Source organism: Papaver somniferum, unplaced genomic scaffold (assembly GCF_003573695.1).
Source record: "Papaver somniferum cultivar HN1 unplaced genomic scaffold, ASM357369v1 unplaced-scaffold_132, whole genome shotgun sequence".
Lineage (NCBI taxonomy): Eukaryota > Viridiplantae > Streptophyta > Magnoliopsida > Ranunculales > Papaveraceae > Papaver > Papaver somniferum.
In genome coordinates, this window is record NW_020622381.1 from 4419792 (window position 1) to 4491880 (window position 72089).

Here is a 72089-nt window from a genome sequence, read left to right on the forward strand (position 1 = left end):
ATCCCAAGACGAGATTAGTGGGGCCCGATAACATCCAAAGGAAAAGTGAAAACAAATCACTTACCAAATTATCAAAGACCGGCGCGATATCACGATACAGGGGCACGACAGCAATCATCTGCTCATCAGTATAGGAGCCGAACTCCTCAGAGTGCAATGCGCCAAGTGAATCACAAATAGGGCCCGATATGGTAAAGGACGTCTTAACACCCGAGGGAGACCCAACATCCTTCTGGAGAAACTTTTGGAGTGATGTTTGGGTCGGCCCCTGATCGCCAGACTGCACGACATGAGTCATAATAGCAGTCTCCACATAAACCTCTGCTTCCTTCTGGCAACCAACATCCTCATCAAACAGCTGATCTTCCCCGAATATATCGTCCTCATCATCTTGATCGGGGATATCGATCACAACGTCCGAGATTTTCAACAACACGCCCTTTGCCGCCACCTTCCCTCGAGAAGGATTACGCCTTGGAACCAAACTTTCACTACCACGAGTATCGGACCCTCCAACATCTTCATCCTCGCGTCGAGGGAATTTATGCACAAGGTTCAGCGTCAGAACATGTGAAGGCAAAAAACAGGGGAAAGTACATGTACTTAGAATAAAAGCTATATGTTTGTTACCTTCCCCTGATCCTCCTCGACCCTTGTGCCAGCACTCCTCTTCTTGGAAATAGAAGCCGATTTGGTAGACTCGCCCTGAGGCTTAACCTACGACAAGAAAGTAATCAGTACCCCAAGCCGATACAGCAGGAATCAAAGAAAGTGGAAAGAAAGCAACATACCTTATCATCGTTAATCACCCAGAATGGATAAGGCTCTGCAGGAAATTGAGGAGGAGGAAAGCTACCATGCAAAATTTGGTCGCGAACAAGAAGTGGAACTCGGTCCCAGTATGGGTCATTGGTGTGGCAACAACGCTTGTTGGAACCTTTACCAAAGGGATCAGCATCTAGCATCAATCTGTCAACACCCTCGGGCATAGATTTCTGACGGTGAGGGCTAGCAGCAAAACCAGCAAGGTCTCCATTGGTAGTTGTCCCGCTCCGGTAGTTCACGATAAAATTGGCAGAAGTGTAATCGGGAGCGTCTCCAGGCTTATAGCTCGACCAATCGGCCGTAGATCCGCGACCCTCGCCTCGGTCTCTCCACTCATTCATCAGACGGAAAGTGTTGCCATTCCACTGAGTCAAGGCTCGATACGGACGAAGTTGCAAAAATACCTCATAGTAGAAAGGGATAGAAGGGTTGTATAGAGGAAAGCGAAGGCCAACTGCCCACGAGTGACGATGACCGCCTCAGACGACTGCTCATGCTTATCGACATCGGTCTTCTTCAACACACCCGTTTGTCCCGAGACTAGGGTCACTTCATAGTTTTGAAGACCGAATTCTTCCTTCAACTGTTCAATAAACTCATCATCAGACAAGTCTTTGGAGACTCTCTTATCATCCCTACATGAAAAAGAGGGAGAATCATCAGGAAAAAGGGAATTTATAGCACGATAATCGTGATGGGAAGGACTCTCAAGCCAAAATAAGAAATCAAGAGAAACAACATCGCCCTCGGAGAAGGTATCACTCACACACTTTTTTTCAGTCATTGACGGAGAAGAAGTAGCCATGACAGAAAGCGAACAGAGAGATATGAACTTTGATGGAGAGAGAAGTAAAAAAGAAGAACCAACCACGACTGTCGCAAACCTCACCAACAGAAACAACGAAGATGAAGACTGAGAAGATAAAAGGGTCACCGGAGTTAATGGCGTCGGCAAGGAAGGAAGGTGAAAAAGAAGAAAGAACAGCGCTTGGTTTCTCTGAAAATGGCGAATAGAGGAAAGAGAACATAAAGAGAGATATTTATAGGATGAAGTGTCTTGACCGACAGCAGCGGTTACAAGTCATAATGGGATGTTTAGTGGGAACTGCATGGAGGAATTCTCGGCATGCTCAAGGACGTGGGAAGATGGAACGATTTTCTTTCCCTCGTGCCAAGCACACGAGCGAAAGAATGGGCATAAATGTAGGTGTAGATAATCCACAGGGCTAGGTGGCAAGATCTTAAGCTATGATACACCGAAGAGGAAAGAGAGGCAAAGCACAAGATAGAACCAAATAGCGCAAAGAGCGGGGTGTCACGTGGGTCGGACGTGATGGCCCTTTAGTTTCCGGATGGGACGTGACCCTTATCCTCTGACAAGTCGGATGGACGATGATAAAGCACTCGGTCAGACAAAGGGAGATGGTCAAACAATGGGACGATAAGAAAGAAGGGCGACATCGTGTCAACCAGACGATCAGGACTCGGCCTCGGGTGAAGAACTATCAAAGACCAAGACTCTATCGGCCATACCAGAAAGATGGGCGAGCGCCAACACAGACCCGATAGGGAACATCTAAACTGATGTAATGTGACCAACATTGTAATTCTGTTGTATGTCGACCTTGGCCTATAAATACAAGGACTGGTCGAGAGAGAGAGAGAGAGGCAGGTTAAAAAAGGAGAGAGGAACAAGTCATCATACTTGAGTTGTGAGAGCTTCACCACTTGAGAGGGAGAGAACAACTTGCAATCAAAGAAGAGCAATAATAACATTCATCCTTTCACCCCGTTGACGTAGGTAATCATACCGAACCACGTATATCCTTGTGTCTACATTTGTTGTATATCTTCACTTTGTGTTAAATAATCTTCTACTTCGTTGGATGTGGTGTGTGGTTTTATGCCACTACAGTTTCTAAGTATTGTTTAGGTTGTCTTACTTTATTCAGTTAAACAAGAGATTAATAATTAGGAATACTAAGAATCTTGACAGAAAATAAATCAAATGGGGATTAATAAATTATGTGTATTTTCAATAATGAGTATGTATTTCCTATTAGTTAAATCGTGATTAGTTGAAGTGATCTAGTTTATGCATTTTCTCAGTGTTATATACTCCTAGATGTATTTAGACACTGATACTTTGAATCTCATGGAACCACTAAAATAATTGGTCAGTGGAAGGTATGGCTAGTGACGGTATTTTCGTAGTTGAGTTTCTCTTGTACCTACTATAATCAACTGATACCACAATCTATTCACACCAAATAATACACGGCTAGGTTAACACGAAGCATTCCTTTAGGCCATTGCTATTGTTCCAAAAGAGGCAGTCCAAAGTCATGGCGTGTCTGTAAACTTAATTTCATACTAGATTAATTGGATTTAACTTTTCTACTTGTAGATATCTGAACCAGTGAATGGGAACACCCAAAACAAGATATTCTTTAACTAAAAAAAAAAAAGAAAAAAAAAGAGTTCCATCTTCTTGTGAATTCGATCTTTCCCATTGAGTATTTGCCCAAGAGTCATTTTATTATACGCCATTACTCGAGCTGTCTAAGCAGTTTTTCATTATTAGCCAACAATTCTCTCTCAACTCAACATTCATGCTTCCAGAAAAAATAAAACTCAACATTTCACACCTAATTACTACGCACTCACTCCGATACAAAAAGGTAAACTTGTTTGATGTAAAATTTATACATAGAATAAGTCCATTTTTTTAACCTAGCATTTTTTGGGGCCACCCCAAAGAATTTAGGGGCCATCAATTTATACCCAGCCAAAGACTCTAGTTAAGGGGTACCCTATATGATATTGAAGTTACATAAATGCCCTTATGGTAAAACTGTATGAAAACCAAATCAAAAACAATTCTACTCATTTCAACTCTTCTTCTTCTAGTTTCCTATTATCTTTCGATTGTGGAAGAAAAAAAAAATTCCGCTCCAAAGTCAAATGGCCCCAATTAGGTAAGAATCTATCATTTTTGGGGTTTATTTCGCTTTAATTCGGCGAATCGAGAAAAAATAATTCTAGGGTTTTCGGTTATTTATCCAGATTCGGGCGATATTCATGCTCCTTTACTTCCGAATGTAGTCGTGTTCTTCATTTCTCAAGAACATCGACAGTATTCGGGAGAAATATTTGATGGTTATCGGCCGAATATTGTTGGTCATATCTTCCTGGATACAAACTGGTAATAATCGGTAGTTTAATGAATTTTTTGTCTCCCGAATATATTTAAGTAGACACACAGTATTCGGAAGTACACTCACTACCGAATATATATATATATATATTGAAAAATCTCAAAATTTCTGATATAGGAAAAATCCCATTTTGGGGCCAGTATTTATTCGGAAGACAATATAATGTTATATACTTCCGATTATTTCAATTTCAAAATTTGAAAAGTATAAGTTTTTCCCAAATTCTGATTTTTGGGCCATCGTACATTCGGGACTTTACAAAACAATTATCCTCCGAATATAGCAAGTTCAAAACAAACCACGCCTTGGCTCTAGGTGGTTCCAAGGGCCAATATAGAATGTTAGACAGCCCATATTCGAAAGTTTGGGTAACTAATTATACTTCCGATTATTTCAATTTCAAAATTTGAAAAGTATAAGTTTTTCCCAAATTCTGATTTTTGGGCCATCGTACATTCGGAACTTTACAAAACAATTATCCTCCGAATAATATAGTCGTGTTTAGAAATACCAACTTAATCGATAGATAAGAATTTAAGTTTTCCACCGAATGTCTTATTCGGAGGTAATACGTGTATCGTTAACAACCGATTGTAGTGCACCAATGATACGAAACCTCAACGGCCATATTTTCAGAAACCTCAACGGCCATATTTTCAAAAATTAGATCCGTTGGAACTCTAATCTATATAAGGAGGGTAACCCCTCTCAGTTATTATTGAGTAACAAATCTGAATGAAAAACCTTTTCAATGGCAAGTCCATCATCAATCGACAACATACTTCGAAGATGCAAGCGAACAACTACATCAATTGCAGCAAGGGAAGAAGAAATACAAAAAAGGAACAAACAACCCAAAAAAAAATTAAACCATCGTTAGTGGCAACGGAGGAGGAGGAAGAGGAAATCAAGGCTAAGAAGCGAGGTCAAGAACAATTCCATCATAGAGAAAGATTAAAACAAGTTGAGGAAGAGACCGAATGGATAAAAAATTATTACATTGTGAAAGATCTACCCAAAGAACAGCAGGACGATCGTATATTTTGGATTAACGTTTCATTGGGTCCTTTTGTTGGTAAGTACAAGAAGCCACGCCACAATTATGAACCATCCCATGTTTCTTCAAGGGTGCACCATGTTATAAAATTGTGCACCGAGTACAACCGTATTCTTGCTAGGCACAGAGACGACAGGTTTGCGGCACAAGATGCTTATTCCAAGTGGAGAGGAGAGTCGTTTCTACATTTCGAAGTCGCGTTGATTATTGCATCTCGGACTGGGAAAAAAGAATAACATGTGATGTTTGAGTGCTGTAAATTCAAATTTTTAATATTAATCGGCGGTTTGATAAAATATGGAATTCCCGAATATGATTAATCGTATTGAAGTGTTATAATACTGTTGTTCCGATTACATAGTTTCAAAAAAAATTATAATCGTGCCTCGAAAAAAAACGATCAAACATCGTCATCATCCGAGGGGATCAATTCGAGTAACTCAGCGGGAAAGTTGTTGTCCATAACACGATCCCAATCAACCATGTTGGACTCATATTGTTTCACCCAATCCTTGCAATGGTTCATCGGGAAGTAATAGTGCCACTTACTCAACGGAGGTAACGGACAATCTTTCTTTACTCTTAAACCGATAAAATGCATTTCATTCACAAATGCCATTACGATTCTTCTATCTTTAACCGACTCGTCGCAAGCCGTTCTTGTGGGTGCAAACGTCATGCTAAGTCCATACATAGGAGGAACGAAGAAATGTACCACGCAATTCAAAACGTCCGCTAGGATATATCCAAATTTAGGCATTGTCATCCAATACTTGGATCCGATTGTCTTCAATCCCTTTCGACACTTCGCACGCGCAACTAAGTCTTTGATCTCTTGTTCTTTGTCGTATCTATCTCCTCACCTCATCATCTCCATATAAAAACCCTTGTCCTTCACTAGTTGTACCGCCATCTTATTTCTTAAATATTGGCATTGGGTGACATCTTCGATATCCGCCTCTCTAAAGTAACCCATTTGTTCCGTAGCAACGTGAAACCCACAATTTCCATCCCCATCAACCTCGTCGGTCGACAAAACAAATGGAATGATAAGTGGAGGGAGTTGTTCCAAATACTCTTTGTATATTGTATATGTGGATCGATTTGGTCTTCCATTAAGATCTCTAGGGCAACGAAGAGTACCTTTGTCCTCTTTTATAGTAAGAATTTCCATTGGTTGGGTTTGTTGCGAGGCGTTCATTTGCTCAACAACTTCTTCGACAACATTGGGTTGACTTACTTGAGAAGGCTCTGTAGAGATCTTTGGCCTTACTTGTCGGGTGGTTGGTCCACTTTGATCATTTCTTGGACGACCTTTTTTCTTAGGTTCCGGCTCATCTTCAAATTCGGCTTCCGAACACTCGTGCCTAGACAATATTCTTTTATTAGACAAATACTCCTTCAACTCTTTTCTTTGGATGGTCCTCGACACTTCGGTGTTCGGCCTACCGGTGTTCTTTTGCTTAATAGGTTCATCAACCTCCCTTAAACAAGGGTGAAGGGCTTCCTCCAAATTATGCATCAATATTTGCTTTTTGGTGCCGTTTGATGTAGCGTAACGCTCGGATATTCGTGCATACAATTCCGACTGGAAGAAAGACGGACCATCAACTACCGGGGTGTTCGGAGTGAAATTTAATTTCTTCCAAAATGGGTGAATATCATCGATGTCAATCACTTCAACATACCTACCCAACTTATGACGACATGGGAGTCCAATACCTATCATATCCTTGCAAACACAAACCGTATTCTCGTCATCATAAGTTTTATATAACTTCAATTGTTTCATCATGCGATTTATTGCCCATCTTGGAACTTTATGAACAACTCCCCTTAGAAGCAATTTTTCCTTAATATGTTCCATCGGGAATTGGTGTACACTAAATTGCATACATTTCCTAATCTTTACGAGATCACGATTGGTGAATTCATGGATTGCTTCTTGGATCGACACAACTCCATTTTGACTACCAATTAGTATTTTCTTTAGTCGACCATGAGACCCCTCCGCAATGCTTGTCTCCTCGTTCTTGAAGTTACGATATTCATATGTCCATGCAAACACAAACCTCTCCTTAATCGTTAACCATTGTGTTTTACAATACTCAACCGGTTTTGGGTAGTCCGTGCTGTATTCATCTTCAAATTTCTTCAAGTTACATTCGTAAATTTCCTCGGTCATCGACCAAACGATTTTGTCCCATGCTTTCATGAACATTTTCCAAATTATTCCATCCTCCTTCCACTTTTCTTCAAATAGCCTATCCTCTTCCTTGCGTTCTTCCAAGGTTAATTTACTAATGCGCTCATCCTCTTCCTTTGACCTCTTGGTACCCTTCCTTGGTCTTTTAGCTTGGAAATGATGATGGCAATTGGTTTTGAGATTGCATTGAATGTGCCACGTACATTGCAAGTTTTGGGCTTCCGGAAACACTACCACTATTGCATGCATTAAGGCTTGATCGTTATCCGTTACAATAACCCTTGGAAAATTATCACAGTTATAAATGGACCTCAACGTCTCCAACATCCAAATGAAACTCACATTGTTCTCATGATCCATTAAACCCCATGCAATCGTAAACGTGTTTTTGTCCGAAGTATGGAAAGCAATGTTCAACAACGGCATATTATACTTGTTTGTCTTATAAGTAGCATCTATCAACAAAATTTGATGAAAGCATTGAGCCAATTGGATCATTTCGGGATGTGCCAAGAAAATACGAACCACTATACCATCCTTTTCTTCCCTTCTCAAGGTGTATCCGTGTAACTCCGCTAACCACTCCGATTGTTGCATGACCGTTCTACCATCCCAATCAGTCCTTTTGATCGTAGCTAGGGCCGACTTAATTGTAGACAAAGAAGACAAGTTGTCGGGATCGTCCGCCTTTATTTTACTTAAGATCACACTCGCTTTTTGAATCCGCATAGACCTCACCGTCTGCATTTGATGTGGTTTTAACTTGGCAACCATTACATGTCCAATTAAATCCAACGGATCATCATGGTTGTGACAACCGTTATCAACTTTATACATTTTATACTCTTTACCTTTAATACCATCGGGCTTATAGAAGACAATCTTAAATGGGCATCCTATCTTCTTGGTATTGCTTCGGTATTTCCTATTCGTCTTCCGTATGTACTTACTATTCTTTCCCTCGTGACTCTTTCGCGTCCCACCTCGCTCACAAATCATTTCAAATCGAGTGTCACTAACATGATTATTTTGAACTACCACGCACATGTTATCTTTTGCCTTGTTCATAAGCCATTCCTTTGCCTCCTTCTTACTTCCAAATGTCTAAACGTGCATAAAACAAAGCAAACCTAATAAGCATAACCATTTAACATATAAATTTTGAAAAAAAGAAAAAAGTAGTAATGAGTATACCAAATCGTTTGCATAGTATAGGGAAGTGTCGGGCCTCAAATAGAAGTCATCAACAAACTCTTCAACGGCCTGCATATGAAAGCAACAAATTATTATACAATAATCGGAGGTTATTAAATAAGTCAAACTTCCGAATATTCTATATTTGGAATCCTATCGGTTACCCAAAACACCCGATCTATGCAAATGAATGTACACAGTTTACTGAGTGAAAAAATGATATATTCGGAGGTAATTAAATAAGTCAAACTTCCGAATACTTTATATTCGGAATCCTATCGGTTACCCAAAACACCCGATTTATGCAAATGAATGTACACAGTTTACTGAGTGCAAAAAATGATATAATCGGAAGCTAAAATATATAGTAAAACAGCCGAATATAAATAACCGGGAGATAACTTTAATCGATAAACATCCGATTTTCAAGTTTTCGGAAATTTTATTTTGAGGCCACTGTTATATTCGGCAGTCAAATAATGTTAAACTATTACAGATTGTAAAGGATAAGAATACTGAGTTTTGAAATTTTCTGAGGAATTCGTTTTTGGGGCCATTCGGAGGTAAATAACTCTACATAACTACCGAATGTAGATATTTTTGGAAAACCAGTTTGGGGTTTTTCTCATATTCGGCAGTAAACTAGTATCTTGTAACTACCGAATATACATATTTGGTACTCAGTGGTTATATTCGTAAGTTTAATCTAGAAATTATCTACCGAATCTGGGTAGTTCATGGCATTCAATGCATGCAATAATCGGTTTTTCTTGTTTACAAAAGCACACAAACGCATGCAAATCGAGTATTTGAGTTTCTTAACACAATACATGTGTTTTACATGCATCGTTAGCTTCAATATCATGCGATTCTCCATTTTCTTCCATGAAAGGGTCGTCTATGTTTTCCTCTCCACAAAAGTTTGGATCATTCAACATATACCCCAAATCGTCTTCTCTAAACGGTCGTGAACCCTCAACATTTTGTTCTTCGTCATGATTCTCACCTTCTTCTTCGTATCCATCCATTTTTGTAGTGATAAAATGGGTTTTCTCTTTTTTTCCTTCACCTTCTTCTCTATAACTCTAACAACTCAAAAATTAAAAAGAAATGGAAAAAATGAAACACAAATCATTCTAATACTGCACCGACTACAATCGGAAGTATGGGAACGATTTTGGCTTCCGATTGCATTCGGAGGGTAACAATGTTATCATATCCTCCGAATATATAAGGGTAATTTCGCCATTACGAATTACGCGAGATAAGGGCTGGCTACATTTTCCCTTTGGGTGACCTTTTTTGTTTTATTGTTGGCCCCTAAATCCTTTTGAGTGGCCCCTAAAAACGCCAGTTTTTTTAAAACGGAAGTAGTATGTTTCTTTCTTTTTTTAGTTTGAACAAACCAATTAATCAAAATACAAATAGTATTTACACGTAATTAGTAAGATTATGTCTTTATAGCTACCCACTATATCTTAATTCTAAGACTTGTTTAATAATAGTTCTGGGATTCTATTAAGATAAACAAGTGATGTAATATCACCTTTTATTGAAACGAAATAAAATAATTGATGAGGACCAAAGGTTCATTACAAAATCAACTGACTAGAAAAGCCTAGAGATAATATAATACTTGGTCCCCATTTTATTTTATTTATCAGCTTTACTGATTTATTTTCTTAAAAACTACTTGGTGGTATTAATAATTTTTAGCTTTGATTAGTTCATTGTATCTATTTTATTGTCCATCAAAAGAGATTTATCTAATTTTATGTGTTTCCTTAGTGTTTGATTACTTATTTAGTTGGTAGACCAAAGGAAGCAAAATAAGATCATTTTGGAATCTTATGTTTCCACTAAACAATTGGCAGTGGAGCTAATTATATCACCTTGTGTTTTTCTTTTTTTTTAGTTTTAGGCTTTCTATTTCCTTGAATGATCCCTCTTTTGGTGGTCTCTTTATTTCCTTTTCCCTCTTTCAGTCTCTTTGTACTTTACGGTAGTGGTCCTAACCGAAGGTGGTGCGAATTTCTTTCCATAATTCAATTGTGAAAATTCAGTTGCATGCCATACAGCGTCGATTACAGCATCACATACACCTCGTTGGATTCGAATTCGATAACTACGCATACTCTGTTGCTTGGTTGATCAACATCAAGCATTCTTTCAACTTCGGAAACGAATAAGTATATATCCTGCACTTGTATTAGTTCCCTGCCAAACCCATTTGAATCGACAAAAATGATATACAATCTAACTACTTGCGTGGAACAAACATAGCCCTTGAAAGTTCAAAGTCTATGTTTGGAAAGAGGCATACAGATCAACAATAACTCTAGACTCACTTCGGAAATCTCCCGAAGTGAGCACCGGTACTCACAACACCTCTGGCCCAACCATGCACGCACCTATCCCGATGTTCGAATCTTTCAAAAACTGCCGCACGATGGATCCTCGGTGCCTTTCTCGGTGCAGACCTTCGGTGGGTCTAGCACCACTCGCAGATCAAAGTCTTGGCGTGTGCCAGGGTCCTCAAAAGTCAAATCAAAGCCATAAAGAACTCAGTTTGATAGCTACCTGCCAAACCTAAGTTGTTGCGAGCCCAGTTGAAGTTGGGAACGAAGAAATGAAACTCAATTTAGTAGCCGACACTATATATCGCTTTCGAATTGAACTTTTCCACATGAAAATAGATGTGAATCAATGTGAATGCAGTGCAAGGAAATGAAGATATGCCGACTTCAGTCTTCGTGTGATACGGCGATTGATGGCGCCAGTTGGAGCTAGATTACACAACACACACTTTCTGCGTATTTCGAGCGCTGCTGCATATAGGCACCAATTTTCAGCAGGGGTTACCGAACCCATTTTTAGCCGGTTTTTGACGAAACCAAGGGAATTCGATTACTCATCAGTGGAAATTAAATATTTTTTTTTTTTGAAGCATGAGAAACAGAAAGAGCAAGCCTAATTAGCTATTATACGTGGTATTTTGTACCCATAAAGTCATTCAATAGAATTTGGTTGAAAAAATGTGGGATCACCTATTGTTGATCAGTTTCTTGTTTGGCTTCCGTCTGATGCAAAGTTTGTTAGGCGTCTGATGCTTGATTCCTCTCTCTATAATTGTGTTGAATCACACAAAGAGAAATTTGTTGCATTCTCTGTTTTATTTCGGTAATCATTTCTATAATATACCACGGAGCTTCAGCCTCCGCTTTTATGAAGCACACAGATTTTTCGAATCCATCTCAAAGATAACTTTTGACAATTGTCTCTCCCTTGAAGCCGGAAGAGTCTCCCACGTTTCGGCTATTAGCGCGGTAATTATTCCTAGAGGCTGCGCGAGAGACATCACAGTTTGAGCATTCAAATCCCTGCAAATAAAATCCGCACTCGTCATTCCTGCATGTCCCCTAGCAGCACCATTCGTGTTGATCTTTATCCAATCTGGTCCAACCTGCTAATATTGTTGTTGTTGCTCTGATATTTGTTGGAGTGACATTGGCTAGTGGATCCCCAGGTTAAATTGGGGGCTGAACTTTTTTTTCCCATTTGAATTTATGTTGTTGCTTCAAGGTCTATGCCAGGATGTTATCCCGGGGTGTATGGTGTTGTTTTAAACTAATTCATTTCTGGACATCCAGAGGTTCCAGAAAAGAAAATTGAAAACTGATACAGAAGGGGTATGTCTCACATCCTGAAGAATTTGTGAAATGGTTGTTTGATTGTTTATAGTGATATGATAGCTGAGGTTGGTTTGGTTTGTTGATAGATGAGATAACATGTTGTTCCAGGTAGATGTTGTCATTGTGCATTGAATAAGAAAATGCTTTGTTGTTTCTGGTTCGGCGTTGCACTTGGGACATTTTTTGGAACTGGTGAGGTTGATGAGGCGTAAAATAGAAACGGTCGGACGACCTTCATTGATAGCTTTCCACAAGAAAAGATGAATTTTTTGTGGAGAAGGTAAGTTCCACAAGAATTTGGTGGCTGGGAGGGGGTTTAGGTGGTAACTGTTGTCTTGTTGAATTAAACAATTGTAGCCAGTGGCACTGGTGTATTTTTCGGACTTTAAGTGTGGCAACAGGATCTTATCCGGAGGCATGTCTACGGGGAAGGTGGATGTTTATTATGTGTTGTATAGAAACAAGTGGGAGGTGATTCAGTTGTTCATGATTCTAGTTATTAGTGAGAGGGTCAATAAGATCGGCTACTGATTGGATTGGGAAGCACTGGGTTGGGTCAAGGTTTTGAGATTGAGGGATCCAATTTTCTTGGATTGGTGTGTCTAAACCTTTTGAATACGATCAGCAGTCGGAGATGTTTCTTTGGATTTTCCTTTCTTTTGAGATTTCTCTGACATCTTGTCAGTGAGAGTTTTGAGATAATTGCACAGATGCTTCTGAGTGTTAGCCATGTCAATCTGATTCTTGGTAAGAGGTTCTTGCACCTTCACGAGATCACCTATGTCAGGTGGGTTTTCTCTGATTTCTTCGGGAGACCGGCCGAAGAGAGGATTGTCTCCAATGTTGGTTTGCGGAGGAGTGACATCAACAACACCGGTGTTGGAAGCAGGAGTAGTTTCTGGAGTACCACCGTTATTGCTAGTGCTAGCGTTGTTTGTGTTAGGATTTGTAACTGAACCTGACCTAAGATCAACCATTTTGTGAAGTTGAGATTGCAACCGAGAGATTAATCTACCACTGCGGTCTCCAATCTGTATATGGGGAAAAACGATTTGCTGGTTTTTTAGGGAATTGAAGAGACGGACGTGTTGTCGATACTCCTCAACCGAGCAAACTCCTCAATCTCACACAGATGCACTGCAAAGGGAGTGCTTAGATTCGAGACATCAATCTGTAGGACTCCGGCCTAAACCAAGTCAATGGTCGTTCCAGAGTCAATTCGGTCACAAAGAGGGAGATGGGTTGATTTGTAGGAGGGAAGCAACTTAAGATAGTGGACTATGTCTTAGGATTCGCGTGTGTTGTCCAGATTGGTTGTAGGTGCAGGGATATTGAGAAAATTAGGTAACTAATGGTAGTTTACTTGGTCTGAACTATATGAAGTTGGTAGTGTCTTTGTATATTGGCTTAATTCTGAGAGTATTCAAAAGATGATCATGTGAAAATCGACTGGTAATATCTTAAATGATTTGTGTGAAACAGTCATTTGATGTAGACTCGGAATGTTTCGTATTGATCAATTGATCACTTGAAAATTTCTTTGAAGATAATAGTTTGTGTGAGATAGCTATTCCCGTCTTCTAAGAATGTTTCAATGATTAAAATGGAGTTTAGAATAATTAACCATTGATTGGATATAGCACAGTATGCATACTTGTATGCCAACTGTTGCAAGTTATTCCAAATCCAGGAACCATAGTATCCATACCCGTATGTGTACTGGTTTATCAGTTGAAATCCGGGAAGTTAGTATGCATAACCATATGCGTACTGGCTTAACAGTTCAAGTCCGGGAATTTAGTATGCATATCTGTTTGCATACTAAATCAACTGATTTCGGTCGTGAACGACAGTATGCACACCCGTTCGCATACTGGCGGACAGACCAAGTCCGGAACTCTATGTATGAGTTCCCGTTTGCATACTTGAGTGGGTTAAATTATAAAGTTGGTTTATTCGTGAACAAATACATTTATATAATAAGGAATGCAATCTTTTGCAAACCGTGGCTATAATGTTCATGAATTGATTCGACTGAATCAAAATTGATTTGGCTTCAATTCTGTCTTGTATACTTCTTTGAGAATATAAAAAATTGAACAACTCTATAACTAGTTTCATTTGAGTCATTTGAACTAGTTGTGAAAAAGATGAACAAGGTTGATATGAAAGTGCTCATATGGCTAACTTCGGTTAACTATTGTTGAGACAACCAAGTGTACATGTTTAGGTACGGTCATCTGTATCTAAATTAAGGCACAATTCATTTGTGTATAACAAGCTAAGTTCAATCTAACGGTTGAAATATTTTAGGTTGAATCTAATCAGGTTTTCATCTAACGGCGAATATTGAATGCTTTGTTACCAAGGTAGCATTGCTTGCAAACCCTGATTTGAAGACTATATAAGGGAGAACTCTAGCGATTGGGAAACCTAATCCCCACACCTCCTGTGTGATACTAGTTGCGACTAGAGTCGATTCTCTTTTAACCTAGGTTTTTCTAAAACAGTTATAGATTAACGACTTAAAGACTTCATTGGATTCTGAAGCCGACCCAACTATTTTCTTTGTAGTTGCGTGTTCTGATCTTATTTTGTTCTATCGTATTGAGTACTATCTTCTCTAAGATTTGCTCGAGATTCAGTCTCTGATATGTAAGATAAAAAGTAGTCACAAACATCTTCGTCTCATCGTTTGTGATTCCACAATATCTTGTTCCGCTATCATACGATTAAGATCATTGTGAGGTGATTGATATTACTAGGCTGTTCTGAGGGAATATAAGTAAGGTGTATCAATTGGTTCATGTTCACCTTGATTTATCAAAAGACAGAACAAAAACCCGTAGGTATTTCTGTAGGAGACATATCTATCTATTCAATTGACTTTTCTATGTGAGACAGATTTGTTTATCAAGTCTTCGACTTTGGTTCCTAGCAACTCTCAGTTGTGGGTGAGATCAGCTAAGGAAATCAAGTGCGTACAGTCATGCTGGGATTCAGAGGCGTAAGGAACGCGACTGTACCTTAATCAGTGTGAGATTGGTTAGGGCTCAACTGCATTCCAGTATGAAGTTCACTTATAACAGTCTAGAGTCTGTAGCGGCTTAGTACACTGTGGTGTTCAAATCTGGACTAGGTCCCGGGGTTTTTCTGCATTTGCGGTTTCCTCGTTAACAAAACTTCTGGTGTCTGTGTTATTTCTTTTCCGCATTATATTTGTTTATATAATTGAAATATCACAGGTTGTGCGTAAGTTCAATCAATTGTGAATTCAACCTTTGGTTGTTGATTAAATTGATTAACGCTTGGTCATTGGTTTTTGATACCGTCCAAGTTATTTCTTATATTCAATCGGGCTCGCAAATTCCTATTTGTTTGATTGCAGATTGTATTGAGAAATTGAGATATAACTCTTTGATATACTTTTTTTTAAGATTGATTCTGAATGTCTAGTTGATTCTCTTGAAAGTATATTGGATTTAGTCCATACAGACTTCTAAGCGAAATATTGGGTGTGGTTGTTAGACCCCCGCTTTTTCAATTGGTATCATAGCAGGCAAACACGTTTAAGACCATATAAGTCTGTGTTTGTAGCGATCTGACTCTATGGACAAAAGTGTTATCTCTATAAACGTACCGCCAGTCTTCGATGGCTCGAATTACTTGTGGTGGAAAATTATTATGCATTCTTTTCTTCAAGCACGTGATTTTCAATCATGGGTTTACGTTGTTAATGGCTATGATCCTCCGGTTGTTACAATAGGCACCATAACTGTTCCAAAGGATATCAGTGATTATGATGCTGTCGAGATTCTTGCTGCAAAGGAGAATTCTGACGGATTGAATGCAATCATCCATGCCATTACCCCAGATCTTCAGCACCATGTGACTACGTGCGCTCGGTCTAAAGATGCTTGGGATATCTTAGAAACCGTATTTGAAGGGAATACCTGTGAAAAAGAAGCTAGGCTTCAAAACCTAAATTCTGATTGGGAAAACCTTCATACGACATATGAAGATTCATTTGATTAGTTTATTCACAAAGTATCTGAAATTGTTAATGTATCTTTTGCCTTGGGTAAGACTATTCCTGAATATGATGAAAATTCTCAGATCATTGCCATCTAGATACGATTATAAGAAAACTGCCATCATTGGAGGAAATAACCTTGATACACTTTACAGAAATACTCTTGTTGGAAAGTTAAAAATTCTTGATCCAAACACAGTCAGAACATCTGCGTTCAAAGTTGTGACCAACACAAGTGAATCTTCTAACTTGTCTTGGGATGATGAATGTTGTTCTTATCATGTTGATTTTGATAAATCACTGATTACACAAAAGATCAAGGATATTGTAAGAAGAAGCAAAAGATGTGAGAAAAGTCTCTCTCTGGTTAATGCTTCAGATGATTCAATACAAGAAACGTCATCCCAGGTTGTCAAAATCATGCATACTTCCAATATGTGCAATGAACTTTCAGCTCTCACAACAGAAACTTCTTCCTACTCAAATTCTGATTCAGAGTTTGAGTCTGACACTGAGATTTTTGAATTCTTGTATAAGTGTGGAGAATTTCACCAAGAAAATCTCCAACTAAAGGCTTTGTTGGAGAAACTTGAATCAGCACTTCAGGTGAAAAATCTTGAGATAGATTGTCTGAATGATAAATTCACCAGAACCCTGTCTCTGAAGGAAAAAGAGATTAATACCCTTAAGTGTGACCTGCAAAGGTTGTCTGGAAGTTCTGACAAAATTTCATCAATGTTATTCGGTCAGAAGTCTTTTGGAAACACAAATGGTTTAGGGTTCAAAAGCAAAACTGTGAGCACAAACAACTCTTTTGTTCCAGCCAGTTTTGGAATAATTAATGATGAATGTTGCGATAAGCAGGAGGCAAATAAGCAAGACAATAAATCTTCTTTGATTTGTTCGTTGTGTGGAAATGAAAATCATGTCCAAGATAAGTGTTGGAAATTCAAGAGGAATAACAAAAGGATTGCCAAACTTCAAAATGACATGCAAAGAATAAATCTGGCCGTGGGTAGTCAACAGAGTACTCCTGAAGACAAGAAAAAATTCAAAATAATCAGATTCAGACGAGGTAAGAAGCATGTTGGCACAACGAACCTTGATATGTCACTATGTGATAAAATATGTGAGCATTCAGCTTACTCCGTCACTATTTACTACTAGTGATGTCTGCATCCTCATCTTTATCTTGAGAAAATGAGGATTGCGTCAAGGTTTCTCAAGTTTTGTATTATTATTATTAATTTCTTATTTTATTTATGTTAAGAAAATATCTACTTGTTAAAATAGATAATGAATCATGAACCGTAAAAGACTTGTTCAAAGTTCTTCTAGGGTTTGGTTGTCCATAGGTCTATTTATATTCATTTGTGATCAAAATGCCCTTCACTTTTCTTATCTTTGAAAAGATACAGTTTCATGGCTCCTGTGACTAGAGGTACCACGAAAAGGGATGCAGTTGAAGCACTTAATGTGTATCTTTGTGAAGGAATCATTTTCTCAAGGAAGAAGAAGGAGAGATCCACAAATGATGAAGAAGGTTCTTCCTCTAACTGCCTCTTGTCTGTTTGTCATTTTGATAATAACTTTAGAGGTATGGTGAAGGATTTCATCAACAAAAGAAATGATTTAAAATCTCAAATCATTTTATCTTGTCTCTAACAAAGAACACCTTGTGTGGACTAAAAAGAGAATTTAGTGAGTTAACTGATATTTCTGAAGATCTGGAGGAATTAAACGATCCCATTATCAATGGGTTTTTCAATAGTGAGAAGGAATTCTCAGTAGATGCTCTGAGAAAGCTCTACGATGTCTAGGAAACTTCTTATGAGAATTTATTCTTGTATTTTAAAAAGGATAACTAGGGTTTGGAATAACAATTATTGTGAGTACACATAGCTATTTTCAACGATTTTCATCTTGCAATGTTTTTAGATTTATTTATTTAAATTCTAAAATTTATTTGGAAGAGGATTGTGCGGTATTAATTTTTATGGTTTTATATGTTGCAACTTATTATGGGATATGTGTGCTTGCGTCCGTGAACTGTCCCATATTTGCTCAAAAGTTAAGTCTATCATATGTCTTTATGCAAATATTGATAAAAGATAGGATGAACTTTTGACAACAAAAGTTAAGCCTATTATGTCATTATGCAAATATTGATGGAAGATAGGATGAACTTTTGTCTGTAAAGATTAAGTCTATTACATGTCTCTTTGCAAATATTTATGAAAAGTAGAATGGATCTTTGAATATTCCGCAGTATTGGTCTTTCCCTGATTCACATCCTTGTGTAAATACTGTGCGGATCCGTAAGTTCTCTTATGTGAGCATTTCCGATTAAATTAATTATGTGTTCTCTTGTAGTTAATTTAATTGAGTATTTTGGATACAAATTCATGTTTCATTTTATCGCGGATTGGGGTTTCAATAACATTATGATGAGGAAGTCTAAGAGTATGTTAAGTTTTTGGATTCGTGGAATATGAAGAAGATTACAACTTCTCATGTCTCACCTCTTCTGACTCCTCTCTGTCGAGAAAACAAGAAATTGAGAAGATGTTACGCATGTGTTTATTTTTCGAATCGTTCTAACGAATCGATCCTCAAGGATTCTGAGGAAAACCTACGTATGAAGTCACTTAAATGTGATAATCTTTATCAAAAGTACTTTTTGTTGGAAGAGAAACTTTGCAGAATCTGAAGCAAGGTTTAACTCTCAACAAATTAGTTTTGATGACAGAGAAAGTGCTTGTCTTGCTCGAGAAAAATGCCTTGAGGCTGATTTAGTTGCTGCTCTTGATAAAATCAAGATGTTGGAAGATGACTTGAAAAGGTTCAATACTAGATCAAGCAAATTAACCACTATGCTAGGAGAAAGTAAAAATCATCGTGATACCCGAGGATTGGGCTATAAGGGAATAAATGCTCCAAGTATTAGCAAAGAGGTAAAATTTGTCAAGGCTAGTGATTCTTGTCAACAAAAGGTTTCCACTGATGGAAAAAGTGAAATACCTTCACCGATAGTTAAGGTTGGAAAGAGAAAAGTATATCAACCTCCAAAGTCAGCACATACAGATCGAGGTAAGAACATTCCTTATGTTTGCCACTATTGCGAAAATAAAGGTCACCTGGAAAGGAGATGTCGTTTCCGTATAAGGAATGAGAAACTTCATGATGTTCTTGTTTGGGCATCTGATAGACGCATTTATGTGTCTATTTTTTTCTCAATATTCTGTATTGTTAGACTCGATTAAGTACTTATTGTGTTATTTTGTGTTTTTGTAGATGTTTTTAGAGAAATAAGCCTTTGCGGCGAAATGAGCTCGAAAAGTAGTGTTTTACACCCCAGGATAATGTACCGAAGGAACCTCAGAAATGCACCGGAAGCGTCCCAGAAATGTACCAGAGGAACCCAGAAAAATTACTATTTCCACCCCAAAATTACTATTTCCACTCCAATTGCTAAAGGAACACCCGTACAGGATTAGGGGGAGGATACTTTTCTTCTCATAATTCAAATTTTGGAAAAAGGCGGGAAATTTCTAAACAGTTCTGGCAGGATTTCGATCGTCAAAATGAAGGGGTTATGGGTCGATTCAATGGCTGAAATTTGGTATAGAGATGTGATATAGGTTAAGGAACATAGTATGGGTGACATGATCGATCAAATTTGGCTGGAATTTTCGGTATGATTCACACACCCAAAACAGAGCACGTGTACTGTAACACGAGCAAAATTGAAGTTCTTGTGTGCATGGGGGAGTTCTGCTGGCGTTGGAAGAGTATTGAGGCGTGAATAAGTCGAATTGGAGCGTGCTGGACCAGAGAAAACGCGTGAAAAGCTAAAACAGGAAAGAAAATATCCAAAAATATTTTCTTTCACTGCCGAGGATTTGTGGAGTTATGGAGGAGATTCGATGCATGCTTCGGGTTTAAATAGAGTCCTTGGAGGTCAAAGAAAGGTTGTCGAGAGTTTAAGGTCGAGAGGAGGTCCAGAGAAGCAGAAATAAAGAGTTGATGAAACTCTGTTGCTGCTGCTGCTGCTGATGAAGAACACCAAGAACATGAAGAACGGACCTGCAACAGCAGCCGTTTCTCTACAGTAATAACGACTCACACCGGTGGGTCGTACATCAGGCAGTCTTATTTTCCACAGCGTTTGCGACACAGCGGCGACAGTCTTATTTTGTTACTGAGGGTCGTAGGTCTCTGGTTTTATTGTATTTCTCATATTCTCATCATTTGTAAACCATTTTTGAGCCATAATAAATTATTTTGAGAGCATTTTTACTATGATGAGTTAAACCCCAACACTAGGACGACGGACGAGGCCGAGCTTCATACATGGGTAATTTTATTAATTCTTTTCATGACTTTTGCATTAATTTTAATTGAAATTATGATTTAAATTAATTAGTTGTGATTTGATTTGATGGGTCATGCTTAGCTTAGATGATTTGATGTCCCATGCTTAACATTTACACCTAATATTTTGAGAATCTATCTTGGCAATAAATTAGAGTCGATATATTTAATATATTTTTCGAGCTATTATTGAAAAAAGAATTATTATTTGAACCTTAAGAAATGAATTTGGCGGAATCCTAGTCCCAGTACCTCTCTACCAATTTGTCAATATTTTTGTATATATTTTTATTAAATCTAAAAATTTCATTTCCTTCACAAGTCTGAAACGAATCCTATTTACTACAACCCCATCAAAAATCATAAATCATTTTGGCGCCGCCGACGCGGACCTGTTCTTAGGTAGAATTTTTTTTTTAGGTTTATTATTATTTTATTTTATTTTTAGAATTGTTTGTTCCTTTTTACGTTTCTTTTTGTCTTTATTTTGCAGGTTCAAAGTGAAAACTAAGGACTTGGAGAGGAAAAAGCTTAAAGCGAAAAGAGAAGAAAAGAGGACAATTTTATGATTTAATTTTTAATTCTTTTTGAGTGTGTGAGGAAAACTGTAATTTTATTTATTTTTTTATTTTTTTTCTTTTTGAACTTTAAATTGGACTGGACATTTGGACTTTAATTTTTAAACCCTACGGAAGGGTACCCTTAAATACAAACTGTATGCAGGGAAGGACGGTGATTACAATATCACCTCGGCCCCTCGGGTTCGCACACGGCATAGGAGTCGTGGCCCGAGTCGACGACAACGGTTCATCCCCCGTCTGGTACGGGAGGTAAGTCCAATCGAAACACTCGCGAATCTCCTGTAAGCGAGTTACTGTATTCCTTAAGGTGATTCATTGATTGAGGACGAATTTTGACTGTTTTTAAATTCCTAGTAAAGGGCAAGGCCTGGCCAATACAAGATAAGGGTTCGGATTTCATCACCGCTCCCTTCTTGTCCGCCTTAGGAAAACGAAACCTAACGCGAACCCAAGCTTTAAAAGTTGGAATAGAACGAGACCGATAGGGTAACGAGCTTAATAGGAAACTCGTTCGAAAAATATTGGTTACTCTTTAAGCACACTTCAAAGTTCATGATGGTTTCTGTGAGTTGAATGCGTGACTGCGTCGCCTTCTAATGCGGTGAGGCCTTGGGTATCAAAGCTCTACTAAGCTTCCCTCGCCTCGATTCAACTTACATTAGATAGGATTGATTCTAGAGGGGTGTGCTCAAATTGTAACGAATTCCTTTTCGAAGGAATAGAAGCTGGTCTAGAAAACAATCTAAGTGGAGCCATCATGCTTTTTTTTTTGCTAGAAATCTTTAGGTTTGCTTTGGTGGAGTCGAGTCGGCCTTGTTTGTGATTGTGTATAATTCCCTTGCATTTAAGAATGTCGAGCTGGTATGATAGAAGCCAATACAATGAATATCAACCTGAATTTTAATATGGACATCATCCTTTCTATGACCATGTTGGGAATAGTGGTTGGGAACGCCATCATTTGGAAGGATATGGGTCATACCCTGGTGAGCCCAATTACTATCCACACATGCATCAGTCTTACGAGCAAGAAGATTATAGTACTAGTTCTTCGTCTCTAGAGGATACAATCAAACTATTGAAAACTAGTCCTTTTTATGATCCCTCTGTTCCTATTCCTCCTTTAGAAGAGTCCCTCAGGGAGTTAGCTGAGTCGACGCGTAAGTTAGTTGAGATGAATAGTGTAATTCTAGACGAAAGAACTACAATAATGAGTGAACTTTCTATAGAGGAATCCCTCAAGCTGATGGCTGAGACGAACGAAAGACTTGCTCGAAATAATCTTACATTCCAAAATAGTGTTTCCAATTTTACCCTTGATGTAAATAGTGATATTTGCCTAATTTAGATGACGAGGTTAGAATAAAAGACACTACTTATTTAGATAAGGTTAAATCATCTTCGTACTATGATGATGAGGATAGCAGTAATGAAGAATCTGAAATATGTAGGCATAGTGATCAGGAGTCTAGTAATCCAATTGAGCTGTATAGTGATTATATTATTTCTAGTTCAAATCCAAATAATTTTTATGATTATTCACCTATTCAAAATGACGAGTATTTGATTAGGGATACCACCGTTTTAGACGATGTAGATTTTCCTTTTGATTACGAAGTCGATAATGGTTTAGAGGAACGGGTTCATTTCGAAAATACTGTTTTAGAGTCTAGCGACTTAGAAACAATAGTCTTGGAAGAAGAAGATAGACCCGTAGAGATGAGTAAAGATGCACTACCTGATAATAACTTAGAAGAATCTCTTGAATATTTTAAGGACTCTGAATATACGGAAATTCAAGAAATAATTAGAGGTCTATCTAGAGACACTGAAAACTCTAAGTTTGGGGGTGATTATCACTTCCCTAGTGCCTTACCTTTAAATCTCAGAAAGTCCTCACACTTAGGACTTGATATCTGTGCCTCGACCATTTTAAAAGATTACCTTCATACTCGTTTTCCCGAGCCTAATGATGTCCATGAAAGAGTTCAGTTATTAGAAACCCATCCTCTGGTTGATGTGGTTTGCCCAGGCTATGATACCCAGATTGAATTTGTTTTCCCACCAAATAGTTTTCTTCCAACTGTGGGAACGTTTCAAATGAGTCGAATATTAAGTTCTGAGACTAAGCCTAAGTACTTTAGGTTAATAGAATCGACACATTTTCCTAAGAATGACCACTACTCTCAATGTGGTCAACTATGTAAGTCATATCTGATTGACTTAGAGGATCCGCAATTATTTAGGTTATTACTTCGTGATTCTAAGTTCGTATTTGAGTTTTTACAGACTCTAAGACCTAGTGATTCGGATCCCATCTACGAAGAAACGCATCCAATGAAAATATTCTATTTAGACCCTTTCATAGAACCTGAACCTGAACCGCAATTAGCGATAGTTTTCAGGAAACTAGGTAAGGGCATGCTATTCTTGTCCACTTTCTTGGTTCATTGCAGTTTCCTTTGGTCAGCTCTATTTAGTTTTGAAGACCCACAGTTATTTCGACTGTTACTTTATGGTTCGAGTTGACTAATCCTTTCCTAAGTCTGGCTGAAGACTTTAAACTTAGCACTTTTTGGGAGGTATCCCATGCTCATGCAACACGGTAATATATTTCCTTAACTCTTTCGATTCAAATGGTAACAGATTCTCCTTATTCATGCTTTTAGTTTCATCTTTAGAACATTGAGGACAATGTTAGATTAAGTTTGGGGGTATGGGATAAACTTTTTAGTTGCAATTAGTAAACTCCAGAGCCTAGAAATTTATGCCTATTAAGGTTTGCACTAACCAATCTAAGTGGATGGGAACATCTTGGTTGTAGGAGTTGAGGAACCAATCTGATTAGATGGAAACATCTGTAGAGTCTATTCATAAAAGCACAGAGCTCAGGTGTTAGAAATAACATGATAGTTGCACCATATCTCGTTGAGTCCTTTTCATTTCTTTTTTTCATTTTATTTTTTCATTTTAAACTATGTTTCTCTAAGTGATTAGGTGGGGCACACGATTCAAGTTGTTACCACTGCTAGGGTAAATTAGAGTGACTGAGTTACTAAAAAAAAAAAAAAAAGACCGGACCAGTTAGACCAATCGGAATAAGTATTAACACTTGGATAGCAATATGCGTGTGTTCTCCCTGTTTCCGTCGCCTAAGCAAGCGTGGAATGCAGGACCCGTGGGAACTATCGTGTAATCTGCTGACAAGAAGCATGCGCTTGGATCAAAAAGATCTATTCATGCCGTTAAGTTAAAAAAAAAATGGTTATTGTTCTGTGTAGTCAACTGCTGGTTCCCATGTATTTGCCAGTTTGTTGATCTAGATTTAAGTTATTGACCACTGGTTCCCTTGTATATGCCAGTTGTGTTGATATTAGTCAGACCGGTATCTCAGTCCATTAGGATAGGTTCATTCTGGCAGTGGCCTTCAGACAGATATGTGAAACATCGATCATTTGGTTAACATCAAAACCATCTATATTTTTCTATTTCCATCTCCTTTTTCTATCCATATGATTAGTTTGACTCCGAATATGATATCCATAGTGCAACTATCTGAGTAGAGCTCTGTCACTTATATGAATTTTAGTATGCTTGAGTGCAAACTCGTGTACAACAATTGGAATTTCGCATCAGGGTTCTTCCTCCTATAGTCAATGATTGTATGCAAACCAAGGAGATTCTTTAGTGCCTTCCAAGGTTCGTTGTAGATAGATAGGGTCTGGAGTAATGGTTTTGTGGGCACACCTCTGGTAAACCCTCCCGAGATTAACTCGGTTTTATTTATTTTTTATTAGTTTTGCTCGAGGACTAGCAAATAATAAGTTTGGGGGTATTTGATAGACGCATTTATGTGTCTATTTTGTTCTCAGTATTCTGTATTGTTAGACTCGATTAAGTACTTATTGTGTTATTTTGTGTTTTTGTAGATGTTTTTAGAGAAATAAGCCTTTGCGGAGAAATGAGCTCGAAAAGTAGTGTTTTACACCCCAGGATAATGTACCGAAGGCACCTCAGAAATGCACCGGAAGCGTCCCAGAAATGTACCGGAGGAACCCAGAAAAATTACTATTTCCACCCCAAAATTACTATTTCCACCCAAATTGGTAAAGGGACACCCATACAGGATTAGGGGGAGGACACTTTTCTTCTCATAATTCAAATTTTGGAAAAAGGCGGGAAATTTCTAAACAGTTCTGGCAGAATTTCGATCGTCAAAATGAAGGGGTTATGGGTCGATTCAATGGCTGAAATTTGGTATAGAGATGTGATATAGGTTAAGGAACATAGTATGGGTGACATGATCGATCCAATTTGGCTGGAATTTTCGGTATGATTCACACACCCAAAACAGAGCACGTGTACTGTAACACGAGCAAAATTGAAGTTCTTGTGTGCATGGGGGAGTTCTGCTGGCGTTGGAAGAGTGTTGAGGCGTGAATAAGTCGAATTGGAGCGTGCTGGACCAGAGAAAACGCGTGAAAAGCTAAAACAGGAAAGTAAATATCCGAAAATATTTTCTTTCACTGCCGAGGATTTGTGGAGTTATGGAGGAGATTCGATGCATGCTTCGGGTTTAAATAGATTCCTTGGAGGTCAGAGAAAGGTTGTCGAGAGTTTGGGGTCGAGAGGAGGTCCAGAGAAGCAGAAATCAAGATTTGATGAAACTCTGTTGTTGTTGCTGCTGATGATGAAGAACACCAAGAACACGAAGAACGGACCTGCAACAGCAGTCGTTTCTCTATAGTAATAACGACTCACACCGGTAGGTCGTACATCAGGCAGTCTTATTTTCCACAGCGTTTGCGACACAGCGGCGGCAGTCTTATTTTGTCACTGAGGGTCGTAGGTCTCTGGTTTTATTGTATTTCTCATATTCTCATCATTTGTAAACCATTTTTGATTTACTATGATGAGTTAAACCCCAACACTGGGACGACGGAGGAGGCCGAGCTTCATACATGGGTAATTTTATTAATTCTTTTCATGACTTTTGCATTAATTTTAATTAAAATTATGATTTAAATGAATTAGTTGTGATTTGATTTGATGGGTCATGCTTAGCTTAGATGATTTGATGTCCCATGCTTAACATTTACACCTAATATTTTGAGAATCTATCTTGGCAATAAATTAGAGTCGATATATTTAATATATTTTTCGAGCTATTATTGAAAAAAGAATTATTATTTGAACCTTAAGAAATGAATTTGGCGGAATCCTAGTCCCAGTAACTCTCTACCAATTTGTCAATATTTTTGTATATATTTTTATTAAATCTAAAAATTTCATTTCCTTCACAAGTCTGAAACGAATCCTATTTACTACAACCCCATCAAAAATCATAAATCAGCATCACAAGAAGTTGTGAAACCAAGATCATACGTTAAGACTAATCCTCTTAACGTTACAGGTTGTAACTGTCCAACCTTTAGGCAAAGGAATCAGTGTTGTGATAAGCCTAGACTTGCCTATAAACGTCATACGAATCCTTTTCACAATCATAATGGTTATCAAAAGGATAACTTCGTAAAGACGAGGACAAGATCTGATGCTCCCAATTGGAGAAAGACTAACTTGCAAAAGAATAGTCAATCCAATTCTCTTCCGGAAAATCTTGAAGATAATAATGGGAAGAAGGTTTCGGTCGTTCCTAAACAAACTCAAAAGTGGATACCAAATAAAGTCAATGATGTTTTGAGTGTGAAAAGGAATGATCTCCCAGAAAGTTCCATGACTATGGAGAAAGAAGTATCCATGATGCTGGAACTTAAAGAGTTCTTTGGTAAGATGGATCTGGATGTGAAAAGTTCTAAAAGTGATCTCTTTCATGATAATCCAAAAGTCACTTGTGGTGAGCAAGACATTGTTCACCTCAAAACAACTTGAGTGTGTTTTAAGTGTATCCTCACCAAGGAATGCCCTGTTATGTATACGGTGAGGGAAGCACGAAAATTGGGGCGCACAGATTATGTTTGGTAAGGATGTAAAATTCAACTGGATTCATATAAAAAGGTATGTCTATAAACTTGAGAAAGATTTGTGCTTTTATTTACTTAGAGAACTTATAATGATTCACATACCTTTCTTATCGTTCTTTTCTACCTAACTTGATCTGTGTTTAAGGTTCTTAAATGTTTAGGTTTGAAAATAATAGTTCGGGATGTTTGGACTTCATGGTACACATACCAAGTATGCATACCATCATTTAAAATCAAAATCCAGTGGTTTAAGTTCGCGTACCCAGTTTGCAAACTGCTCCAAGTCATGAAAATTCATTTGCAAACCCGTATGCATACTTGCTTGTAGACGTCGATATTCGGTAAACTTGTTTTGGCCGTACTTTCTTCGTCCGAACTCGGAATGACCTCATTATTTTTGCATTCTCTTCCTATTTGATTTCTCTTCAAAATGGAGATGAGAATTTTTGAATTTGGATGAGTTAAGATTGGTATTTGTCCTGTCTCTTGTTTTTGAGTATTTTGCTCCGTTTCTTTGTACTTGTTCCACTTCTCTTGGACATGGGCACTTGTATTCTTGGAGTACTACTCTTCTAAGCTCATTGTAGATTTTAAAAGAATGTTGTTGGTGAATCACAAAGAAGGAAGTTCAAGAACGGGCAGTAGTATGCAGTACTATGGGATTCTTGAATGTTCACAATCATCTTATGTGAACTATAGTGCATGGTCGTTAATGACTTTGTATGTTCTTCTTTGTTAAGAAAATATTTTTATACGCCTTTGGTAGCTATTCTTGGTATAAATCCGAGCGAAAAAGATTGATTCTACCCTCTAAGGACAAATCATCTTATATGTGCATTACGAGTTTGTCTTGATGCATAGGAAACTTCTTATGAGAATTTATTCTTGTTTTTGAGAAGGATTACTAGAATTTGGAATATGCTATGTCCAACGTTTTCATCTTCATGTTTTTAGATTTATTGGTTTAAATTCTAAATTTGTTTGGAAGATGATTTTTGCAGTATTAATCATTATGGTTTTATATATTGCAATATTGTTATGGGATATGTGTGTTTGCGTCCGTGAACTATGACTATCCCATACCTTGTCAAAAGTAAAGTCTTTTGTATGTCGATATGCATGTATTGATAAAAGAATGAATAGACTTTTGACAAATACAAAAGTTAAGCCTATTATGTCAATTATTGATGGAAGATAGGTTAAAATCTTTTGTTTTCAAAGATTATGTCTATTGAATGTCGTTATGCGAATAGTGATGGAAAATAGAATGAATCCTTGTGTATTCCATAGTAATTGATCTTCCCTGATCCATATTTTATGTATTACTGTGAGGCTCGGTAAAGTGTCTATGTTGATAATTGAACGACCAAGTTGATTATTTTCATGATTAGCTATGTTGTTATTCCGTAAGGTACTTTATGTCGAGCATATTCAACTAAATTAATCATCTTGTTTGGTTATTTAGTTGTTGCTCCACAAGTTTTCTTATGTCGAGCACGACCAATTAAATTGATTACTTTTGTGATTAGTTTGATTGTGTATTTCGATTAGATTAATTATGGGTTCTCTTGTGATTAATCTAATTGTATATTTTGAGTCTCCATAAGTTCACTTATGTTGAGCATTTGCCGATTAAATTAATCATGGGTTCTCTTGTGGTTAATTTAATTGAATATTTTGGATTCAAATTCATACTTGTATGTGATTTGTTATGTCCAAAGAAATCCTTCTCTTCCTTCGAAATTAAGGTCGCTCTTGTTGTTCTCTCGGGAATGACATTTTATGGGGGAGAGTTATTTTAAACTTGCGCTTAATTGCCAAATCTTTATGGGTAGTGCGGCTGTGGAATATTTTAGGGGTTATCTTGTATCTTTACAAACTCCTTGATGAATGCATTTAGCTTCGGCTTTATGATTTCCTCTAAATAAGATGATATACTTTTGCTTTCTTTAGGTCAAGAAATGTCTCTTTCGGAAATTTCATTAGGATCCTGTTCTTGCACCTTTGCCAATTTTATTGACAAAAAGGGGGAGAATTAATATGTAGTTCACTCTACAAATACACATGGTTTTCGGATCATTATGTTAGTGGGAGTGGTTTCCATGTGAGATGGAGTATTGACTAAGGGGGAGTGATACATATCACCATAGTATTGTTGTTGAAGTTGTGATACAATTGGACTTTGACGATGTGTAATGATACTATGACACTGTATAACAATGATTGAGAACTATTGTTTTCTTGTTTTAGCTACGGATTTTCAACAACGATGATACTAAACTTACAACCTTTGGGATCATTGGAGTACTTGGAAGTGACGAAGATTTCGAGTAATGTTGAAGATTAGGCATGTGGAATAGGAGCTACAAAAGTTAATTTATTTATTTTTTGTATTTCATATGTATTAATAGTTTTGTCACTAAAATTGACAAAGGGGGAGATTGTTAGAGCATTGCTCGGTCGAACTCACATGCGTTCCTATCTCAAGCATGTTTGTCAATGTTAGTGATCAAAAGTATAAGTCTTGATTTCTAGCCTATATAGCTAAAGGTCTCGGACTAGGATAGAAAGTGTAGTTGAGCTCAAGACTCCATGGCAATCATCATACAAGACGAAGGAATACTCAAGGAACTGGTGGATCTTCATCGACTAAAAGGTATGTGGAGACTTGAACTTATCTGTCACTCAAAAGTCTATCTACTCTATCTCATATTCTTGAGACAAAAATCGTTTTGATATATAGACTTTCATTATACACATTTGCTATTTCGAGTCGAGTGTAACTCGCCTATCTATTTCTCGAATATGTGTTGGTAAGCTTTCGCATTAGCCAAATTCATCTTTACCTAGTGACGAATGTCATGTTATGTTTCAATCACTTTGGAAATTGCTATGACGAAAAATGGTTTGTGAATAACGGCTATATAACGTCCTCTGAGAATGTTTCAATGATTGAAATGAGAATTTAGATTATATAACCATTGGTAGGACATAAGCATTGTTGTGGAAACACATATATGTATAAGTCCTTATTCCTTGAACCAAAGTTTGCGAACTTTGTTGATCAAGAGAAACAAAATGTGGCGTGAGCCAAGTCCGCGAACTGGTGGAAGTTCTCGACCCGAGAATTTTTTTCTGCTGGAGTTTGTGAACTCCTTCCGTGAGCTTAAGTCCGCGAACCCAGTCCGCGAACTTGAGCAGGTTATATCTAAAATCGGTTGTTCTTGAACTCATGTTTATATAAACTAAGGAATACTTTTTCAAGTCGTGGCTATAAATTTCATGAACCGATTCGAGTGAATCAAACCGTTTTTGCTTCGATTGTGCCTTGTGTAGTTACATAAGATCTAAGCAATTGAACAACTCTCTAACTAGTTCATTTGAGTCCTTTGAACTAGTTATGGTGAAAAAGAATATGGTGGATATGAAAGTAATCATATGGCTAACCATTTGGTTAACTATTGTTGAATCAACAAATGTTAATGTTTGGGAACGACTATATAAACCCAAAATTGGACATTTCATTTGTGTGTAACAAGCTAAGTTTTCGATCCAACAGTTGAGAAATATTAGCTTGAATCTAATCAGGTTTTCATCTAACAGTGAATACTGCATGCTTTGTTACCAAGCTAACATTGATTGCAAACCCTGATTTGAAAGACTATATAAAGGAGAACTCTAGCAACTGGGAAACCTAATACCCACACCTTGTGTGTGATACTAGTTGTGCTAAGCTAGAGTCGATTCTCCTTTAACCTTTGGTTTCTTCTTCTAAACCAGGTTAACGACTTAAATACTTCATTGGGATTGTGAAGCCATACCGATATTACTTTTCTTGTAGTTGTGTGATCTGATCTTGCATCTTCTATCGTTACGAGTACAATTGTAATAATTGGCTCGAGATTTATATCTCCGATAGACAAGATAGAAAAGTAATCACAAACACTTCGTCTCATTGTTTGTGATTCCACAATATCTTTTATCGCTGCGTCGATTAGGATTATTGTGAGGTGATTGATAATACTAGGCTGTTCTTCGGGAATATAACTCATGTTTATCAATTGGTTCATGTTCACTTTGATTTATCAAAAGACGGAACAAAACTCGTAGGTATATTCGTGGGAGACGGATTTATCTATTACCATATACTTTTCTGTGTGATACGGATTTGTTTATTAAAGTCTTCGACTTTGGGTCGTAGCAACTCTTAGTTGTGGGTGAGATCAGCTAAGGGAATCTAGTACGTAGCATCCTGCTCGGATCAGAGACGTAGGAGCATAACTGTACCTTGGTCCTTAGATCAGTGTGAGATTGGTTGGGGTTCAACCACAGTCCATATCGAAGTTAGTTTGGAGTAGGCTAGTATCTGTAGCGGCTTAATACAGTGTGTGTTCAATCTGGACTATGTCCCAGGGTTTTTCTGCATTTGCGGTTTCCTCGTTAACAAAATTCTGGTGTCTGTGTTATTTCTTTTTCGCATTATATTTTGTTATATAATTGAAATATCACAGGTTGTGCGTTGTTCAATCAATTAGAATATTCGACCTTTTGGTTGTTGATTTAAATTGATTGACACTTGGATATTGGTCTTTGGTACCATCCAAGTTATCTCTCTAGTATTTGATAAAGACTCGCAGATTTCTATTTGCTTGAGTATATATCAAATCGAGAGATTGAGATATAAACTCTTTGATATACTTTTTATCTAGATTGAGTCTGACTGTCTAGTTGATTCTCTAGAAAGTATATTGGAGTTTGTCCATACAGATTGCTAAGCGAAATATTGGGTGTGGCTGTTAGACCCCCGCTTTTTCAATTGTCGTAGCCAAGCCACTAAAAGATAAGGATCTAACATATGATGGAAAAGTTCCTCGAACTGCAAGGAAGACTAACTTGGTTCGTTTGAGGGAAAAGTTTGGGGATTCGGCTGCCAAGGCTAGAAATGGACAAGTTGTGATGGAAGAAGAAAGAGATAGAAATACAACTATAGCTTACTTGTTGCACGCTCCTGAGACCGTCTTTTTCTCCAATTTCTCAGGAAATAAGGTTAATACTTGTTATTTACAGTTGTTGGAGACTTTCAGGCTTGAGGTACCCAAGTACTTGTGGGGCATCATCATCCTTTCTTACTTGATGGGTTGTCTTTGCAAAGCTTCTAGGTGGGACCAATCACATATTCTCGGGAATGTTGGTCTTCTTTAGGTATTACATAGTTTCCATATTTAAAAATTTGTTAGCTGTGTGTATAATGTCTTATTCATAATTCTTTTTTCCGGAGTCATGCGCTTACGACCATTTTAAAGCTTGAGGTCTTCTCTGGATAAAAAGTGACCTTTAGAGAAACCTAAGGGAGGAAGATATTTGTGACGGACCAGAAAATTACGCTTTTGGCGCGTTTCCCCATAGGTCGTAACTTGCCCGATGCGCCATGATGAAGCTACGATCCGGGCCTCAAAGCTAGGAAAATGCACACTCATTTTCCCTCGCAAGCATGCTCAGCGAGCATGACGCGTAAAACTTAGCTTCCACACCGTTCCAACTTACCCTTGCTCTGCGGAGGGTTTATTAAATAAACCAAAAAATTTCTTAAAACGGCAAAAACGACCTTTTGAGGCCCTAAACGATAAAATTTGGCTAAATTCTGGTGACCGACATGTCTTGATCTTTGGGACGTTTCCCATCGAAATTGACTCCTCTTGAGATAAGTTCCGACACTCGGGTTTTTAGCCTCCAGATAGGCTAGCTATAGCTTGCTCTTTGTAGCTTGATAGGAAGTATGAGCATCCACTTGTTGGCATGCAACTAAGCCTCATCAAGCTTGACCTTAATCATCTCTTGCATCGAGATACCGAGCTTAGATGATATGAGGGGCCAATCTTCCGCAATCATCTCGCAATTAGATGATATGCGCGACAACGTGCTGGACCGGCAATGCTGCAACTCATTGCGGCTGCCTACGTGCCCTTCCCTACTCTAAAGGGATCAAGCACAGACCGTAGTTCATTGACGAAGGGACAAAAGCTTAACCAACTCGTTTGCAAGGCCGTAGCCTAGCAATAATGGTAATGGCCTGGTCCGTAGGCCATTCCGCCAAGATGCACAATGATTATGCATCATCGGGTCCGCGACATGGAATAGTGATGCCTACGCATCAAATGCTCTCCTCGCAAGGCTACGCAACTATAAATGATCCTTAGGTATCATTTATACTCTTCCGGCTAAGCTATGAAGCTTACTTGGTACATAGTCCGCATATGCACCTTCAACCAACTATCCCTCCCTATATATGTCTTAATGGAATTTCTACAAGTATGGAAAGAAAATGACATGCCTGCTTCACTGTTCATCGCAATGATTGCGCGCAATGATCGTGCGACACTCGTTTGGCCAGCCCTCTCTGGCCTGATGCACAATGATTGTGCGATATTGGCTCTATGCCAATAGCCTTCGTAAGGCGCAATAATTACGCTGCAAGCTCAAGTACATCTACCCAACTGGCCTAGTGCATCATTTGATGCGAGATTTGGCTCTTGGTAAAATGCCAAACACAATGCGCCATTTTGGCGCAATATTGGCTTAAGCCAATATGCTTCTTACCACGCAACATAAGCTTTGGATGAAGCTTCATCACAAGAAAATGGCGCATCTTCTCCATGTGATAGGTTTCATAAACACCTTCATTTATATCTATAGTTTATGCTTTCTTTGCTATTTTTCTTGTAGAATATGTATCTTATGTTTGCTTTTGAGTATTTAGGGTCAATGGAGTCATTACGTGCAAAAGAAGGAAAAAACATCCATTTGGAGCGTAAAGGGCAGAACGAACAATGCACAGGCGAGTACACTTGGAGTCGGCTAATGTTGAGCTGGAAGAAGGTGAAGAATGGACTGTCAGTTCCCCAGAACTGACAGATGAGTTGAATAGAGAGTTAAGCTGTCGAATATTCGGAACTGGCAAGCCAAATAATTTCAGGTTGTATTATCAAAACTGCTGGATGCCGATATCAATTTCTACTCCTACACAGCCCTAAAAACAAGAGAAATGTTTGTCTTCTCGTTATTGTCCTTGTGAAATTCAGAGCTGAGAGACGGCTGCTGTCTGTGTAAAGAGATGGAGAAATGGGATTCAACTGAGAAATCAGGGAGATCGAGAGATGAAGATGTTGCTGCTAATAATCATCCAGTGGTTTAGTTGGTGATTTGTGATGGATCGATTACAGAAGAAATCAGAAGATTAGGTTTCGTTTGAGCAGAATTTGGGGATGATTGTTCTAAACTGAGATTGGGTTCGATTGAGAAGATGAAGCTTTCTGGATCGATATATTTAGAAGATGATGTCAAGAATGGGTTTGATTCTGTGAGTTTGAAGATTCAAATGAAGTTAGGGTTTGGTCGATTCATGGAACTAAGGAAGAAGAATTGAAGAAGAGGAGAAATAGCAGATGAGTTTTATTCAGAAGAAGGAATATAGGGTTTCAGGTGTTGGTGCTTTGCAAGAAGTAGCAGATGACTGAGTTACAGATGCTCATGGTAGTATGTTTGAATGGGATCTCAAGAACTGGAGGTGAAGGTCAGATGCAGTTGTTGATGACTGGAGAGTTAGGTTTGTGGAACAGCCGCAAATGCTAGTGATACCAGGCGGTGATTGAGCTGAAATGGCAGGTTGAAATGTGGTTGTTACAGGGTTGGATATGTGGGGGTATGAAGATACAGAGTTCTTAGATGTATGTTGGGTGCAACTAAGCTAGTTTGCAGCTGAAATTGGAAGGAAATGGAGTAGATGTTGATTATGCTGATGCTAGTGGAAATTGTAGTTACAAGGAAATGGTTGTATGTTGCTGGGTGGATTTTTAGAAGGGTTTCTTGAGCTTGTAATGAAGCAGCGGAAGGTGTTTTGATTATAGCAATGGAAGATGAATTCGACGGAGCTGTGCAAACATGGAGAATAGTTTGAGAAGCTAACTATTGTCACGGGTTTTGAGCTGCAGTGCAGGTGGTATTGAGAAGATTGTGTTGTTGGTGGTGCTACTGATTCAAGAAGGTGGGTTAACTTGGATTTGAAATTCCAGTGGAATCATCACTGAAGAGCAAGGAGATGGTGTTGTTGTCTGGCCTGAGAATCAGTTAGAAGTACAAATGGTGTTTGAGCTGATGGTGAATGTGTTGCAGAAGCTACAACTTTGGAGTAATGGGTTCAGTCAGCTGGAGTTGGGTTTGATTACAATGAAGTTGAACTTCAGTGCCTGTGGTACTGTGTGATAATGAGCTCGACAGTGTAGATGAATGCTTTCAAGCTTCAATAACACAAATCATTATCAGTTCATAGTTAGAGCACAACCACAGAGACAACCCCTTTCTCAATTTCTTCCTCATACTCAAACCCATCTCTAATTCTTCTCGTTCTTCCATTATTTCAACAACAACACAAATCAGATCCCCAATTCGAAATCCATTCTTCTGATTAAACTACAAGAGTTTCTTCATCTCCACTGAAACTAACCCATCTTCGATTGCAGCAACAACAACCTAATCTTCTTCCATTTGAATCTTCATCAACAACTGTCTTTATTCTCAATCTCTGAAACTCACAGTCATTTCTCTCGGTCTCAGACAGTGCAGGAGGGATAAAAGTAAGAGAAAATGATTTCTCTCAATTCTAGGAAAGGTGTAGAAATAATAATTGATATTGGCACCCGGCTTAAGTGGTTAAAGGGTAACCAGCTCATACATGGTTTGTCGGTTCCAGAGAACCGACAGCCTAGTTCTGCTCCAGCATGCTAAAAACACGGGGTGTTACAATATTGTTTTGGAGAGACCCAAAATAAGGGTAAAGAGAGAGAAATGGTCGACATGAGGAAAAGGTTGGACGCTTTGACAATCAAGGATATTGTGTTTGATTCATATTTGAGACTTGATGAAAATGGAGAATATGAAGTAGCTTTAGAGAATTTTCTGATGTGCCGACTTACTTTCGACCTTTGTTTAACCCAACTGGTTTCGTCATTTTAGATCCTCGTAAAACGCTCTCTCAATCGGTATTGTCCAGAAAAGAGTACCCCAGAACACTCATTTTAAACCGAGCATACCAAACTTCCTTTTTACTGAGAAGGATGTCAAATTGTCCTATGAATCATTACCGACGATCGATCATGGGAGTGTTCGCTCTGAAGAAGTAAAATAAATGAGTAGAATAGGGCTTCAAGATTTTCATGGCACTTCCGATGCGGATGCGGGTCACGTGGAATGGTATCAAGAGTGATCTCATCCTTATTGGGAAAATATGGATGCAGAAGTGAGGAAACACCAAACAATGAAATCAAGTTCGAAGAATGATGAACAAATATGAAATGATGGTACGTACACTATTAATTTGATGTTTTTGTATGTTTTTTAAAAATTATATAAGAAATAATTAGAGTTCATGTATTTGATATAAGAATAGGTTGAACGAGTTAAGTGGTTGGTCAAGGACATGAACTACAACATTGATGCAATTGAGATGTTAACAATGGCTGACAAAGAGTACTCCAGAATCGAGTTAAGGATTTACCACAGCCTAACAAACGAGGTTTATATGTTTATGAATATGACCAACCAAGGGGTACCAAGAGAGGTAGGTCTTCTTCATCTAGCGAGGACTCGGATGACTTAGATAGTCCCTCTGATGAGCATGTTAAGTCAAATGTCATCGTGCAAAGGCAAGAAAAAAGGGTAAGTAGTGGAGGTCAAAGTGGACATGATCCAGGTGGTATAGGTCATAGTAGTAGTGGAAAAGGTGGTAAAAATTAAAGTGGTTGTGGTTGAGATGGACGTGGTTGAGGTGGTAAAATTCAAGTTGTGAAACAGGTTGCGGAAGATGTTGGGGAAGAGGTTGAGGATTCCTATGACGCATCGGGATCTGGTGAGGATTCTGATGAGTGAATTAAGGAGATGTGGTGGATATTTTGCCGAATTTTTATTGTCTAAGAGTTTGATTATTAGTAGTTTGGTAGTTGGTAATGAATATGGAAGGATATATTGCAATTTCTTTTCAATTATCAACTTAGCGTATATGAGCGTATATTAATGAATTTTTAATATTTTCATATGTCTAAATCTAAGTACAATGATTAAAAATCAACGTTATGGAAATTCATGGGTGGTTACGGCTAGGTCAATTTTTCACAGAACCTATCCATAACCGCTTATAGATACTTAGCAAAAAAACACATCGACATCTCGGCTGGATTTTCTAGCCATAGGTACAAAAACAGTTGGGTTATCCAACTATGCATGCGTTATACGGTTCAGTATCCTACCCGTAATTGCCTATGTGGTTATCTTTACGGTTAAGAGTCACCTAGTCGTCACTTTTTCTGTAAACCCCAAAAAAATTTGAATCTCCAATACGGTTAGTTATAATGGCCGTGTAACCCTTTTACGATTAGGATTCCGAGCCGTAAATCTGACATAAAGTCAGAACTATGTTTTATGGCTTGGATTCCTAACCGTGATTCTAAAATTGCCAAAACCAACAGGTTCATACTTTCTTACGGCTAGGTCAATATATCCATTTCCCAACCGTAAGTATCAGAATTTTTTTATAGAACATCCTATTGGCAATTTTTTGAATTTTGAAAAAAGATCCGCTAGAAGACTAATTTATAAACCATTGAAGAACAATATAGTCGTTCAACCACTTATTTATATTTGAAATAAGTCCACCTACATATAACCACACATCCCAAATCAAAATCGTACCTTCTACATCAATAATCTCCTCCAAAACTCTTATAATCTTAATGCAATATTTTCAAAAATGGATAACCCAGCTTTACTTCGGATGAAGACTTGTCTCTTTGCAAAATTTTGTACTATGTTATCCAAATAGGGGAGAAGAACGAAGGCAAGGTGGTTTAGTGCATGAGTGTTAGTTATTGGAGAAAGATTTTGACATTTTCTGTAGTGAAACATGTAACCTTAATAACCGTGATGTAATTGAATTGTATCTTTGGTTTGGAGACTTACGCAAAAAAGTTGAGGAATATATAACTTTACTTTATTTATGCAAGCAACTTCGACTTAGAGTTGAAACTGATGTTGAAGTCGTAGCTCAAGCTAGAAAGGAATGGAAAAATGGAACACAGAGCTCATTCCGTTATCATCAAAGACTTCTTAATATATCATAGGGGATGCTATTAAATCCAAATTTGTAATGCGGATCTAGTAAGTATATAATGTGTTGTAATATGGTTTAATTAATGAAAGTATTTCTACCTTTCAATCGTAGTATGTATATGTCGAAACTCTAAACATCTGAATCTACATATTCAATTACAAATGAAAATTTGCCTTCTAAACCTGTTAACCCAGCCGTAATACATACTCAGGTGATTCTGGCCTTAATTACGACCATAAGTTCTTCACTTCTCATCCGTTAAGCTCCTTTACGACTGGGATCTTATCAATTACCAGCCATAATTCTTTATTTATGGCTTGGAGACCTCAAATTCCAAACTGTAAATCGAACTCACGATCGGGTCAGTGTTTTATCCTAGCAGTAACCGCAAAAAAATCCAGATTTTTTCCTCGATTTTTAACGGATTTGATATTGAAAGTTAAGCATAAGATTCTCCTGAATATTTTAAGGATATGTTTCATCATTTTTTTTTCAAGGTTTTCAAGAAAGTTAATCAAAATCATCATTCTCCTTCGTCTAAATCAGAAAAATAAGATTGGTTAATTAATCAATACACTAAGCATAATTAATTATCATTACCCTTCATGACCCTTTTACGTCGTTTACTACTCTTTTCTGTCTTTTAGTCAGCCTTAAAATCCATCCAAAACGGCTAGGTTCCGATAAACTTAGAAAAAAGGAAATAATACTTTTTAGGCCATTTACAGTTTTAATAATAAGATTCTATAACTTAACTTTTTTGTTTCTAGAAGTCGTTTTAAAATTTCATGTCCAAACTGATTTCTTACTTTTTGACTTTCAGAAGTCAAAAAATAACTTCTAAGTGTGCATCCAAACGCGCTATAGTCAGAATGAAACATATTTTGCTTTACAAAAAGTTAACTTTTTGTTTCTAGAAGACGTTTTAAAATTTCATGTCCAAACTGATTTCTTATTTTTTGATTTTTAAAAGTCAAAAAATAACTTCTAAGTGTGCATCCAAACACACTATAATCATTTGCCACAATGGATCCAGTAAGGCTGTAACAGCGTAATTAATTAGTCTTTTCTAATGCAGCCTTCTTTCGTCGTAAAAAAGAAAATCCAACCACACATTCATAAAAACCCATTAGTTTGGATCCCTGATTTAGGGGGAAGGAATTACGTGGGGGGTGGGTGGGGGGTGGGGGGAATAATTTAAAACCAACCGTACCTTTTTGATAGGTGATGACCTCAGAAGAAGAATAACAGACACACGCTTTTATTCAAACTGAAAACTTGTGTGAGTGGGTTTTCCCGCTCTCTTCCTCCCCTCTCCCCATGTAAATTGACAGAATGGAACTGCCATAGATTCAATTCTCCACAGAACGCCTTCTCCAAGTTTATTAGCATTAGAGAAATGATATAACTAATATCTAAAATTATAAGTGGATTCAGAACTGTTGCAATACTTCCCTGAGATACCTGCAATTACACCTTACGCGGCTGATTCCATAAGTCAGACAATCCCAGTACCAAGAACTTTGGAAAAGGATAAACATATAAGGGTCACAAGATGACAACGGCACGGTCGTCGACACCGATCCAACATTAAACCATAACATCACTAACAAACTTTTATTAAAAATATCTATAAACTCTTTAAGAAACAAATTCAAGTTCATCAAAGAAACAATTCCCAGAACGACAATTATCCGTACTAATATCAATGGCAAACAAATTAATTAACTTTTCACAAGCCAAAGCACCCGCAAATGGACTGGTGCCTGCAAGATTCCAGCTCCACGTTTTTATGTGGTAAATGTCGACCACATTACCCATTATAAATGACCGACACTACCTTTTATTGCAGGTGCTCTCTGTAATATAATCATTAAGATTTACCTGTGGCACTTCCTCGCGGTAAAAGCCTCTCTGTTGATCTGCTTTGAATCCACATCTTCATTCTATCCTCAACTTGACCGTACCACTCGGTGGAATATCACTCTTAACATGTTTCAAAAACCATAGGTTATCAGTTTTGGGAGGCAGCGGACAGTTCTCCTTCAAACGAAGACCGATAAAATGGTTTCCTTCAACGAATCCCATGACAACCTTTCGATTCTTGATACCCTTGCGCATTTTAACGAGAGTTGGTACAAATGTGTAACTCATGTCACGATTGATGTAGTACACTGCACAAGAAAATGTCTCCGCTATCACAAATCCACATTTTGGCATAAGTATCCATCGATCAGAGGGGACAATATGTTTACCGCCAGGAAGCACTAAATATTCATCTTTGGAAATAGGTCGTATACAGTTAACCAATTCCACAAATTCTTCATCCGTCATCATTTTCTTATACATATTTTGATTTTTCAAGAGATTGGTAACCATCTTGTCTCTTACATAACTGATGGGATCAAGTTCTCCTACCTCAAGGCTACCCTTTAAACCCAACGCCTCAACCACGACATGGAATCCACAATTTCCATCTTTTGCAACATCCTCCGTCGATAAAATAAAAGGAAGAAAATGATCTGGCATGTCCTTTAAGTAATGATGGTTCAGAAAGTAATGATGTTGGTGAACTTCTTTTTCCCGTACCTTTGGCGCCACCTTTACAGGAGGATATAACATCGCAATCCTTTCATGTAACGAAGGAAGCCTAGTTGCCTCTTTCTTTTTGGTTGTTGGCCGACCTTTGGGTGTCTCATTCACTGTTGGCTCAGATTTTGTAATAGTATGCGGGTAAATGATTTCTTTTAAACTTGCTTCGGTCACTTGTTTCCCACTCTCGGAAGCCTTCTCCCACTTCTTTTGGACATCCGTGAAAACATCCATTTCTTGCAAGGATTGTTTTCCTTCTTCTCTTGGAGGTGGCTTAAATGTCAAGTGCCTCCAAAAAGGATCAACCGGATGGGGATTACTTTGCCAGCCCTCCGGAAGTTTCTTATCATATGTGAACAAGGTAGTCCCATGGTCGTCGTCACCTTGCATATACAACTACCATCCTCCCAGCCAATGTTAGTCCAAATTTCATATCCTCTAACATTTGGTTAATAACATACCATGAGACGTTGTAGACAATTTTCTTTAAGAATGGGTAATTAGGATAATGAGTCCTGCTACGAATTAAACTCTCCTGGAAATCCCTTTCGATTCTTGTTCTATCGCCCTCGAACATTGAATGTATCGCTTTCCAAACGGTAACAAGGTTTCCTTTTGTGGTTAGGAGTTCACCCTTCAGTCTTTTATGAGAACTCTCCACTGTCCTAGTAGCTTGATTGTTGCAGTGTTTCACTTGACAAGTCCAAGCAGCCACAAACTTTTCTTTGTGTTTATCCAACCACTGTTTGTTACAATACGATACCGCTTTAACATCTTCTTTAGAGTGAAATTTCTGCAAGTACAAATTTGTTTGAACTTCAACATGTTTGTCTATTCGAGACAATGTGTTCGACCAAAATAATTAAAATTTTCAACTTACCTCATCTTCATCGGGAATAAAGTAACAAGAGTAATCCTCAGGATACAGCTGAATAAGGAGATAGGGGAAACATGAAATTTAAGTGAGAAAAAATCTTGGTTAACATCAAAGAATTTGCAAAAATATGCTATATCTGAATTGTTTTGCAAAGAAAAGTTTGCTCTTTTAAATTTCAGTTACGAACCTTCGCATAAATATAAAGAGGCTAAAACTGAAATTTAAGCGACAACGAGCGAGATACTTTCGATCAATTTTTTTTGTATAAATTATAAGATAAAGAGATCAAAACTGAACTACGTATCTCCGTCTGATGTAGAAACGGCATAAAAAAACTTACCAGTCCCATATCTTCATCTTGTTCATTCGAAGGAACCGCACAATCCTCTTTCCCATTACTTAAATCATCAAATGTTATATAATCCACTAGCATTTCATCCTCTTCCATTAATACAAAATCACCACTGAGTTTTCATGAAACTGACCTAGCTTCTCAAAAACGAAAAATGAAACTGACCTAGGGTTTTCTTAATTGCCTCTTTTAAGTGCTTTTCTCAAGGAGGGAAAGAAGTTAGTGGGCCAGTCTTGGTATTTAACCTTTCAATTTATAAGTGATAACTTCAGTTTTTTCTTATAACCATGCTGAGTCACGTAATTCTTCTCCCCCCACCCCAACCCACCCCAAATCACGATTCTTAGTTCGAAGAGTTACAACCGGGAAACGTCACCACTACGGTGCACGAAATATTGTAATTTTTGGATAACTACAAAATACAAATAGTAAAAATAAAAAGGCCCAAATAAAAACAATCTATCAGTTGTTTTTTTCTCCCGTGGGGGTGATCATGACTCGTGAGATCCGTATGACTAGCTGATGATGGCGTATTCGTTTCTGGACCGTTTATATTTACACGGAAACCAAGATTGATGGTTGTGGGCCCAATAAATCAAGGTTTTAGTGAGGTGTCAAGTTGTTATATGCCTCTTGAGCTGAGTCTTCAACCGACCTACTGTTTATCAGCCTTAATTAATTAATTTATTTATAGAATTTTAATATATTAAGGAAATTGTTTGTTTTTTAGAAATACATTGTTTTTCATCTTCTTTATTTTGTTGAGAGACGTGAGAGAAGGAAACAAACAAAAGGGTAAAAAAAAAAAAAAAGGAACCCTAATTATTAGGGCAACAAAACATCTTTCTTCTAGAACCTCAACCACAACCACCGCCTCCTTCGTTTTCCTTTTCTAAATCTGAAACCCTAAAATTATAGAAATCCTATCCCCTCTACAACCATCAAAATCTGTATGTGTTTTTTTAAAATAAGTTTTGTATCATAAGCTATTTTGTGTATAAGATTTTAACGATTTTTTTTCCGGTCACCGGCAGATCTAGATCCGAACCACAGTTTTTTCTTCTTCTGTGATTTCTGAGTTGTTTTTTTGATTTTCTTCATCATCATGGTTGTTAATGGAAGACCTATCAAAAGGATGAAGAGAAGAGTTACTGCAGATCTAAAAGATTTCTTGACTTTTCCGTCTGCTTCCGATAAGTTTTCCGGTGAGTTCGACGGTCCATTCCGATCTAATATCCTTTCGTTTTTAAAAAACTATGCTCAAATTTCTCCACCAGTTTGTCTATTCCCACACTTGCTGGTTTGGCAGATTACCTTTCGAATCGGTAACTTAAAAGAAGATCCAGATTCAACACCTGCTGTTGTAACCTTAGATGTTGTTGAAGAAGATGTTCCTAAATCCAGATCTGTCTATTGCGATAACTGCAAAGTTGTTGGTGAGTTAACTCACTGTATTCCTTGTCCGATTTCTTCTTTCTTTTGTTTTTCTCCGGCGCCGGGATCCGACCCTTGATGTGATGATAGTCAACGATTCGTTAATTTTTAGGAAATTGTTTTCCAGTGGGCCAACAACGAATTATCTTACCTAATCAGAAGACATGCCACCTATATTACCTTATCCTTGTCATCTTTCCATAGATTAAAAGATTCGATCTGTGCCAGAACTCTAACACGCAACACGTGTACTCTGACTTATTGACTTAGTCAACCCTGTTGACTCCTGACTAAAAATAGTGGGACCCAATTAGAACTCCATGGCGCTACATAAATCATGAAAATTTTTAAATAAAAATCCAGGGTGACAATTCTTTTCCGTTTTACAACTCTGATAAATTTGATGCTTATATTTTCAGGTTGGAGTGGACATCCAGTATGTGCCAAGCGTTACCATTTCATAATTAGGTCAGGACTATACGGTTCAACCGATGGGTGCAGTAAACCATGTGCCAGCTGTGGTGATATACTGCAACTTCCTGATTCTAGGTGCAAGTCATGTAATTATGTGATGACTAAAGATGAACTGGAAGACTGGGTTTATCTGCAGTTGGGAACAACAACGCATCTGTTGCATGGTGTTGTGCATTCAAATGGTTTTGGTCACCTTCTTAGAGTCAATGGTAAAGAAGGAGGATCAAAGCTACTCTCTGGATGTGATATCATGAATTTCTGGGACCGATTATGTACCACACTCAGAGTCAGGTTAGGAATTTTTCACTTGTATGCTTTCACAATAATAATTGTTAGTATTAGTGAAATCTACTTCGAGATTGTATATCATTTTTCAAGATTAAGCAACTTCCTCAGGCTTAAAATGCTTTAGTATTCAACCTGAACAGTTAGGGTAAAAGCTTATCCAACTTCTTTCTTTTTTATTTACATATTCTCTCCCATTCAAAACAGGAAGATCAGTGTAATGGATGTCTCAAGAAAGTACGGTTTGGAGTATCGTCTGCTTCATGCTATTACCAATGGGAATCCTTGGTATGGTGGATGGGGTTATGAGTTTGGTGCTGGAAGCTTTGCACTCACAGCTGATACTTATAAAAAATCAGTAGAGAACCTGTCCAAGATACCCCTTTCCCTATTTTACTCCGAATCGCGCAAGCCTAGAACCCGATTGCATAGTGTCATATCTTTCTATCAATCATTGTCAGAGACTCAACTGTTAACTCTGAGCGACTTGTTTTGCTTTTTGATGAGGCTGATCCGAAATGCTGACCAGCAGTCACCAGCTGATACTGATAAGAAGCCCAGGAATTCTTCCTCATGGACCAAAGAGGATAGTGAGCATGTCGAACAGGCCATGATCAAGGTTCTTCGAGCTGTTGGTAGGGACCGATGGGTTTCCTGGCGCTCTCTTAAAGGTGCTTTGTACAGAATAGCATCATCAGAGCTTCTTGATTACTGCCTAAAGGATTTGGGAGGAAAATTGGTTCAAGAAGGCATGGTTTATTCTCGTTGCAACCCTGATACTGATGCTTTGGAATATAGGTATGCCAGTAGGAAACCTCTCTTTTTTTCTTCACTCGTTCTCAATTCAACAACTACTCGATCTTACTTTTCGAGCCCTAATTCCTTTTTGCAGGTTCAACACAAGTCAGGACATTTCTGAGGACATGAGAAGTGAAATTGCAAAAAGCCCAACAAAAGACCATCTCTTACGTGACTTGAAATTTCTTTACGCCTCCCTGTTAGACCCCAAAACAATGGTATGTGACAGACCCATAAGAACAAGTGAAATTGCAAAAAGCTCAGCAGCGAAGCTCCTCGATTGCAAACAGTTTGTGAAAGATTACAAACCTGAGAAGATCGACGTGGTGAACCCTTTTACTGTCCGTGTTTTATGTGAGGTGGAGCTTATTGACCACCCCAAAGACTACGCAGCTCCACCACCTGAATTGATCCTTTTGGCCTCGAATGCAACATTAGCAGATATCAAGACCGAGGCAGCAAAAGCTTTCCAGTTAGTGTATCTTATGTTTCAAAGGTTCAAAGTTGAGGAAGTTATTAGCCCAGTTACTGATCAATTTAAAAATGAGTCAAGTTCCCTGATACGAGTACAAGGGAGGTGCCGTGGAAACCTTGTCCATCTCTTTGGAACGGAGAGAGGACTTGATGAATGGACTGTGAGTTGTGTGTGTGGAGCCACTGATGATGATGGTGAGAGAATGCTTGCATGTGATGGGTGTGAAGTATGGCAGCATACAAGATGTGCTGGTATCAATGACTCTGATGCAGTCCCAGATCAATTTGTCTGTGGTAGATGCGCTAACCTTCTAAACTCTTCTCTTCCCACAAGTGGCATTTACAGCTGCAAGGATGAAATTGTCTCCGATGATAAGTCCAGCAGGAGAGATGGAAAAAACCTAACAGCTGGTGTTCGATGAAGTTTCATTCTCTTAAATGTACAGTGGAAAAGGAAAAATGAGATGATCTTCTAGTTTGAATGTACAGGATGACCTAATGTGATATTCTCAATTTATCCGCTGTCTCTTTTTTATTCTACAATGGCTTTTTTATGGCTTTCAGAAAGAAAAAGGTGTCAGAAGATTTGATTAATTGTCTTTTGCGTTCTATCTAGTTTGCAAAGTTTCTTCTATATTGCTGAATCCTGAAAATTGTGAGTGCTAATCATATAATTGACAAAAGAAATAAAAGCAATTGATGGCTTAAGGAATATAATGAACGCACCTTTTCTTTTTTGATGCCGTTCTGTGGAGCAACTTGTTCTGAATAGCTGCCGCAACTGCGGTGTCCAAGTTCCTTGCACCTGGGGGGGAAATCCAGTCCCAAACTCCCAATACCAGCTTTTCTTTTGAATAACCTAAGCTTAAGAAACCGAATTTATTAATCTGTGTAGCTAAAGCAGTTAACATTAAATTCAACATGCACTGTTGACAACAGTGGCAAACAAAGTCTTCAATGCAAGACGGGATAACATGTTAAATAGAATGCGCATGTCATTGACAAGCATTTTGAAAATAGCTGGACATGGAACATTATATTTAGGAATTCAAAGTGACTTTAGACAACTGGCTTTTCCTCTAATTCATTTACAGATGGGTATAAATATGAAAGGCGAGAGAATCCATAGTAGCAATATTAGCAATTGATACTAATATTCTTTTTTCTCATGCATCATTACATCTTCAAAATAGGACTACACAAGAAGATGGCATTTCATGGTCGCTCGACAATCTAAATTCATAGTAAGCCGCTTCACTTCCTCTTTAGGTTAATAAAGCTAATAGCTTTCTTCACCATTACTTTCAAACAAAGTGCAAGGAGTTACTGCTTACAGCCGATACAATAAGAAGATCCAGGATCTGTGTTGCAAACTGTTGGTTGAGCATGTTGCCAACTGGAGTTCAACGGCATTCTTAGATACTTCATATCTATCTAAAACGATAACGGATCTGGAAGATGTAATATATAGGATGGCATGTACTTCATATCTATCAGATGGAAAAGAATTTATGACTCTTCCATAATTAACATAAATGCAAAACTGAATCTAGTTATTGATAAAGCACATAATTTTAAACAACAAGTTTCACATCAACCACATCACTTAGCTAAGTAACTAGTCCTAATCACTACAAACCAACTCTTGAAATGCAGATTTTTCCAGCTTCATCAACATTCATTACCACCCTTGAAGTGCAAGAATAACATGTAAAAAATACGATATCAAACAAATAATGGGTCACTTCTCAGTTAATACTGGAGTTAACAAAATTCGGTACATATCCTTTCACCCTTGGATGTTGATGTCACTCAGAGCAGCCTATAGCACACTATTTGATAGATGGTAGTTCTTGGTTGCCTGACATTACATAGGTATATGCTGTGTTGTTAACTTGATAATGGAAGTAACTGATCTAACACATATAGGGCCATTGCTCTTCAAATATTATCACATAGGCCTCAACAAAGAGACAAAATCTTTTAAAAAAAATGTGACAAGTCATACTATTCAGTAATTTTAGACACTTCCCAGCATCCATCCGTTTTCTCAACTATTTACCCTACAGTCTAGGTGAAATGCTGAAACCAACTCTTATTCACTGAGACTACAAAGTCTCTTATTGTCCAATTGCATAAGAAAGTATGATTTCCGCGGCCAATCACGACTAGTTTGCCTTGGTGACAAAATGCATACAAACATGAAGAAAATAAATCAGCACATAGGTGAATATGATACCTTGTGACACAAACTAACTAGAAAAAAAAACACCATTTATCATGCTAAAAACAATTACAGCACTAGATACCTAATAAGCCAGGACTTAGCACAAAAGAAAAACAAAGTGACGGGAAAACAATTTTTTCATCAATCTAATCCAAATCCTCATTTGTGGTAATACTAATACAGGAAATCTAAACCAGATAACCTGAATGAGTAGGATACCTAAAGAGGATGTCGAATACTATACACTTTGGCCGATGAAAATACATAAAAACAAAAATTGCAAATATCAGGGGAAGAATTAGACAAACAGTTTCAGACATAATAACCATTGCGATAAACAATCCAATTGGTAACGTTCTACATAATAATCAATCAAAACCCTAATACACACAAGCTCAATTTGAAAAACCTTCTCACAAGCAACAAACATCCGTTCATAATTAAAAAAGGTAAATTTACAAACATGAAAATTGAACATCTAAAGAAATAAACACGAATTTGGAACATGTTCATAGAGAATCCCAAATTCTCCACAGCAATCAAATTATCAATCAAAAACAAACGGGATATGAAAATTCCCCCAATTAATAACCAAACCAATACTTACAAAACAACAATTAACTCACCTCAATTTGGCAGTGAATTAATTCTGAAAAAAAAAAGATTCTTGTTTTGATTTCATTGTTCTGCCCTAAATATTCAACCAACGCCATATCTGTTCTGCCCTAAATATTCAACCAACGCCATATCTGTTCTGCCTCTATTATTCTCTTGAAGTTTAAATAGTTGAGAGTTATTGTCATCTTTTTATTAAGAGAAAAAAACTTGTCTGGTTTACCCAATTGCGTATTTTCTTTTATACCAGTATAAAATTGTGCGCCACATTTTCTACCCTAGAGCTGCGCCACATAATTCTTCGCCGCGGTGCCGATTTTTATGTCTGAAATAAGTCGCGGACAACAAAGACCAGTGTAACCTCGGCAAAGACTAACCTTAGGGGTCATGGCGACCATGAACCCAACCTTTCCACATAAAACATACAGTTTAACCACAATAAATATGTATTTTTGGGACGAAAAATAAAATAACCTTAATAAATGCCTATCTTTGGGAAAATAAAATAGTTTTATTGTATGATGTGATTGCTAATTCATAAGCGATGTTATTATTATTATTTTTTTTTATGGAAAGACGATATATATTCACTAGCAAATATAGTACAAAAGGTTTACAATTTCGTTTCTATCGAAAACATAAGAAACAATGCTAGTAATTTTGATTTTTTGTTGTAATTTCATGGATAAATGTTGAAGACATTTTATCCTTGCTTCCTTGGCAATCTAATAAGCGATGTTATTAGATTAGAGAGTATTTTCACATTTTAAAAGTCAAAATTCTTATTCATACTTTGCCAAAAAAAAATACATTGACATTCACTTCGTCTAGACACTAAATTACTAATAGTCCAAGTTTAATCCATAAAATACGTGGTGGATAATTACTACCAGAAATCACCTAAAAAATTAAGAGTAGATATTAGAGTTTAAGAAAAGATATCCGGCCTCTTAATTGACTAGGGTTCATGCTTTAAATACATATGCTTTTGATAAGACGACAAATACAATTGCAAACTGGTTCCTCCATCTTAGGATTCAGTTGATTGCAAACTGGTTTCTGCATTGATGCTTGTGAATCATAACCTTTGTTAAATCGAATCTGTGCTTTTACATGTCTGATTGCCTTGATTAACCTAATTTCATAGAACTTAATGGATCTAGAGAATTAAACTTGATCGTTGCACTTTCCATGTTAGGTTGTTTTCTAGATAGAATTCAAGTTTGCGTCTTTTTATGTAAGTGTGATGAAATCAGGAAATTAGCGGGATATTCTTGCGATAAAGGTATCCGAAGGATTTTGAAAAAGTTGAGACTAAATATCAATTCTAGTTATTATTTCAGATACATGCATGTTTGTGAATGAAAATGAATCCTTCACCAGTATGTTCATCTCATTGATTACTTCCAACTATCTACTCTTCTTTACGTTTAGTTTTATTTCTTTAATAAATTAGAATCCCCCCTGGTTACTTAAGAAATTCTTTTGTGGAATAAACTTTTCAGTTTTCAGTTAACGAAAGAGATGTGCACGTGCATAAATCCGAACTTGTAGCTTAAAGCTTTAACTATATTGTAATGTTTTATGAGTCACTTATTATTTGTATATTTGTAAAACACAAATACATTATTTTATTTATATCACATGAGAGATATTCATTTACAATTATTTGATGCATTTAGTTTTTGGGTTGTGTTTTGTATCAGATTTCTAATTTGTTGTTTTAAGTAAATGATTTAGATCTTTATGTCTCATTACGTAGTTAATATCTTTTGATTAATAAGTAGCTTAATTTTGGGGCGTCACAGGGTTTCCTCTCCCTAAACAAAGAAGAAAGTATGAGGACCTTTTTCTCAATGATCAAACAGGCGAGTCAGACTATCATAGTCACGGTGGACAGTCCTATACCTGGAGGAAGCAATAGCATTTTCAATCCCCAAAGAGCAGATGGTCGCTCTATGAGAAGGATTAAAGTATATGTAGTCGATCCAGGGCTCCATGCAGAGGAGGTGATTTGTCAGAAGAGCGCAAACTCACCGTCGAAATGACATAGTCTTCAAGATGAACAGCCAGGCGGGGAATCCCTTTTGGAGAAATTTTAGGCGCAACATCCTCCTGAGGGAGGATAAGTCACTTGGTTGATGATGAGGCGATCGAAAATATATGGGGATTTAACATGTGGGAAACAATATATTACTAGTAGGGTAAACTGATACATCATCTTTTGTCTCAGGTGGCTGCAATAGATGTTCAAGCTCCTGATTTTCCCGTATCTCGTCCAAAGTATAAGATACACCATTCGTCGGAAGAGGAACCCGTGATGTCCCTCTTATTTATTAGGCGATTCATTGCTCATCAAGGGACAGAATTAACAAAACAAAAGAAGAAGTGTAAGAGGAAAGAGAGAGTATGAAGAGAAAGAAGAACTCAGAGTATAAGTTAGTAAAAAGGCGGCGGTTACAAAAGAAATTACTACACAGGTCATCTAAATGGTGTGGTGGTGTAACCGCCCAGAAGTACGAACGGTAAAAGGACCGCAAGAATACCAACCGTCTGGGGTAACTGGGAACTAATGTTGGACATGAAAATAGGCAACCCTAAAGAAAAGGGGTACCCTAAAACCATAAGGCCAGCTTCCTTTAAATAAAGGACTTGGTAACTAAGCCCAACCTCTTTTTAATAAGAGTTAGGGTATCCCAAGCCAAAAGTCCAAGAAAAGATGGCTCGACTCTTGATAGCCTTGGACTTTTTTGGTCAAGAGTAACCTGAGGAGGAGGAGAATGGTAGTTTAGTAATATACTAAATTAGTAACATGTGTCAAAACGAGGTAAGAAAGAGATGGTTATAATGGATTTCCAAACGTTATATCTATTCAATGAATTAGTTTTGCCTCTATACTTTATCGTATATGATTCATTATTGATGTTTTTATGCGACTTGCATAGTTGTTTGGTCGAGTCGGGAACCGATTGAGTTTGTTTTTTATCTTTAAAACTATATTAAGATTTTCAATACACAAATGTTGAATAATTCTGATTACAAGTAGCATAATTTTGAAATTGCTTATAGTAGTACACCCTAATAGCCACAAGTGGATCACAACCTTTGTTAAATCGGATTAATGCTTTTACACGTCTGATTATATTGATTAGTTTGATTTCATATAACTTACTGCTCTTAGGGAATTAAACCTGGTTAGTGCATTTTCCATGTTAGGTTGTTTTCTTTATACAATTCATACTTTCGTTATTTTATGTGAGTGTGATAAAATCAGAAAATTAGAGGGATATTCTTGCGATCAAGGTATCCTAGGGATTTTGATAAAGTTGAGATTAAATATTAATTCTATTTATTGTCTCATATACTTGCCTGTGAATGAAAACAAATCCTTGACCAATATTCTCATCTCATTGATTAGTTTCAATCATTTACTTCACTTTCGATTTAGTTTTATTGCTTTCATAATTTCTATAAACCCCCTTATTACTTAGGAAATTGAAAATTGAATAACAACAATAGCTTCCCGTGGAATGAAATCCTCTTTACTTTATATTTGACATACATTTCGTTGAGTGAGAAAGTGACATAATTTTGACGCACTACGAAAATCACTCGTCAAGTAGACAAGAGAACAAATCGGTAGTTGAATACTATTTGTTAGTGTTGGAGTTTGTATAAAATATGTAAACATGTCAAAAGAGGTATTGCCAGGAAGGTTTGAACCAGTCCGGAGATAGACTTTTTCATCATCTATTAAGTAATATATGCAATCATTTAGTTATAAAGAAATCCGACTCAATAAATTTGAATAGTTTTGTTCAAGTATGATCTTGTGATAGGCTTGAAATATTGATTCAAGTTCTACAAGGCGTGGAAGTTCGAACTGACGATTTCAATTCGCCCTGTAAGTGTCAGTTGAATTTGTCTTTGAATTTCAAGTATTGAAAGATGCAATTTGAAAAGTCACGACCCGTTGCAATCCTTGTGAAAGCCCGTGTTAGATGCGCTAATATAGTTTGGATATGTAGATGATGCATGATCATGAATCTGCTAAGTGGTAATGATTAAAGATTCAGATTGAGTAACATCAAATTAGGCTATAGTGAGACATACATGGTGGAGTTTTGATCAGGTATAGAAATTGAGAATTATGGTCTCTATATTGCTCTAATCACCAAACAAAAGAATTTTTCATTTAGCTTCATTAAAAAAAATATGTTATTGAAGCCATTAAAATCCTAGTGGAAACAATAAAATAAAGTAGGAAGTGACCAACTAATTATTTATCACAACTTACGATTTGGACACCCATTTGCAAAATGACCAAAATCTTTACACTTGAAGCAGTGTGACATATCCTCGTCATCAGTGTCGTCAGTATCCTGTTTTTAGGAGGAACACGATTATGAGGTTTAACATATAACTTAGGTTTGTCTCTAGTGAACTGTTTACTTCTCTTCAAAAGAAGATCTCTAAATTGTTTAATTGTCCTGTATCCAGATTTACAGTAGTTATATATGTCTCTCTAAATCAATTCGAAACATTCCCAAATAACATCAATGACACATATCACTATTCCAGATTATTTTCGAATAAAAATCTTGAATCACGATTTATATTATGAACAATAAATTTCTCTTAACCGAAATTCATCAAGTATGAACAAATGTTCATTAAGCTTAGTCATATGTATTTCAAGAACGAATTACCAAGATAAACTTGACTCGAAAATCTTTATATGCTTGCAATAGTCTAATTAGTTATGCGACAACGTCTCTCCTAGCGGAAGCCCTGGACTCATTGAAATTAATATAATAGGAGAGAAAAATTTTACAAATAGATTTTACATAAGGATGTTACCAAAGATTGATTTATCACCTAGGAAAATACTGCATTATTTATAGGATGTTACATTAGAAGCATTTGGTTGACTTGGAACATTGCATAAACAAGAAGACCATAAAAAGTTGTCAAAGGACTGCAATATCCCCTGTTTTTCTTTCTTATATAAGAACAGATATTATTACATCGAAAGACCAGTAACCATGATTATAGATACGAAAACAAGTAGTAGAGAGACAGACTTGTTGCTGGCAGCGGCCTTGTGGTGGGGGCAATATTTTAGGTTTGCACGGTAAAGTGTTTGAACCCTAAGGATGTCGTCTGATATTAAATCCTTCTTCTTTGTTCTACACGGTATGCTCCAGAACATCACGGTGTCTGGATTGGTTGAATGGCTTACGCCAAGAAGATGTCATATTTCATGAGTAGTTATAGACTCCATATCAAAAGCATCGAGTCTTCTCTCCATATCGAAATCGATGGCACAAATGACCGCTGCACTGAAGTGAAGCTTACCAATCTCCGGGGCAAACACATGTGCTAATATTCCCTATGTGAATGGAGCCCCATCACCAAGGTATCCAAATTAAAATCCTATAGTGTTGTCCACGCTATCGTACTCTTACGTTTCGGTGAAGTTCAGTTGCACTACGTAGTAACACATGTAAACATGATGTCTCCATTGCTTACGGTTTAGAATCAATTTGATTAAAATAAGATAAATCTAATTATAGGACACTGCTTAGTATATGTACTCCACTCTCACAAACTGGAAGTTCCCAAAGTAAATAACGATAATAACTTCATGTTTTTGTGAATACAAAATTTTATATGTTTCCAACTGTATACAAATCAGATATCCTCTTAAAAATTGTTGTTATGTTAATAAATCTACCCAAAAATCTCTTTAAATTACATATAGATGTGAGTTATATTATATGTTATATTATAGATAAATGTGATATTATTCACATATATTACAAAATAAATTTATGCGTCGTTGACATTATGTTACGTATTGTTGCTAACACATATTACCAATCAGTTGTATAATTGTCTTATTATAATAAAGTAAATTACACTTGTAAATTAATCCTAATCACTTGATATTAATCTATAGTAAATCGGTTTCGAGCCGTAACTATTATCAAGTGAATATCAAGTTGTCGTATTGTCTCGACTATTGTCCATAGACGATCACACTTGGTATCGAAGTTATAGGTTGATAGTAAACGATTATGGTGTATATAGGTACCCTCGTCTTTTCATATACAGTTGAGTTAAAAAAGGGTCTAGGTTTACTAACATACTAAAGATGGTACTTGTGGAATTATAAAGTCTGAGACGAAGAGAACTTTGTAATTTATATCAATCTTATTCCTCGATCGATAAATGGTCGTATAGCTGAAGAGACGGCCGACTTTTGAATAAACAAGAATTATAATGATCAAGATAAGATTCCGGATATCAAGAACTATTAGGTAAAATATAGTCTGACCAGGCTTCACGAATCCCTTAGTGAAGACTTTGAAAGTCATAATTGAAAAGGAGAGGGTACCAAGTACACCACCAACTTTTTCGTTCGGAAACCGTGTGGACTAACTTGGTACAATCAGCAGTATAAATCAACAGATGAGATCATGTACCTGAGTTATAAAATAAGTTTACTTGGACAATCTCACAAATCAGTATCCCAGTAACAACCTTGTATGTACGCGAACTGTTATGAGAACCAAATTCCAAATATATCAACAGTGACTTAGTGGTATGCATACCCGGTTTCCATACCACAAAAAGTCTGTGAACTCGTGAACCTGAAATGTTATGCATATCTTGTATGCATACCGAAAAAAAAAACCGTTAGGTTTGTGGCAGCGGCTACAAGAAATCCTGTTTGTAATCTGGCGTTGATGGTTGGTACGTCTAATATTCCCGATTGGTGTTTTATGGAAGCATATGGTGCTAGGGAGGGAAAAGATTACTTGATCATCTACATGTGTTGTATAATAAGTCTCACATTTCACACCTCTCGAAGGTACTTTTATATTGTAACTAAAGTTTGAGGTTAATCTTTCGAGTCAGTTTGGCCTTGATTTTATGCTATAGAAAGAAATAAAGAGCTTTTTCATATGTTTCCCCAAAAGGGCAGCATTTGGTGGTTCAACTCTGCGCTTCTTGTTTCTTCAAGTCAAAACACCAATCCTCTTGCTTCTAGGCGCGCAAGATCCGCGTGTTCCAGTTTCAAATGGACTGTAAGTAAGATTTTACATGTAGTCTGTAGTCTATCATAGAAAATGGGCATACCGGGAATTCGTTATTACATGATTCCAAAAGTCTAAAATCATTGGTTGAAAAATTATGTAGTATGCACAAGCATTTAAGGAGAATGGAGTTGAGGTTAAGGTGATCGTGTTTCCAAAGGACACCCACGGAATTGACAGGTTCACTTTATTCATCATTTTATGTTAATTCTTACATAGCATTGGTCTCTTAAAACTCTTCACATAGATTCTTATTTTTGTTGCAGGCCGCAATTTGACTTTGAAAGCTTTCTCAATATTGGTGTCTGGTTCAACAAGCATTTTCAATAAGCGGGGGGTTTTGATCATTTGAAATACTTGTTTTCTTAAAATTCGTAAAATAAGATTTCTCGAAAAGAATGTGAATGAAGTTATTGGTTCTGTTTCGCCAAATCCATTGTGGGAATTTATTTCCGTTTTGGTCAATAAGATGATAAAAGCGACTGATCATTATGCGATGATTGAAGAGGATAAAGATAAGGTTTACGTGGGAAGTGTGATATTACCTGTGAATAAATTTTTAACTTATAGCCAAGAAAATAGGCGAAAAGTAGAACTTATTAGCTGTTACCCATTATGTAAAATTAGATGTCCTACATTATATAAATGCCTATATAAGGGTCAAGAGGGTACATGTAAAGGGGGTGAGATATTTTGTAGTCAAAATGTTATCTTGAGAAGAAAGTCTTGAGTGTTCTATATTAGGGGTTTGTGGTGAACTCGGTCTTTAACAATATTTTCCTCCATTATCAAAGAAGAAAAAGGTCCGCGTTCATTATGTCTTGAATAGTAGAGTATGTTATCATTTGGGTGTGGTTGTAGGGTTTCATGCAACTACAGGTGCAGTGATATCAACACCTAAGTCATAAAATTCAAGAATGACAAAGATTATATAACATGTTCGGTAAAATCCTTGGATAAAAGAAAATGTAAGTGTTTGTTATAGAATTTGAAACAATATGCGGACGAATCAAATTTAGATAGTGTAAACTGCTCGAATAGTTTTCTTATGGCTTGGTAGATTCTCACATAATTTAAAAACATCATCTAAACTTGCATACCCACTTATACTTACTAAATTGTCAAGTGCTTGGTAGACATACATTAACTACCACTTATATCGGTCTCTGAATTGAGACCAAATTTTAAATTATTGTGTTATAAACGTTAAAGGGTAAATCATACAATTATAAAATCATCATGATGATGAAGTCTTGTTATCCTATAAATGGTATCTTGTAAACTTTATTCTCCCAATTTAATTTAATTTAATTTAACTCATATTAATAATTTAACTTAGTCAAACGTCAAACTTTTTTTTTTAAATTCTTTCCCATTGCTTTTTAAATGAAGAGTAAATAACCTTCGAGTGCCGGTACGTTATTGAGTATATGTACCGCGGTTGCGGACCTATAAAAGTTTTCCCAGTTTGTGAAACTGGTATGTTCGTCAATATGCGAACGGGTACGCATACCACCAAACTCAATAAAGTTCCGGAACTTGAACCTTACGCCAGTACGCGTACTAGTATGCGTACTGAGTTCCCCGACGTTGACTAAACCAATCAGTACGCATACAGGTATGCATACCATGGTTCCCGTACTTGGATCACACATATGCAAGTACGCATATTGTGCTTATATCCAATTGTTCTAAACTCTCATTTTAAGCATATATTGAAACATTCTCAGAAGACGGCAATAGTTTTCTCACACAAACTATTAGCTTCATAACAATTTTCAAGTGATTGAACGATCAATACGAAACATTCTGAGTCTACATCAAATGACTGTCTCACACAAATCATGTAAGATGTTACCAGGTGATTTTCACATGATCATCTTTTGACTTTCGTCAAGAATATAAGATGAACTTGGTTAAAGCGGAAGCTTACCAACACATATTTCGAGAAATATGTAAGCGAGTTAAACTCAGCTCAAAATATCAAATGTGTATAATCAAAGTCTATATAGCTATATGACTTTTGTCTCAAATAGGAGATAGAGTAGATAGACTTTTGGGTGATAGATGAGTTCAAGTTTCCACATACCTTTTGTTGATGAAGTTCCACAAGCTCCCCTTAGTAGTTCTTCGTCTTCAATCGATGAACGTCGTGAAGTCTAATGCTCAACTACACTTTCTATCCTAATCCGAGACTTAGCTATAAGTAGACTAGAAATCAAGACTTATAGTTTTGATAACTAAACTTGACAACAAGCTTGAGGTAGCAACACTTGCGAGTTAGACCGAGCAGTGCTCTAACAAACTTACCTGAGGAGTTCGTTTGCGCAAATATTTTTGTACCTAATCTCTGCTAGCATAAATTTTAACACACGAAATGTTATTGCAGAAATGTATTGGACAACAATCTTGTGCCATAACTGTTAGTCCTGATAATTTTGGTGGAGATCCTTGTCCAGGTACCAGGAAGTATCTCTCTGTTGAAGCCATTTTCACTTGAAGAATGTTATCAACATTATAAAGTGGATTCAAACAAATATTGCATACTGTTTTTTATTTCTCATACCAAATTACAGTTACTTCAGCAATATACATTCATGGTCATCAAGGACTATTGGTTTTGCTTATTGGCTTTAGCGGAAGGATGAAGTCGTAGAGCTGCAACACATCATTTGGTGAGAAGCATATATACAATGTGTTGAAAGATTGGAAAGAAGGTAAATGTAAATAAAGTAGCTTTTGTTTATCAGACAAAGCCATTGAAGATTGAAAGTGAATAAAGGCATATCGTGACCGAAGTTTTTTTTGCTTCCACATGCATGATCTGGTCAGTTGAAAGGAGAATGATTGGGCAAGTTTTTAACTGGAAAGAATTGTATTCTTATGTTGTTTAAACCTTCTTTAGTTGAAGCAAATTTTTTTCTTGCCTTTTCTAAATGATAAAGTGATGCAAAAGTAATTTACATACAATAAGATTATTGAAGTTTATCATGGGTACTTTTGCTCTTTCTTCATCTTCTTAATGTTTAATGCCACTTGTTTAGCATACAGGTTATGCCAAAACATTTCCAAGCCAAGGCATTCCAATTTGATTTTGGTCAGGTTTTAATCAGCGGAGCCAAGAAATGTAGTTCACTTGAACCATTAATTTTTGTAGCACATAATCCATGTTAGAGTCGAAGTTTTGTAATATTTCATGGATTTTTGGTGTAACTGTAGTTTGGCTTGTTTTATTGCTAGCTTTCCTTTACCGGCTAAAACATGATTTCTGAGGGAGAAAAACTAAGATTCCTCTGATGAAATTGTATTAGGATATGACTTTGAAAGACTTGACTAAGAAATTCGTGAATCTCGGTCAGACGATCTTTTACATGACAGTTCTTTAATATCGGATTTTGTTTTTACTGAATGATTGTAGTTTTCGAACTATAAATCAAGAACAAGATAGATAGTAATCACAATGTCATAACCATTTTAGAACTTTGTAATTCCACAAGATAGATGCATAAATTAATTTAGGATTGATTTGTTTAGATTGTTCCGATGGGGTGGTAGTGAAAGTGTAAGTGTTACAGATCCTTGAGGTTTGCTAGACTTGTCTATTGCTAGATATCTGGACCTTGATATACAATATATAAATAGAATCAAATAGGCTTCCTGTTAGAGGCCGAATAATCAAAAAGTCTTCATTGAGGTCGAAGCAACTCCGAAGCTTATAAAATACATTAGTTAGGGGCCAAAATCGTATTTCGTAGGGTTTTGCGAGATCCAAGAGATTGAAGGAGCACAACTGAAGTTGATTAGCTCGTATGGTCGATTCAGTCTCAATTACATTCCGGTACGAACTCTGATAGTATTCTAGTGTATGTACAAACTACTCGAGAAAGTTTAGGTTCTAAAAGTACTATATACTCACGAAATTGATCCACAATGATGTTACTTTATTAGAGAACAAGATCATCATGGTATATTCTATAACTGCCTTTGTCTCTTATTACAGATCCATGAGAGAAGATATAAAAGTCTTTATGGAATTCAAACCAGTAAATCATGTTGGGGAAAAAAATGATTGAAACTTCATGACAAGACAAGATTTGTATATCTATATGAAGTCTAGTTCCCAGAATAAGACTGCACATGTATCTGTGGTGTTTGATTACATGGAGATGGCGTAATGTTTGAACAGTAAATTATGTTATATATAATGATAAAATATTAGCAATATAATTTTTAATTCTTTCCATATATAAAATACTAGCAATACAATTTGTAATTCTTGCCATATAATGGAAATGATTAACCATTGTTAAATTGGATTAATCTAAGGTACTGGTTGAGATCACACTAAGTATATCTAATGTATGCTTATGATACAATCCGAATGTGAAAGGGCGAAATCAGACTGAGGGGTCTGATATACATGATCAGTGAAGAACTCACTTTCTTCAAATTGTAAATTAGAAATTGTGTTTCTCACAAGAGTCTGGAGGATGGATACTGATTGCATAACTAATGTAAGGACTGTCATTATCCCCCTTTAAAAGATGAAACATTAAATCATGTGGGGTTATTTCACGGTACCCAGAGGATTGAACTAGTGCACCACGTAACTGTGAGGTGTATGTCACATAACAAGGTAGTTAAAATGATGAATTCGTCAAAAATGTGGAGGTGCCCAGAAAGCATTGTTAGTACAAGAGATAAATATACTAGACCGGGCATGGTGTACACGATAAATGGGTTAAATAAGTTCATGAGTTTATATGTAAGAAAATATATATGAGGGTTAGTAGGATAATATGACTTGTTCAACTGTGAGAAAAAGAGGCTAATGACTAACAGTCCTTGCCTAAACCAATATGATGGCCGTTCAAAGACTGCAGCTTCAGTCGTAGATGAGGGGTATCGTTTGTCTAGGGAGGGAAGCCTAAAGAGATCACATTATAGTTTCTCAGTTGTAGTTTGTTATAGACGAAGAGATACTAAGAGAGGGAGAGTTGCATAAAAATTGTTGTTGTTCTATCTATGTTGTTCTTGTTTTAGAATGACCAAATGTAGGTCTATTTATAGATCTACAGAACCCTAATCTCTATTCGGTGGGTTAATGATAAGGAGAACGATCATAGATATCAGGAATAACTAATAAGGATAAACAACCTAGTATATCCTAAGTTGAATCTTCACACCCGAATATTGTCTTTTTGTGTGGGTAGGCTGATATCCACACATTGTTGTAAACCGTCAGACCATAACCCTAAGTTTATCCCCCTCATTTGTAACGTGACCAGCCTTTGTATGAGATGTATCGTGTGACATGTCAGCATTTTTACGAGTTATCGCAACTTTGCATGTGTTTGCACATGGAGGCCATCTGGAGTCATGTGAAAAGCTCCTGACCTCAGGTGAGGCATGTAGTCGAACGTTGACATATAAGAGAGATATATATTTTTACCTTTAAGTGGTGAATTCCTTTCTCTTTAGAGTGACCTCTCTCTTCGCCTTCGAGCGATGGAGGCTCTTCGCCGGAGTGATGAAAGTTGTTTGACTCAGAGCGACGGAAGCCCTTCGGTACTGACTAGGCTTATTCAGCTTGAGCTAGATTATCTTTCTCCAGGAGTTGAAATATGTCTTAAACTCTTTCTTCGATGGAGTTTTGGGTTTCATACTGACTAAGTTGCGTTTGAGTTCACGTGCTCTTCTACATGGCCCAGTAGCCGACCGTACTTGTTGGCTGAGTATCTCGACTAAGTTGGACATTTCATCGAAGTAGTGATTTTTCCTTAGACTTACCAAAATGAAGATTTTATCCATGGGTCGAAAAATGAGCATTTTATCCCCGGTCCAAAAATCACCATGTACGAAGAGTAATTTATATAATTCACACATAATATATACTTGATTAGAATCCGAGATACATAATAGTGTATCTCCCATGTGATATACCTGGAAATAATAATCAATATACCCATTGAATCTTATATGTATCATGGAAATTAATGTTGATGGCAAGATCAACTATGAAATACAGGACTTTAGATACAAAGTTAGAAAATTATTAGAGTGACTTTGGAATTTCCTTGCATATGTTAAATAAATATATTATTCTGACCAAACAATATAATGATTTTGGAATAGCTTGAGATTATAGTACGTCTCGACAAATAAATAGATGACGAACCATCGTAAAGCAATTGCTTTCAAATGCGCGCATCTAAAATAAATAACGTATGTTAATTGTATCAAGTCGATAAACGATACAAATTCTAGAGAGCGTAGAAAAATGAGATTATTGCATATACATGTAGAGTGTTTTTACATCGGAAACACTACTTAGCAATTGGAGATCCCATGATTTTCTAGGTTCAAAAGGGACAACCAAGTTGGAAATTTATACTCGCCGTAAAGACTGTGAGATTACCCTTGTTTCCTATATGTATGATGAAACAATGTTGCCTATCAAGTAAGAGGTTGATAAATTTTTTGAATGATTCCTATAGTTTAGTCTAACTAAGGAAAGTATGTCAGGATACTTTCAAATAGGAGATCATCTATATGAGTGAGAAGTGTGGTTTCTTCTATGATAACTGTAATGCTATATTACTCTAGAGCACTCATAAGGTACCGAGAACATTCAAGATCGAAATGAACACGAAAGAGAAGCAATCATGTAAGGAAATAATCCTTGTGACATTTATCGTATTGGTTTACATTATAAAATTGGGCAGTTCAAGACGTCATGTTTGCTGGACAACTAGTAAACCCGATAGGTTTTCACTATCGAAAATTCAAATCCACAAACTATCTATCCCGATCTAGAGATGTTCTGCATATAAAGTCTTTCTAGTATCCGCATTAGATTTGCATGAATTTCTATTCAATGTGAGAGATTATTGGAATTTTGAATAGGAATATATGATTTAGTTAGTTGAAATTCAAATAGATGTGTCTACTCATGTAAGGATGTGACTCTTTGTGAAAGGATTTCTCCAAGAATCTCCTTGAACCTATATAAACCCCCACTCACTTTCCATTGTATTTATGAGTTTTAGAGGCATAAACTAGTACTAAATAATTGTAGTTTGCATTTTGCATTTTGTGGTCACGTGTCAAGAAGAGTTTGTACTATATTAGATTGTGTTTGCCGTATTCTTCGTTATTCCAATGTTGTGCTAATGACGAATGAAACCGTTGTATCTTGGGAGACGTGTCATTATGAAAACTGTTACAACACATATACATAACGAATAACGTATTAGTAAAACAGATTACTCGCCTCGATTCAAGTAAGTTTTGTTTATTATTTTTTAGGTTGATCATCTTTTTATATTCTTCTTTTATTGTTTAGGTGTTGGTGTTATGGGATGTAAGACATAAGCGAAAACCATGTTACAAAGAGTTGTAACAAATTGGTGGACAATACATGAATTGTATTATTAAGAAATCGGTAACAGATATATCTTTTTCCAACAATATTCTATTGAAAGGAAGGGATTGGAGTAGTTATCAAATAACTAATTTTGATAGAACTTCAAAACCATAATGTTTTCTTTCGTGCAATACCTCTGTTGTTGTCATTAATGTATTATTTATTTAGTTTTAATAAGAACTTTATTTTAGTTTTTCATGTAGTTCATCCTGTTGAGCGAAATCCTATGGAAATGACTGAATATAATCCTCACTTTAGATAAATACAACCCTAATTAAAAATTTAAGAACTTGTACACTTAATTTATGTAGGTAACCAAAACCTTCATCTCAATTTTTCTTCCTTTTTACAGCAATAACGGTGCGAATGATCAAACCCTAGACTATTACTTCTCATAATAACATTAAAAAAATAATCACAAATAATCGAATTCTATTATTGGGTAGCTTAAAACTTGACTAATAATTGGATCTACAATGCCAAAACTTTCAGCAAAATAAAGAAGAAAAAATCGTTATATTTGGTGGTGAAGCTCTGGAAATATCAACTAAAAATTGGTGATTTCCAATAAGAAACAAGGAGTCGAGAAGTAATAATTGTTTCACGTAGCGCAGTAAACAACAAAATTCGTAACAACAAATGCGTCAACTTATACAACTTACGCAAATTAGAAATTTGTGTGCTAAGGACGAATCTTTAAAGGAATGAACTTGAACCACGATTACAAGCTTCCCGTTAGGCTTATTCTTATAGGTATGTCAAACAACCTTGTTTTTCATTTTAGCACCCACTATGGGTATAGAAAAGTAGCAAACGTGCCAAAGTGTCAAATACACCACTTATGTATACACGACAATGTCTACAACGAGCAATAGAAAGTCCATCGCTATATGGTCATAATATCCCTTGATGATCTGCATAGCTCCAGAGATAGTCTTGTTGTCGCTCGTAGATTAAATCACCGCTCAGCAGTTTCTCATCCAACGAATACAATTTTCCCCTCGATAAATACCCAAGGTTCAAATTAAACTCACACTAGAATTTCTCTATCTCTCAATATTCTTCTGATCTAAAAAAAGATTAACTAATTACACATTCTTTACACATCTTAATTTCTTGTAATATGGATTCACAATCTCAAATTCAAGGCAAAGATAATTATGTTTATTTCACCCAAGATTGTATTAATGGTGCACAACAACGTGGTAACAACATGTGGGATAATATATTTCAGAAATATAAAGTGCAAATCATGAACATCAATGATTGCGATGCAATTGGGTTGTCGCAACGCTTAAGTGCATCAATAAGGAAGTCGCCTCTTATGTTGTTATAATCCAAGCTAAGAGAGGCCGAAGAGTGGTATTGTGAATGGTGATGTGGAAGTCAGGTTCGTACATAATGACAACACAAAAAGAGCAAAAAATTCCAATTCGAAATTTGTTATCATATCTTATTGGTGTTGAAAAATACAATCCAGACGTGTTAGCAGCTAATCAACAAGTACTCGAAAGGTCACCCCACAATGCTTCACCCTCAAAACCAAATTCTTCACCATTCTCACCATGTCCATCAAATTCTTTACCAGATACCCCAAGAAAGCCAAATGTCAACTTAGTTTTCAATAATAATGATGCTAATAAAAAACTTCAAGGAAAAACAGAGCAAGACTGACTAAAAATAAGCTCAAGAAGTTGGAAGCTCCAATGGTTTTTGTTAGAGCATTGCTCGGCCGAACCCACAAACTTTTCTATCTCAAGCTTGTTGTCAAAGTTAGGTGGTCAAAACTATATCTTGGTTTCTAGTCTACTAAGTCAAGTTTCAGACAAGTTTCAGACATTTGTAGAACTTCTATATCAGGTTTGTGAAGGCCGAACCATTAGATTTTAATCACTATATCTATCTATTGAGACTGTGTTGTATGACTTACAATAAATTAACTGAGAAGATATTTCGAGTCAAGCTTGTCTTGTGAAAAATCTTGAAATATGATTTAGCGATTGGATGTTCAAAGGTCCTTAACAATATTAGTTCGATGAATTAATTTGTGGATCGATTGAAAATTGCTCACGCAAATGATTACACACTTGGGAATATTTCAAACATCATAACAGAGAAATATGAACTCTCTGAAATTTGTACTCAGGGTAGGTTGGCGAACCAGTTCGAAACCATAAATATTTGAGATATAGAAATACAGGAAGGTTAGAGAACCAGTATGCGAACCACAAGTCCTGTTTGGAAACAGTCTACAAAACCGGTTGGAGAACCGTGGTGAACTAATTTTATAAGTTGAATAAATTAGTTAGCAGTTGGCGAACTCGGTTCACGAACCACGGTCAACTGAGTTCGGTAGTCTAGTAGGGTTGTCGAACTCGGTTTACGAACCGTAGCACCTTGACTCGTGAACAAGCTATATGGTTGGCAAACCGTTGTACCAACTGACCCGATAATATTTAGCAGATGCTTAAAGACTTATTATTTTAATATGTTTAACATTGCTAAAACTCTGTTAAACACTTATAAGACTTGAATGGTCACTTAAACACTTATGTGTGTGAATTATGATTAATTTTTTAGGCGTTTAAATGAACATCAAATAGCTCTTAGTTCTTTGGCTAACTTGCCAAACCGAACAGTCATTGTACAAGGTTTTGTAACCGAACCTATGTGTATATTTTTCTATTGTAGTTTGAAAACCGAATTTGTTTGCTTTATTCTCAATTTATCTTAGCTTGAATTATAATCTAACCACGGTCTTTGAAAACTATAAATAGAGCATCTCTGTCAACTGGCAAAATCAATCCCCGACACTTTATGTCCAAGTTGATTCTAGAGCCCTCCTCTATTGACCTTTTAGGTCTACGACTAAAAGACTTCGCTTGGGGATTGGTGAACCCAAGTCCGACTATATTTACCTTGATAGTTCGTGAATCCTGACCTTGCTTTTCTGTTATCGAGGTTTTCGTAATCTGTTTCAGGAAAGATTGATAGTAATTGTAAAGTTTTCTTTGTCTCAGACTTTGTGATTCCACAAGATAGATATCTAAAGACTGAGCTTAATTGATCTTTCGAGATTGTTCTTGAGAGGTGGTTAAGAATCTAGGTTTCTCTAATTTGGAGTGTAAGATCCGGATTTGGGTGGTTTGCTAGCTTGTCTATTGCAAACAAATTTCCACAACTTGATATTTGATGTTGGAAAAACGGGGGTCTAACAACAACACCCAATATTTCTCTTAGCAATCTGTATGGACTAACTCCAATATACTTTCAAGAGAATTAACTAGACAGTCAGACTCAATCTTAAGAAAAGTATATCAAAGAGTTGTATCTCAATTTCTTAATTCAATCCACAATTAAACAAATAGGAATTTGCGAGCCCGACTGAATATAAGATATAACTTGGAAGGTATAAAAAACCAATTTCGAAGTGTCAATCAATTTAATCAACAACCAAAGGTTGGATTCACAGTTGATTGAACTTATGCACAACCTGTGATATTTCAATTATATAAAAAAATATAATGCGGAAAACAAATAACACAGACACCAGAAGTTTTGTTAACGAGGAAACCGCAAATGCAGAAAAACCCCGGGACCTAGTCCATATTTGAACACCACACTGTATAATTCCGCTATAGACACTAGCCTACTCCAAGTTAACTTCAGACTAATGTAGTTGATCCCTAACTAATCTCACACTGATCAAGGTATAGTTGCGCTCCTTACGTCTCTGAATCCCAGCAGGACTCTACGTACTTGATTCCCTTAGCTGATCTCACCAACAACTAAGAGTTGTTGCGACCCAAAGTCGAAGACTTCATAAACCAATATGTCTCACAAAGAAAAGTATATTGAATAGATAAATTTGTCTTTCACAGATAAACCTATGAGTTTTGTTCTGTCTTTTGATAAATCAAGGTCAACATGAACCAATTGATACACCGTACTTATATTCCCGAATAAAAACCTAGTAATATCAATCACCTCACACTAATCTTAATCGTATGGTAGAGAAACAAGATATTGTGGAATTACAAACGATGAGACGAAGATGTTTTTGACTAGTTATTATCTTGCCTATCGGAGATCAAATCTCGAGAAAATCTTAGAGAAGATAGTACTCAATCACGATAGTAAACAACAAGATCAGAACACGCAACTACAGAGAAAATAGTTGGGTCTGGCTTCACAATCCCAATGAAGTCTTTAAGTCGTTAACCTACAGGGTTTTGGAAAAACCTAAGGTTAAAGGAGAATCGAATCTAGTCGCAACACAGGAGGTGTGGGGTTAGGTTTCCCATTTTCTAGAGTTCTCCTTTATATAGTCTTCAAATCAGGGTTTGCAATCAACGTTACCTTGGTAACAAAGCATTCAATATTCACCGTTAGATGAAGCTAATATCTTTCAACCGTTAGATCGAACTTAGCTTGTTACACACAAATGAAAAATGACTTTATTTAGATATGAGTAACCGTACCTAAACGTGTGCACCTTTGTTGGCTCAACAATAGTTAACATAAGTTAGCCATATGAACACTTTCATATCAACCATATTCATCTTAACCATAACTAGTTCAAATGACTCAAATGAAACTAGTTCTAGAGTTGTTCAATTGTTTATATTCTCATAGAAGTATACATCGATTTTTCTTCACTTGAATCAAGTCATGAACATTATAGCCACCGTTTGCAAAAGATTGCATTCCTTAATATATAAAAGTATTATTTCATGAAAAAACCGATTTTAGAACACAACCCACTCAAGTATGCAAACGGGTATGCATACCTAGGTGGCTGGACTAAGTTTGGGTTCACCAATATGCGAACGGGTACGCAAACCACCAAACTTAGTAAAGTCTGGGAATTTGAACCTCACGCCAGTACACGTACCGGTATGCGTACCGAGTTCCCGGACCTTGAAAAAACCAATCAGTACGCACACGGGTATGCATACCATGGTTCCCGGACTTGGATTACACATATTCAAGTATGCATACTGTTCTTATATCCAATTGTTCTAAACTCTTATTTCAACCATTGAAACATTCTCGGAAGACGACACTAGATGTCTCACACAAACTATTAGTTTCAAAGCAATTTTCAAGTGATCGAATGATCAATATGAAACATTCCGAGACTACATCAAATGTCTGTCTCACAAAAATCATGTAGGATGTTAACAGGTGATTTTCACATGATCATCTTTTGACTTTCGTCAAGAATATAAGATGAACTTGGTTATAGAAAAATCTTACCAACACATATTTCGAGAAATATGTAAGCGAGTTAAACTCATCTCGAAATATCAAATATGTATAATTGAAGTTTATATATCTATACGACTTTTGTTTCAAATAAGAGATAGAATAGATAGACTTTTGAGTGATAGATGAGTTCAAGTCTCCACATACCTTTTGTTGATGAAGTTCCACAAACTCTCCTTAGTAGTTCTTCGTCTTCAATCGATGAACGCCGTGAAGTCTAATGCTCAACTACACTTTCTATCCTAATCCGAGACTTAGTTATAAGTAGACTAGAAATCAAGACTTATAGTTTTGGAAACTAAACTTGACAACAAGTTTGAGATAGCAACGCTTGTGAGTTCGACCGACCAGTGCTATAACAGATATAAACGGAAATCAAATAAGTTATCTGTTAAAGGCATATTGGTATCAAAAGTCTTCACTTCAGCTGAAGCAACTCTTAAAATGTAAAGGACTTTAGCTACGGAAATCAAGTGCGCAGAACCTTGAGCAGTTCAAGATACCTATGGAGCGCGACCATAATTGAATCGCTTGGAGGGTGGATTTAATCTCAACTACATTCCAGTCCGAAGTCTGATAATATGCTAGTGTTTGTAGCGGCTTAATACAGTGTGGTGTTCAATCTGGACGAGGTACCGAGATTTTTCTGTTTTTGCGGTTTCCTCATTAACAAATTTCTAGTGTCTTGTGTTTCTCATTTTCCACATTATATTTTTTATCTTTATAATTGGATTTACAAAGGTTTGTACGTATTTAATCTAAGTAGATATGTCTGCTTAATTGTAATCTATTATACAAGTTTAATCACTTGACAAAATTCCGATTAAATTATTTGGATATGACTAGATTGATCTTGGATATTGAGTTTTTAGATTGTCCAAGTAGTCTGCTTAACAATCAGGTTCACGGACCTTGTGTCTATATACCTACTGATTGAGTATGGGTAGAGATATTAACTCTATATTGTCAAGGATCATTAAGTTTGTCTACTAGAAATTGTATTAAGTTTTGCCTATACAGGTTTGCGAATGAAAAAGTTGGGTGTATTTGGTATCCGCCGCGTTTTCAGTTTTAACATGACAGAGTTTATGGAACACCAGAAGACCGTCGAGAAGCAAAGAGCGGTTGACATGAAATTCAAAACGTGGAGACAAAAAAAGTCGTCTTTCTCAAGAAATTTTTTTCAATGACTATGACAAGCATAACATTCTTCAAGCTGACACGAATATAAACCCCCGACAAAAACATGTGTGGCAAATCGAATTTGACAGGATACAAGCACCGATTAAATAACAAGCTAGATTTAATAACAACCAAGTTGGTGATGATGGCGAGGACGATCACTTCGATGTAGTGGTAACTCTAGATAATTGATTTATTTCAGATTTAATTTGAAATGTTGAATTTTAATTTGAAATTTCGTTGCATTCTACCAAATAATAAGTTAGCTCATTAAATTAATATTGAATAAACACACTACAACATAACAATTAAATGTTTGTAGATGGTGGATTTTCGACAAGGGCTAAAATCGTAAACTCATAATTATACGAAGCTCTGATCCAGCAATCAAACATGAGTATCGAGACACGGGTCTCTCATCGAATTCTCAACGGAGAATACTTTCTCTCAGAGTACATGTAGATATGTAGTCTCACGACTGGACAACGGCATATCTCATGAATACTGAATACTTTCAGTGATTAATTCTATATAGTATCACGAGATGGACGGCTCCTAGACAGCTTGCTCTGCTAGTATAGAGAGATAACGTCTTCAGGAACAAAGAACGAGTTTACCCTGACTATATAAAGGATATGACTTACCGACAAGCTCATATCGGGATAATTAATGCTCCTAGACAGCTTGCTCTGCTAGTATAGAGCCACAAAGTTAATTATTCCTAATTACAATTGCTCCTATTCCATGGTCGAATCCACGACTGGTCCCATAGAATGGCAATAACAATTGCTCCTATTCCATGGTCGAATCTGCGACTGGTCCCACAGAATGGCAATAAACAATTGTTCTGATTCTATGATCGAATCCACGGCTTGATCTCATAGAATAGCAATAACTATATTATCTCATTACTCCAATTTCATGATCAAATCCACAACTGGTCTCATAAATGGTAATAGATAAATCTTAATTACTCTGATTCTATGGTCGAATCTACGATCCCATGGAATGGTAATGCTCACTTTATTATTCTGAATTCGTAGTCGAATCAGCTGATCCTATGAATTAATAAAAAACATCTTATTACTCAGTTTTGTGAATTATTCTCCACTGGATTCCACAATTAGTAATAAATAATCAACAACCGGGCGTCTGAGCTACTTCTAAGTAAGTCCCGATTCAAATGGTGAAGGTGTACTCAACGACGATACACTAACAGTCACCGCACGAACGAGTATTTCAAAAATACAACGAAACGATGAACCTATGCAAAATAGAGAAGAAAATAATAAATAATTAAAATATTCACCAGGCTGCTGGGAGCACGGACACACGACCGATCGACCGTGTCGTGGTCAATCCCATGCCAGTTTTATATTTTTAATGCATTTTTATTATTTTCCATGATTTGATGAAAATTCTCTCATTTTATCAAATCTCCTTCGTCTCGAGGAAACTCCTCGGTTTCATGGTACTTCCATAAATCCATAAAAAATAGTATAAAATTAAGGAAAGGAGTATGGGGCGTGACCATTGGCCAACCGGCCATGACTTGGTCCCAACCGGCCCCACACCCCACGGTTCCTTATTATTTTATTATTATTATTATTTCTCTAATTTCATGAAAAAACTCCTTGATTTCATGGTATTTTTGCACAAATCATCATATAATAATAAATAAAATAAAATTATGAAAAACTTGTGGGACCGGGCCACTAGCCGGTCCCACACACCCTTTGCTTTCTTATTTTATTATTATTTATCCTATTTTTCCTTGAATTCATCAAATTCCTTGATTTTATGGTATTTCTCTCAAATTAGGAAAAATTCCCTCAAATCATCAAAAATACCTAAAAAATATTAAAAAATTATGAAAAACTCGTGGGACCGGTCCATAGCCGGCCGGCCATGCCTCCACGGTCCCACACACCCCTGTTTTTATTATTTGAATATTTTTTGCTTCCCTAAACTCATGAAAACTCCTTCAATTCATGGAAACTCCTTAAATTCATCAAATTTCTCAAAATTCATGAATTTTTCATAAAATCATCAAAATATTATAAAATTAAGGAAAAGGCACCACGGGACCGTGGTCACGACCGGCCGACCATGCCTTGACCACGTCGGTCCCACGCCTCCTCATTCCTTATTTTATAATTATTTTTCATCATTTCATGGTGTTTTCCTCAGTTTCGTCGAAACCCTAATTTTGGCATATTTTCTCGAATGGATGCTCAATTGCACGCCAGAAAATATCAAAATTCTCAGGCCTGAGATGCGGATGCCTTGGGGACACGAGCAAGCTATCTTGATCGACCAAGATTGGCTCTTTGTCTCATGGAAGTCGGTCCCATCAATTTTCACAGTTTTGACCTAATTTGCACAATTGCTCGTATTAGGTCCAAAACTCTTCCAAACACTTTGGATTTTCATGAAGTGATCATCAGGCGGTCACGTGACTACCCAGGTCCGGTTTCATGACCCATGGTCGGTCCCTCACTCCGTCATAATTAATTAGGTTTTCTCACCTAAGGCTCAGACGAGCATTTTCGAATAAATGATTAAACCAGCATTTGATCATTCTTTCACCAACAAATCGTAAACTCTTCAGGAGTTCTTTGTATTTTCTCACGTGAGCATATGGACACTACATGGTTGATCCA

The 72089-nt window shown here is 36.8% G+C and overlaps 3 protein-coding genes across 3 annotated transcripts; 1 reads left to right on the forward strand and 2 right to left on the reverse strand.

Moving 5' to 3' along the window:
- Positions 1–40260: 40260 nt before the first annotated feature.
- Positions 40261–41145, reverse strand: LOC113333237. Its single transcript, XM_026579747.1, has one exon. The coding sequence runs from the start codon at positions 41143–41145 to the stop codon at positions 40261–40263; it is 885 nt and encodes a 294-aa protein (XP_026435532.1).
- Positions 41146–41290: 145 nt separating this feature from the next.
- Positions 41291–42290, reverse strand: LOC113333239. The gene is made up of 3 exons (XM_026579749.1): positions 42129–42290; positions 41792–41839; positions 41291–41704 (listed from the first exon to the last, which is right to left on the reverse strand). The coding sequence occupies exons 1-3, from the start codon at positions 42234–42236 to the stop codon at positions 41291–41293; spliced, it is 570 nt and encodes a 189-aa protein (XP_026435534.1). The 5' UTR covers positions 42237–42290.
- A 599-nt stretch (positions 42291–42889) lies between these two features.
- LOC113332732 (PHD finger protein At1g33420-like) lies at positions 42890–46216 on the forward strand. The gene is made up of 4 exons (XM_026579240.1): positions 42890–43576; positions 43994–44339; positions 44541–45131; positions 45226–46216. The coding sequence occupies exons 1-4, from the start codon at positions 43246–43248 to the stop codon at positions 46025–46027; spliced, it is 2070 nt and encodes a 689-aa protein (XP_026435025.1). The 5' UTR covers positions 42890–43245; the 3' UTR covers positions 46028–46216.
- Positions 46217–72089: the final 25873 nt, after the last annotated feature.

Coding starts and splice junctions, on each gene's coding strand:
- LOC113333237 (XM_026579747.1), bottom strand. CDS start 41,145: ATGGATGTTTTCACGGATGTCCAAAAGAAGTGGGAGAAGGCTTCCGAG.
- LOC113333239 (XM_026579749.1), bottom strand. CDS start 42,236: ATGGAAGAGGATGAAATGCTAGTGGATTATATAACATTTGATGATTTA. Junction 41,840..42,128: donor AAGATGAAGATATGGGACTG/GTAAGTTTTTTT, acceptor CTCCTTATTCAG/CTGTATCCTGAGGATTACTC. Junction 41,705..41,791: donor TTATTCCCGATGAAGATGAG/GTAAGTTGAAAA, acceptor TTGTACTTGCAG/AAATTTCACTCTAAAGAAGA.
- LOC113332732 (XM_026579240.1), top strand. CDS start 43,246: ATGGTTGTTAATGGAAGACCTATCAAAAGGATGAAGAGAAGAGTTACT. Junction 43,577..43,993: donor CGATAACTGCAAAGTTGTTG/GTGAGTTAACTC, acceptor TTATATTTTCAG/GTTGGAGTGGACATCCAGTA. Junction 45,132..45,225: donor ACTGATGCTTTGGAATATAG/GTATGCCAGTAG, acceptor TCCTTTTTGCAG/GTTCAACACAAGTCAGGACA.